This window comes from Schistocerca piceifrons, chromosome 1 (assembly GCF_021461385.2).
Source record: "Schistocerca piceifrons isolate TAMUIC-IGC-003096 chromosome 1, iqSchPice1.1, whole genome shotgun sequence".
Classification (NCBI taxonomy): domain Eukaryota; kingdom Metazoa; phylum Arthropoda; class Insecta; order Orthoptera; family Acrididae; genus Schistocerca; species Schistocerca piceifrons.
In genome coordinates, this window is record NC_060138.1 from 250,272,521 (window position 1) to 250,344,609 (window position 72,089).

The window sequence follows — 72,089 nt, forward strand, 5'->3', positions numbered from 1 at the left end:
GTGGACAATAGTAGTGAAATACCCTCTTTAGCAGATCTGTTACTTTTTCTAAGTGCTCTGCCAATGAGTCGCAGTCTTTGGTTTCCTTTCTCCACAACATTATATATGCGATCGTTCTAATTTAAGTTATTCGTAACTGTAATCCCTAAGTATTTAGTTGAGCTTACAACCTTTTCTTAAATTTAGCGGATTCTTTTTAACACCCATATGGGCGACTTCACATTTTTCATTATTTAAAGTCAGTTGCCACTTTCTTCATGGTACAGATACCTTGTATAAATAATTTTGCAATTCGTTTTGATCATCTGATGGCTTTACAAGACAGCGTCATCTTCAAACAATGTAAGAGGGCTGCTCAGATTGTCTTCTAAATTCTTGGGGAACGCCAGATATTACTTCGGTTTCACACGATGACTTTCCGTCAATTATTAGAAACAGTGACTTTTCTGACAGGAAATCACGAATCCAGTAACATAACTGAAACGATACTCCATAGGCACGCGATTTAGTTAAAAGTCGCTTCTGAGGAACAGCGTCAAATGACTTCCAGAAATCTAAAAACATGGAATCTATTTCGCGTCCCCTGTCGATAGCACTCATTCCTTTGCGAGAATAAAAGAGTTAGTTGGATTCCACAAGGGCAATATTTTCTGAATCTGTGTTGGTCAATTGTCTATAAATCGTTTTCTTCGACCTGATTCATAATGTTCGAGTTCAGCGTACGTTCCAAAATCCTACTACAAATCTGTGTTAGTAATATGGGTCTGTAAGTCAGCGGATTACTCATATTTCCTTTGTTCGGTATTGCTGTGATTTATACAACTTTTCAATCTTTGGGAATTCATCCTTCTACGAGCGAGCGGTCGTATATGATTGCGAAGTATGGAACTACTGCATCGACTTACCCTGAAAATAACATGACTGGTATACAATCTGGACCAGAGGCCTTGCCTTCCTTAAGTATTTTACGCTGCTTCACTGCTTCGAGGATATCTATTTCAAGGTTATTCATGGTGACAGTTGTTCTTTTTTTGAATTCTAGAGCATTTATTGTTAAATCCTGCCTAGTCATCAAATGGAAATGGCTAGGAAACCTGCTTTCTCGGATCCTTAGACAAAAAATTCAAACAAACCGTATTAATGAGTTTTATTGCGAAAAGTAAATGACAATACTTTGAGAATTTCGTAGATCTGTAGCAAGCAAGGGGCGACAGACAAAATAATCGAGCTTGTGCAGTATATCAGTTACAAGTTTGAGCTGCATAGGATGTACGAGCAAAGTAATGAGCAGTGACGCTTCTATTCAGGTCGCTGGTCTTGAAGCTTCTCGTAGAACTGGGCCGTGACCAGTCGGGTGCGGCGCTACTCTCCTCTTCCTACAGAGGCTGCTGCTGTCATGTTGTCGTCCTGGAGAGGGGTCTGTTAGCAACCAATTGGCTGACATCTTGCCACAACCCTCTCTGCTGTCTCGTTCCCGACTGGCGTGTCGGCGCTTAACTTAGCGCCGTAACACTTACTTCGCCTTCACTCGTGAAGGAATTTGGAAATTTGTCGTAAGGTCTTATGGGACCAAACCGCAGAGGCCATCTGTCCCTAAGCTTACACACTACTTAAGCTAACTTAAACTAAATTATGCCAAGGACAACACACACAGGACTCGAACCTCCGACGGGGCGAGCGCGTGGACCGTGACAAGACGCCCTAGACCACGCGGCTCTCGTGAAGGAATTTCGGGAAAGCGTGATTAGTAACCCTGCTTTAGTGGCACAGTCATCAGTAACATCACGATTGTTACCGCGCAGTGTAGGTATTTTGATTGCGTTTTTCCAGATATATAGCAAAAATGAATCTTTGTGTCCGTCTCTTTGCTTATTTGTACAAGCTAGTCTTCAAAATCACTAGAAGGACTGTCGTGGGGTTTTCACAGCGTAAAAAAGTAATTTAAAGTGTCGGTAGTCTCCTCCACTTGCTGAGAGAGAAGAGCGTTTGTCCTTCGCAGATCGGAGTGACTGACATATTTCCGCAGTTGGTCTAAAACCCGGTCTGATACCATTTTTCTGTAAAATCTTACCGACCTGAGCAGTTACTTAGTGTATAATCTTGAATACAATCAAGATTAGATGGTATTCCCAAACAAACCCGCCTACACCAATCTCTTTAAAGGCATAATGACAATTCTTCGCTTCAGAGGCACCACCCTACACTTAACGAACAATTTTCTTCCATTTTATAGCGATCAAATTTATACACATACGTCGTAAATATTTACATTTGTTTCTGCTGCTTTCGCATTTCTATAGTCAGAAGTGTTCATTGTTTTTTTCTGACCTAAGGTAATCTTAGAGATTTCTCGAAACATAAAATTTCATTGCGTGTTCGCGAGAAATATTATTCCAAATAAGAAGTAATGCGCAATAGACGAATTCCTGGTAGTGATAACAATGGTCAGACGACTGAAACTGGTTGTGTAAATAAAGAATTTTACCAGCAGCTCAAGATGGTAATACGACATTCAGCATTTCATGTACGCTTAAGGCACCACCCACACTTTGTAAAGCCCACATTTTGTAAACTTCTCTCGATGTGTAAATCAAACTCAAGTTTGAGTGGAAAAGCGAACTTTCGGAGACGAGGCCCTGGAGAGCACGAATTCCTTGTACAAAAATAGATTACCTGCCGGTGCTTCGCTCGTGTGGATTTTATGGTCTGTAAGGTTTTTTTCGTTTTTTTTTTCTTTAATCGAATTTTTATGTTGTTCGCAAATTTCAGCACTTTCAAAATGTTTCGCTTGAATTAATGTCGTACAGGCACGTATTTTCCATATGTACTTCCGACCAAAAAGCATGCCTTTTGCGTACTACTTCTTCTTGTGATATTTGTACTGTAACTTTCATCCCCTAACACATGTTTCTTTATATCTAACCGGGAAATTATATACAAATTGTCATATATTTAGCTTTAATTTTTTTTAAATGTAACGAAATATTTTATTAAGAATTTTAACCCATTGTTTCATTCATTAAGGGATAAGATTCCCAAAAACAGTGAAGCACATATTTTTTGTTCTAACGGAGAAACCAATTACAAATTTCGGAGATATAGCTTTCAAAATGCTTTCATAATGAAATAATTTCATAAGAATTTTCATCCCTTATTTCACTTCCATAGGGGTTTGAATTTCCAAAAACACTGAAATATGTGTTTTTTCATATCTAGCTGAGAAGTCATACACCAGTTTCCATAGACGTAGCTATAAAAATGTTTTAGTGGTTCTTTAATAATTTATTTTAAGAAACGTGCACCCACTGTTTTACCCCCATTATTTACTAAATTTATATTTCCTGACTGTGAAACCAAACACCAGTTTTCGTAGCTCTAGCTTCAAAATTACCTTAATAGCGACATATTTTCAAAAAGCCTTTCGTCCCCTATTTCACCCCTTAGGAGTGGAATTTCGACCAACCCCGTCTTAAACGATGCCTGCATTATAGGATCCACATCCTCTCCAAATTTCAAGTTTTTGTCTTTAGCGGCTTGGGCTGGGCTGTGATGAGTATGCCCCTATTTCACCGACTTAGAGCTTGAATTTCCGAAAACAGTGAAACACTTATTTTTTTCATTTCTAACCGTGAAGCCAAATACCAATTTTTAATAGATTTAACTTTGAAATTGCTTTCACAATGAAAAATTTTCGTAAAACGTTTCACTCCCTACCTATTTCACTCCCTTAGTGGTTGAATCTCCATAAACATTGAAATGCGCATTTTTTTTTATTTCTGACAGAAAAGCCAAATACAAATTTTAGGTGATTTAGCTTCAAAAATCTTCACATGATGAAATATTTCCGTAATAATTTTCATCCCCTATTTCACTCCCACATGGGCTGAACTTCCAAAAACGGTGAAACACGTATTTTTTATTTTTTAACAGGGAAGCCAAACTTGCATTTTCATAGTTTTAGCTATCAAAATGTTCTCTTATGAATTATTTCATAACACTTTTTGTCCCCTATTTCATCCCCTTAGAGGTTGCATTTCCAAAAAATGCTGAAACACGTCTTTCTTTATTTCTAACCGAGAAATCAAATACCGGTTGTCGTGGGACTAGCTTCAAAATTGCCTTATAGCGACATATTTTCATCCTCTTTTTCAACCCCCTTAGCAAAGATAGTTCGAAAAGTCCCTCATTAAACGACGTTTATACTCTAAGAACCACACCCTCACCTGATTTCAAGTTTCTGTCCTTAGGGGTTTGGGCTGGGCGATGATGAGTCAGTCCGTCAGGACATTTCCTTTCAATATATATTACTCAAAATATTCCTACAAAGACTCCAAAATTTTTTCAGTGGAGTTCAGATTCTTCACGTAGAAATGAAAGTGAAATCTGTAATCTAGCCCTCATTGCCACTGAGCTAATTCATTTTAAAGCCAGCCCGATGTAAGTAGTAGTGATATGCATGGATGCAGGATCTACGGAAGCTACTACCTTAGGGAGACTGCATGCTCCATGGACGTCAGGGCGTACATCGCTTCCAGTGGCCGTTACTACCGTCCACAGTTCGCGGTCGGGCTGGCCACAAAAATGCTGATGTGGGCGTCAGTAATTAAATTGGGAGCGCAGTCGTGTGCTATGTATTGCCTTAACACTACAGGGGGGCCGGCACGCCTTCTGTCCCACGGGGAGGAAGTGAGGAGCGGGAAAGGGGGGGGGGGGGGGGATGGTCTCTCAGCAGCCGACGGAAAAGTCAAAGTTCGCCCATCCCGAGCCGAGGACCAGATAAAACTCGGCCACCGCCTCTGCCGGAAGCAGGAGAAGAAGAAGAGGCCTCTCTGGAACACTGGCGACGTAAGTCGCGCCGATTACGTCGAGAGATATTTTCCTCTGCGGTTCTGACCCTACATGATGCTGTTTTTCTCGATTTCCTGAAAGCCTTCGTTAAAGTATCTCGGACTCGACGCGTATTCGTATTACATACTTGACTGTGGCCTGAGAGGGAAGTTGTTGTTAGCTTAACTGTTACGAATAAACTATGTTTTGCACTGCTGCCTGGCACATTATTTATTAAACTATAGTGATGAATCAAAACATTATGGCCACTTGCTTAATAGTGCGTTGAACGAAATAAACAATTGATTCTGAATGGCACAGATTACAAATGTCCTTGGTATATCGAGAGGTGTGAAGCACCAGACGTTGAAACGTCCCCTTAGAAAAATTTATGAATGATTGTGCTGTTAAACCCCTTACATTGTTTGATTTTCAAACGGATGAGCAAAACTGAACGTACTCAGACATTTCGCTCTTTACCTGTTCTGATCAAAACTAAACTGACAATATTTTTAGCGCAACGCAATCTGACTTTCAATAATCCCTACAAAAGAATGGCCCTGACTAACAATAACCTATAACTTTCATGAATCACTTACCTCACAAAAATCTTCGTTACTCGAACTACTGCAATACAGTGAGCGCCAATACTGCCAGCTAAATAAAGTATTCTAACTACTGAAGGCACTAACTACTGAGTGGCATAGTTAGGAAATGAAAGATTTTGATAGAGAACACACAATGTATTTACCTTAATAGTGTTCAAAAGTCGTAATATATATATCAGCTCAAGACATGCAGTCTTACAAGTTTACTGTCTCTGATGGACACACGTCCAGATCATCCGCTCTCAAAACTCCGCCATCTCTCTCCCCACATCCACCACTGCTGGCGGCTCACCTCCAACAGCGCAACGCTGCGCTCTTCACATCCAGCTGCCCAACACTACAATAGCAAACAACAATGCAAACCAACCACAGACTACACACAGCACAGTCAGTGATTTTCATACAGAGCACTACGTTGCGTTACCAATATAAAAACCTAAACAGCTTACTTACAACGTCTTCGCACAGATCTCGCAGTAGCCATAAATTGCAAGTAGTTGGTTTGTGTGCGCGTAGCTGGCGCCTGATTGCGTGCTAGCTATGCTCCGTTGGGTACAGATCAGGCAAATTTGGTGGCCAAGACATGAATGTGATTCCTTATGATGTTCCTAAAACAACTGTAGAACAGTTCTGGCCTTGTGATGCGGACAGTTATCCTGTTGGAAGATAACATTACCTACGGAAGACATCAAGCATGAAGTGAGATAGGTGGCCCGCAATAAGGTTCACGTAGTCCAGAGTTGTTACAAACCTTCAAATACTGTCGCAGGCGCCATGGAAGCTATGGTGAATGCACCTATAGCATAATAGCTCCCACATCGGCCCACGTCGGAGGCTCTGAGTATGTTCTTAGCATCCGTTCGCCCAGATGACTTTGGCTCCTCGTCATGCCGCACGTTTCCATTGATCCACAGTCCAATGTCGATGGTTTGGTTCCCACTGGAATCTTAACTGACGACGTCGCTCGGTCAATGAAAGAGCCGTCTGTACGGAGACCCATGTTCACGTTCTCGCCCTCTCGTGGTTTCGCCATTCTTTCCGGGTTGCCCCCAACAGCAGCACTCAAACATCCGACAGGCGTAGCTGTTTACCACAGACTCGTACCCAGACGCTGAGACATAACTTTATTCCCTCTGTCAAGTTGCTTATGCCAGTGAATTTTCCAATTTATAGCCGTTATCTCACCTTGAATGATTCCCAGTTCGTCTCTGCTCCGTTCATTTACTTTTCTTACTTCACTTACTGCAGCGCCACCTGTTAGCATTAAGTCTCTTGTGGGACAGTGATCATAATGATTTAGCTCAACAGCGTACTGCTAAGTGAAATTGAACAATAATTATTAATAATAGTTAAATCATCTTAATCCGTGATGACTTCTTACGAACCACCTTAACTAAATATTTGCCTAACACACTAACGCATAAAAATTGAACTCTAAGGAGGAGCTGAGCGACATAAAAGAAATTGGTAGGCGTGTTTTTACATCAGAAACATGATTTCGCTTCAAATTTCATGCCACTCGTGCACTTGTAGCGCCACTATGAGGATACAAATCATGTTTTCTTTTAATACACACTGTGCAGCTGGTCCCGGTCCTTCCTCGGGCATGGGTGTGTCTGTTTGTCATTAGGATAATTTAGGTTAAGTAGTGTGTTAGCTTAGGGACTGATGATCTTGGCAGTTAAGTCCCATAAGATGTCACACACATTAATATAAAAAAAATTAATATACGATGTAACGATAGCGAGCGTAAGTTACCCTTGAGATCGGACGTATTGAGTTGAGGTTAGTCAAGAATATCTTTAAGGAAATAAAGACGGCACCGTCAACACCTCACCGCATTTGAGGGAGATCGTCTATCAGGACTACGAGAAGCTGAATTCCTTGTGCTATATTGCAGAAATACTTGGCAGGAATGTAGGAACTGTACATGACTGCTGGCAGCGTTGCCACGAGAATGTACAGATGAAAGAAGACCGGGTTCTAGACGACCACGTGACACTACCGAGAGGGAAGACCACTGTGTTCGGCGTATGGCGTAGGTGCATCGTATCGCATCTACAGCAGAAGCTGGACCGGCATTTGGCACCACAGTGACTCAACGAACTGTTACATATCGGTTACTTCCGCTCTGTAGTGTGCATTACACTGACACCAAACCACCACCATTTGCGACCCCAGTGGTGTCAATCGAGAACTCATTGGACGGCTGGGTGGAGACCCGTTTTTTTTCTGATGAATGCTGATACTGCGTCGGTGTCAGTGAGGGCCGTGTGTTGACTAGGAGGCCATTTCAGGGCCTACCAACAACCTGTCTGTGCTAAACACACTGGGCCTATATCTGGAGTTATGATCTGGACCACGATTTCGTTTGACATTACTCCCTTAGTTATCCCACACCCTCTGACTGCAAAACTGTACGTCAGTCAGGTGATTCGATTTGTTGTGTTGCCATTCTTAACACATGGGGTGTTTTCCAAGAGCATAACGCTCGAACACATGCCGCTCTTATAACCCAACATACTTTACAGAATGTCGACATGTCGCTTTGGCCTGCTCGATCATCAGATCTGTCTCCATTGGAGGACACATGGGACACCATCGGACACAACTCCAGCGTCATTCACAAACAGCATTAACTATCCTTGTGCTGACAGACCAAGTGCAACAAGTATGGAACTCTATCCCACAGACTGACATGGAGCACCTGTACAACATAATGCATGCTGGCTTTGCAGCAGTTATTAACGTACCAGCATTTCACATTTACAATGGCTTATCTCGTGCCTAAATTAACCTTTGAACTTGCAATGTTAATCACTTAAATACGAGGGTCGTTCAATAAGTTCTGCCCCACATTTTTTTAAAAAGCCATTAATATTCATAGACAAACGTCCTTGTTGGTGCTTCACATTTGTTGTTTGTTCTGTGCGCCGGTGAAGTTTCGAACCGTTCCGGTAGATGGCAGAGCCGTAGTACAGCGTCAAAACGGCGTCTACACACGACTCACGTTACAAGCAGCGTGCTGTTATTGAATTCTTGTGTGCGGAAAAAGAAACCGCGGTGAATATCCAAAAACGTTTGTGTACAGTGTATGGCAATGCTGCAGTTGATTGGAGTACAGTTGGGTAATGGGTAAAGAAAGTTACAGCCTCAGAAAATGCAGAAACAGAGCTCCATGATCAGCCACTACCCGAGACATACTGAATCGTGCGGATGCCATTATTCGTACTGACCGGCGCATCAGTCGTGCGGATCCATTATTCGTGCCGACCGCCGCATGACAACTAGACTGTCGGCTCTACAGTTTTCGGTCAGCATTGGATGTGCGTCTGCAGTGATCGAGACTCGCGGATATTCAAAGAGGTGCTCACGATGGGTTCCACGAATCCTCACAGTAGACCACAAGGTTCACAGAAAGGCCAATTCATCTGAATTGTTGGAGCTTTTCGAGACTGACGGAGAGGCTTTTCTGTCACGGATCGTTACGGGGGACGAAAGCTGGGTGCACCACCTTACGGCAGAAACAAAAAGGCAGTCCATGAAGTGGCATTTCCTTATTCACCACATAAAAAGAAATTCAAGATAGCCCCCTCTTCCGGAATAGACATGGTGACAATCTTCTGCGATTGGGATGGCGTCAGTCTCGTGGATGTGATGCCAAAAGGGTCAACTATCAATCCAGAGGCATACGTGAAGACTCTGAATAAACTCAAGAACCTTTTCCGACGTGTTCGATCATTCAAGAACCAGAAGAAATCTTGCTCCAACACGATACTGCACGCCCACACACAAGTCTGAGAACCCGGGAACACATCGCGAAATGGGTTGGACATCATTGCGTCATACACCCTACAGTCCGGACCTGGCACTCTCGGACTTCCATTTCTTTACGCAGCTTAAAGATTCTCTACGAGGAACGCACTTTGAAGACGACGAGAGGTCCGTCATGCAGTGAAAACATGGCTACACCTACAGGACAAGAGCTTTTACCAGCAGGGAATACATGCTCTTCCACAGCGTTGGAGTACGGCCATAGAACGTGATGGATACTACGTAGACAAATAGAACACGGACAAGACATGTTGATGTATTTTGTCACCAAATTCTGACTCTTAACAATAAATATGTTCTCATAAAAAATGTGGTTCATTATTAATTGAAGAACCCTCTTATGTCACCGAGATAAATGTACTCCCGAAATTTCATTACTATACATTAATTATTTTCTGGTGTTGCGATTTTTTCCAGTATAATTTCCAGTATCTGACTATTATGAAATTGCCTATGATATTATTGCGTTCAGATATGGAGCTATATTATTTTACAGTCAATACACATACATGCACCAATAAAAGTCTAAAATAAGCCGAGTGCTACCTCTCAAGCAGCACACTGACAGAGACTAAGGACAGCTTCAGACAAGTCGAAAAACTGATGGTAAAAAAAAAATAAAAAAAGCGTTTTCCACCAGACACAGTATACTGGTTTGTGGTGTGTAGAGTTGTCGTAAACGCTGAAATACTTAAGAAATTCTCTCTGATACTTCGTCAGCAACATTTTAGAAGTAACTCAATACCGATGAAAGGGGTGAAAGAAGCTGATTAAACCGTGATGCCACCTCTCTGCCTGTCTCTTCTGCAGGCTGTATAATCCTCTTCAGTCTCGTCAAAAACCACAGGCATCTTCCGTTCAAAAAGCAGCCTGCAGGCGTAGGGGAAGAACTTTGGCTGACTCCTCAACAGGGCAGAAGGCGCAGTGAACTCATAAAAGATCCAAAACTCTGCGCCACTGTGTTCGATCAGCGCAGCCGAATCCGGATGTAGCTGTGTGGAAGCTGCAGAGACAGTGAAAGCAGCAGAAAAAGAGGCTTAACTGGCGATCTTGTACAACGGAAAGCAGCACTGAAGATGCAACACTGTTCTAAGGATCAAAGATGAAACGAAACAGCCCTCTCAGATGTGTTACGTTTGAAAAGATATACTAAATGTGAGAGCGCTCGTTCTTTTTGCGTCCCGAAACAAAACAAAACAAATACGAGAGGTAGTCATCTAATTTTAATTATCTCCTCGAAAAAAAAACCAAGCTGCAACCCGAAACGTGGTGATGGAATTAGTCCTTCAGTACATATTCACTCTGAAGTGCGACCCCTTCTCCCAATGGCGGATGTCTTGGCGGAGACCTTGATAGTGAAAATCCACATAAAAAATCATATTTCGATACGCAGATGGTCTGTTGATATCTGAAGAAAGAGAGATAATTTATTCGGTGTGAAGAGAATACCGCACTGAGGTAAATTTTGAAAGCGCAAAAACGCAGCATGAATATCCGTCTACTGCACAGTGTGAACTGTTTCACTATCGTGAAGCAAAAGCATTCCACTGGCCAGCTTCCTACGACGTTTCGCCTTGACAGCCTCGGGTAACCTCCATAGGAGATTTTAGTAGTATGCTCCAGTGGATATTTGCTACTTACGAGCAAAGCCTGTTAGTACCATACTACGGAAGTCATAAAAACTGCTCAGCATCTCATTGCGCTTTAACCCTTCGAGACGCAGTTGTTTCTGCCGCAATTCACAATTTTATTCATTTTATTTTGAAGTTCAGTGCTTTCCGCATGGAACCAGCGATGCTAAAGGCACTGATAACAAAAAGAAAAACTTAATAAAATGCGACAGAAACCATTGGTGCTCAAAGGATAATGGTTGAATTTCCGAATTTCTCGGCCCTATTGAATATACATGTCTGCAATGCTTGATTCTCTCCTTTCCCTCTGGATAAAAGTGATACTCTCACCATTGCCTATAGTGCTATTTTGTAGAAAACTGGCATTTTTATAACCCTCATTGTAATACTATAAGGTTTATTATTGAAAAATCAAGCAGCCATAACTATGGTTTAAAAAGGTACATTTGGATCAGACCATGACCGGTTTCGATTTCTTAAGAAAAACATTTTCAGCTGGCTGTTACAGGCTTCGTTGTTTTCTCCTGGGGCCACGTTTTTTATTCGTTAATGGTTTGCTGCACTAAGAGAAGCAGAAAGTTTTTTGTTCATTATTCGGTAAAATTTACTTGAGATTTAGTTCTTCCGACGTTTATGAAAACGTTTACAAAAGGGATTTTAGAGTTATTAAAATATGAGATGTGGTTAAAAGTGGCGAAATTGCCCTGTGTTATTGTTTCGAATTTTAAAACTTAGGCATTTGTTGACGTCCACTATGTAACTACACTGCAGGTCACTGGGAAAGTCTTATCTCCTGACCATTCTCTGTTTAATGGCAGCACAAATATAAAAATTATCAATCTGCGATCCAGCTTTACAGGAATAACATAAAATGTATATTCAAAGACGTTACAAAGGTAACACCAAATTACTTTACGTGGAGTGTCATCGACAGATGTAGAAGTAACGCCCATGCAGTTTATGTTTTGTATTACTGATCTTATAGACAATATTAAGAGTAACCTCAGACTTTTCGCAGATCATGCTGTTATTTAAAACGGCGTACAGTCTGAACGAAACTGTACAAATACCCAGTAAGATCTTGTTAAGATTTCAAAATGGTGCAATGATTAGAAACTTACTTTAAATTTTCATAACCGTAAAATTCACACTTCATAAAGCGTAAAAAAACATTCTGTCATATGCATATAATATCAGTGAGTCACAGTTGGAATCGGTACACTAATACAAATACACTGTGTGTTCAAAAGTATCCTGACACCTGGCTGAAGATGACTTACAAGTTCGTGGCGCCCTCCATCGGTAATGCTGGAATTCAGAATGGTTTTGGCCCACCCTTAGCCTTGATGACAGCTTCCAATCTCGTAGATTACGTTCAATCAGGTACTGGAAGATTTCTTGGGGAATGACAGCCCATTCTTCACGGCGTGTTGCACTGAGGAGAGGTATCGATGTCGCTCGGTGAGGCCTGGTTAGTCGATGGCGTACCGAAACATTCCAAGGTATTCTATAAGATTCAGGTCAGGACTCTCTGCAGGCCAGTCCATTACAGGGATGTTATTGTCGTGTAACCACTCCGCCACAGATCGTGCATTATGAACAGGTGCTCTGTCGTGTTGAAACATGCAATCACCGTCCCTGAATTGCTCGTCAACAATGGAAAGCAAGAATGTGCTTACAACATCAATGGAGGCCAGTGCTGTGATAGTGCCACGCAAAACAACAAGGAGTACTAGCTCCCTCCTTGATAAACACGACCACACCATAACACCACCACCTCTGAATTTTACCGTTGGCACTAGACACGCCGGCAGATGACGTTCACCGGGCATTCTCCATACCCACACCCTGCCATCGGATCGCCACATTGTGTACCGTGATTTTTTTTTAGTCACTCCACACAACGTTTTTCCACTGTTGAATCGTCCAATCTTCACGCTCCTTACACCAAGCTAGGCGTCGTTTGGCATTCACTGGGGTCATGTGTGGCTTATGAGCAGCCGCTCGATCATGAAATCCAAATTGTCTCACCTCCCGCCTAACTGTCATAGTACTTGCAGTGGATCCCAATGCAGTTTTGATTTCCTGTGTGGTGATCTGGATAGATGTCTGCCTATTAGACATTACGACCCTCTTCAACCGTCGGCATTCTCTGTCAGTGAAGAGACGAGGTCGGCCTGTACGCTTTTGTGCTGTACGTGTGCCTTCACGTTTCCACTTCACTATCACATCGGAAACAGTGGACCTAGGGATGTTAAAGGGTGTGTAAATCTTGCGTACAGATGTACGACACAAGTAAAACCCAATCACCTGTCCACGTTCGAAGTCCGTGAGTTCCGCGGAGCGACCCATTCTGCTCTCTCATGATGTCGCTGATATGTATGTACCTGTCAGTAGGTGGCAGCACAATGCACCTAATATGAAAAACGTATGTTTTGGGCGGTGTCCAGATATTTTTGATCACAAAGTGTAGCTGGGTGTAACTCTTAGTAGGGGTGTGAAATGAGCAGATCACTCAGTGGTAGGTAAAGCATACTTCGGTTTGCTGGTAGAATACTGGGTAAATGCGAAGAGTCTACAAAAGACTTTGCTTACAAACTTACTCAGGTTATCCATTCTAGAATACCGCTCAAGTGTGTGGGACCCATACCTAATAGGACTAGAACGTGATATTGAACCTATACAGAGAAGGGCAGCAGGAACGGTCACAGGTTTGTCTGGGCCGTGGAAGAGCGTCACTGAGATGCTGAAAGAACTTAAGTGGCAAAGTGGCAGACTCTTGAAGATAGACGGAAACAGTCCCTGGAAAATCTATTAACAAAGTTTCAAGAACTGGCATTAGATGATGACTCTGTAAATATAATAGAACCTCTTGACACCGCTAGCACAGGAACCATGAGATTAAGCATAGATTAATTACAGCACTCAGAGGCATTTAAACTACAATTATTTCCGTGCTCCGTACGCGAAGTGAACGGGAAAAGCCCTAATACTGGTACAGTGAGACGTACCCTCTGTCGTGCGCTTCAGAGAAGTTCGTTGAGTACAGATGTAGAGGTATATATAGGTACAAAGATGTTAGATTAACGATATTGTTGCACTGCATGGGAATAACAAAATATGTGACTTGCTAGTGCAATGGAATTAATTTAAAAATAGAAAAGTATTATTTACAATTATTTCTAGTATGCTGCATGGCCGGTATTACACGTACAAAGATTAGACAAGAGTATAAACTGTACAAAACACTGTATACGAATTCAGTATGGGCGATTTACATCTTTATTGTTGAATTCACTTTTAACTGATATTCATCACTCTCTGGTGTATTAAAGCATTACTACACTGAAGAGCCAAAGAAACTGACACACTTGTCTGATATCGTGTAGGGCCCGAGCGAGCACGCAAAAGTGTCGCAACACGACGTAGCCTGGACCCGACTAAAGTCTGAAGTAGTGCTGGAACATATTGACACCATGAATACTTCAGGGCTATCCGTAGGAGTACAACGGGGTGGAGATCTCTTCTGAACAGCAAGTTGCAAAGTACCCCATATATGCTCAATAAGGTTCATGTCCGGTGTGTTTGGTTGTCAGCGGAAGTGTTTTAATTCATAAGTGTGTGCCTGAAGCCACTCTGTAGTAATTCTGGACGTCTCTGATGTCGCATTCTCTTGCAGGAATTGCCAAGTTCGTCAGAATGCACAATGGACACGAATGGATGCAGATGATCAGACAAGATGCTTACGTCCGTGTCATCTGTGAGAGTTCGTACTTAGACACATCTGGGGTCCCATATCGCTACAGCTACACACGCCCCACACCATTACAGGGCCTCTAGCTGTTTGAACAGTCCCCTGCTGACATGCATGGCCCATGGATTCATGAGGTCTGTACACCCGTATACGTCCATCCGCTCGATTCAATCTGAAATGAAACTCGTCCGACCAGGCAACATGTTTCCAGTCATCAGCAGTCGAATATCACGGTGTTGTTGACGGGGCCAGGAGAGGCGTAAAGCTTTGTGTCGTGCAGTCATCAAGGGTACGCGAGAGGTCCTTCGGCTCCGGAGGTCCATACTGATGATCTATCATTAAATGGTTCGCACGCTGACCAGCATTGAACTCTTCGTCAGTTTTCGGAAGGGTTGCATTTTTGTCACGTTGAACGACTGTCTTCAGTTGTCGTTGGTCCTGTTCTTGCAGGATCTTTTTCCGACCACAGCGACATCGGAGATTTGATGTTTTAACGGATTCCTGATATTCACGGTACACTCGTGAAACGGCCGTACGGGAAAATCCCCACTTCCTCGCTACCTCGGAGATGCTGTGTCCCATTTCTCGTGCGCTGTCTATAACACCACGCTGAAACTCACTCGAATCTTTATAACGTGCAATTGTAGTAGCAGTAACCGATATAACAACTGCATCAGATACGTATTGTTTTATGTAGGCGTTGCCGACCGGAGCGCCGTATTCTGCCTTTTTATATATATCTGTATTTTAATACGTATGACTAGACCAGTTTTTTTGGTGCTTCAATGTATTTGCAATGTAAAATACAGCTAATAGATTCAGAGTTCAAACTTAATTTTGTCACTATAATAGAGAACGTATCTTATTACGTAGTCTTTGTATGCGTATTCCAGACCATTCAGCATATTAGAAATAATTGTTAAGTTATGCTTCTCTTTTCGATTTTCAGATTAATTGTATTTCACTAGCAGCGATATATTTTTCTAACCCCGTACACTCTGACCACATCAGTAATGTAACATCTTTACAACTGTAACATAACTAAAGGTATTGTTTATGTCAGTCATTTGAAGCTCGGCTATGCTTTATAAATGTTTATCGTGTGTGCTGACATTAAACAGAGAACTGTGTGGTGCAAAATTTCTTCCAATGAATTGAACTGTACTTACATTATGCTCGTCCACAAAGCAGTTGTGTTTAATAGTCATAGCAAAAACACAGGGCGAATTCATAATTCACAGCCATACATAACATACGTTCTGATCAAATTTCACGTTTTAATAACGTCAAACCACCTTCATAAATGCTTTGGTAGATCTAAAAAGTTTAAGTCTCTAGTAAATTTTAACAAAAAGTGAACAAAATATGTTCAGTGTATCATAGTGCAGCGAACCAATAATGAATACAAAAGGAGGCTGAGCCTGGAAACAGCTCTGCTACAGGTTATTGCACTGCTGGAAGGAAGCTCGGAGGTTAACGCTCAGTCGACATCGTAGTCATTACACATGGAACACGGCCTCATTTGGAGATCAATGGCGTGGAAACAACCCAGCCCATGTGAAGATGGAAACTGGTCATAGCCTGATTCAGATAAATGTTTTTAAAGCATACTTGTGGCTGGCTGTTGTTCCAATTATAAACCATAGTAAGACTCAAAGAAATTGCAGACAATGGCTGCAGATAAATTATGATTGGTATCTGCTCTTTCGGACATTATAAGTATAAACCACAGTGTCTATGCGGCCAAGGATTTCCCTGACAGAACTGCAACATTTCCACACCTGCATCAGCCGCGAGGACTTCTTGAATAGCCGGAGACGTTTGTCAGGTTCAAAGCCTGGAAAGGCCATACCAGTCTACATTTACCTTATTATCCTAAATCACTTCAAACGGATACTAGGTCGTTTTCACGCCATCGATCTCCAAATGAGGCTGTGTTCCATGTGTAATGACCTCGATGTCGACAGAGCGTTAACCTCCGAGCTTCCTTCCAACAGTGCAATACCCCGTACCAGAGCAGTCCGAGGACGGCAGTATCGTGTTTACGCTGCAGTATCGGAGGCCTTCAAACGGGACCCGAAGCGGCTGTCCAACGGCAGAGCTTCCCCCAAGCAGGAGTTTACGATGCGCCATCATACTGTGTGCTGTGGTGCGGCGAGCGAGATGTCCAGTCAGGGCGTTCCGCCCCGTAATAACTGTCGGAGCATGCTAGCAGCCACGTTAAGGCCGAGCTTTACGTCTCGACGAGCTGCGAAACCGTAGTAGTCCAGCCAGAGCGCGATCTGCCATCTAGCGAATCGGCAGCGCGACTCGATTCTGCACACTGAAATTTTTAATGGTACTGAAGAATTCGGAGCTTTTGTGACATCTTGATTCACTGTAACAGATAATCGGCTCAATTAGAGTGGCAACGCACTAGACGAACAATCATCAATGTTTTTGCGACTGCACGTCCTGTGTATCACTACTCTTTGAATGATCTGATGATGGCTATAAAACCAGAACTGATAAACCGCTTAAAGAAATCAAAATTTGGCTGAGATCGTAACTTCTTCAGTTTATTTAGACATCGACGTGACTTGCCTCGTGAAAGCTTTCCCTCCGCCTTCGATCACTGTGTGAAACGTCCTTCATCAGAATGTGTCGTACTACAGTCGAGTGACACCTGAGCTGTAATACACTGTCCTTTCCCTAGCATTCTTTAACAGAGCTGTAATAAAGTTATAATACTGACGAGTCCCATCAATGGGTAGAACAGCTGTTCACGTTTTCTACTGACAGTAATGTACGTTAAAATTTATTGGCTGCCGTTAGTGTAAATACGGGATGTAGTTAATAGTATTTGTTAAGCAATGAAATACGGTCAAATTACACAATATAGCGCTCCTATACTTTAAATTATGTATCACACAATGTTACACAATATTCATCTCTATTTTTACAGCAAACACACGTATTTCAGCTAGGTTAAGCTTTAAGACAGACTGACTAACGTTGATGATACAGTTCTTGTAATCTGTAAATGTGTTCCATGACTTGCGTCTGTTTGATCCTTAATGTTTTGATACAAAATTATGAACTATTTCAAGTACCGGTACCGTAACAGTTAATATTGCCGGCCGGAGTGGCCGATCGGTTCTAGGCGCTACAGTCTGGAACCGCGCGACAGCTATGGTCGCAGGTTCGAATCCTGCCTCGGGCATGGATGTGTGTGATGTCCTTAGGTTAGTTAGGTTTAAGTAGTTCTAAGTTCTAGGGGACTGATGACCTCAGAAGTTAAGTCCCATATTGCTCAGAGCCATTTGAACAGTTAATATTTTAAGGGAATATCCCAGGTCTCCAGGCTGTGGCTAGTTCCCATTTGGTAAAGATTATCTTCATTAATTCATTAAGAGTCGGTCTGGCCAGCAAACTGCACACACACACAGACACACACACATACACACACACACACACATACGTCACGGATTGCCGTTACAAGAGGCAAAGATCTCGCACTATGAGGTCCTTATCCCACCACGTGGTGACAAACGTTAGTACTCTCACCACCCATCACTCTACGGGACTGTCGCCAGTGCTGCTGATCAACGTCCAAAGACTGTCCACCCCGATAGCTGAATGGTCAGCGTGACGGAATGCCGTCCTTAAGGGCCACGGTTCGATTCCCGGCTGGGTCGAGATTTTCTCCGCTCAGGGACTGGGTGTTGTGTTGTCTTCATCATCATTTCATCCCCATCCGGCGCGCAGGTCGCCCAATGTGGCGCCGAATGTAATAAGACCAGCACCAACGCGGCCGGACCTGCCCCGTAAGGGGCCTCCCGGCCAATGACTCCAAACGCTCATTTCAAGTCTAAAGACTGGTTCGATGTCGCGCTGGTCTAACCTATGCTAGCCCCTTCATCTCAGCATAACTACTGCAGCTTTAAATCCACTTCAGACCGCTTACTGTATTCAAGCGTCGATTTCTTCCCACAGTGGTTACCTTCGTCACTTATTTCAGTCACCAGATTAATGATTCCTTGCTGTCTCAGGGTATGTCGTACCAAACAATACTTTCTTTTGGTCAAGCTGCGTTACAATTTTTTTTCCAAGTTCGGTTCATGATCATCACGATAAAATAAGAGAAATCAGGGCTTGCACGGAAAAATTTAAGTGCTCGTTTTTCCCGCGTGCCGTTCGAGAGTGGAACGGTAGAGAGACAGCATGAAGGTGGTTCATTGAACCCTCTGCCAGGCACTTTATTGTGAACAGCAGAGTAATCACGTAGATGTAGAGATGTAGATTTAATGTCTCTTCACTTGTTATTCAATTTGTCAGGCTAATAGCCGGCCGGGGTGGCCGAGCGGTTCTAGCGCTACAGTCTGGAACCGCGCGACCGCTACGGTCGCATGTTCGAATCCTGCCTCGGGCATGGATGTGTGTGATGTCCTTAGGTTAGTTAGGTTTAAGTAGTTCTAAGTTCTAGGGGACTGATGACCTCAGAAGTTAAGTCCCATAGTGCTCAGAGCCATTTTTTTTTTCAGTCTAATCTGCTGCAATCTTCTTTAGCAGGTTATTTCAAAGGATTCAATTCTCTTCTTGAGTTAAGTGCTTACCATACTTGTTTTACTTTCGCACAAGGCTACATTCCATGAAAATACCTTCAGAAAAGGACTTCCCAACAATTAAGTTTATATTTGATGTCCACAACATTTTTATTTTTCAGAAATGATTTCTTGCTAAAAGCCAGCAAGAATTTCGTATCCTCTCTAGTTCGGCCATAACAAGTTATTTTACTACCTAAATATATAAACCCGTCAAGTACTTTTACTGTCGCATTTCCCAGTCCAGTTCCCTGAGCATCACTTGATCTAATTCGTCTACATTCCTTTATCCTTGTGTTACCTCTGTCGATATTAATCTGATAACCTCTTTCAATATACTACCCGTTCCATTCAGCTGTACTTTCAAGTTCCTTGCCATTTCTGAAGCATTACAATGCCATTGGCAAACATAAAATCAAAATACTGAGTTTAAAGTGAACTGAATAATAACAATTTTATGGTGATGAATACTAAATTATTTATTCACTTCAGTATGGTATCCATTTCACGCTACTGTATTTAATGTTGCTTATTAATCTCTATCTGTTTGGAAGCCGTCAAAGCTTCAACATCTGACACACATGCTCACCGTCGACACACTCCGCAACTGCAGAGTATGTTATTGCATAATCTTTAGAGGAGGTCACGCTTTTATTGTTCTCCATTTTGAAATGGATTTTTATGTGTATGGACAGTGCGTAGATTGAAGTTTTTATTTCATATAACATTCTAATACACTTTGGAGGAACGTGTCTCCCACGTAATGAGTTCAAGGCAAATAAACAGCTTTATGTCTTATGAATCTCTTTTGTTAGTCTTCCTATTGTTGCAAAGATCCTTAATCCCACATGAGAACAAGGAGAACGGTCAAAAGTTCTGTCTTTTAGTTTCAGCGCGTGCATCACGTGTTTAGCATACAGTTACCGTGAGAGCAGTAATCAGACACAGATTCAAGTTTCCAATAGATAAAAGTGAATTACGCGTAGCAAAACTGGCAAAGTCCGATAATTAGTACTACACGAGGTACGGCAAGAAAAGGATCGAGTCTGCTGTCATTGCTAACTGACGGTCTGTCGTTTCGTATTAGTACTCGAGCTGGGTTTGACCTTTAACTGAGTCCTGACATAGCGTGGGAGAGAGTTTCTGCCTTCCTTCCCATATCGTGACATGACTGCTTAATCATAACGAAATCGGCAAGACTAGGAGTTCGTTAAACTTATTTACAAAATTATTACTGGTCGGATTTCGTAAGGTCGCGTGCAGATGGCCAGCGAGATTCCAACACTGACAGAAAGAGTGAAGTTTCAGGGTATTAACACTTGCTGGTGGGTGATGGAAGAGTAAAGACTTGCTGCCAGAAGACTGATAAGGTGAGACTTGCTGTCCTCCAGAGGGATTTGTCCATTGTAATACTGATCACAAAGGCAAACTTCGACTCAGAATTGCAATCTGTTACTGAACCCATTTCCCACCTTCATACTGTATAAGAGTGGTAAGAATGAGCCGGCGATTCAAACACTGAGTCATGGGCGATGCATTGCTAGTTAACTTTCATCAGGAACTAACTCCCGAGTTATAATGTAGGCGGCCAGCCAGTTGGTTCCACTATGCACTTTATCTCTACTGAAGTTCGAACTTACAATGTCTAGTTCTTTCTCTAAAGCACTAACCATTCTTGCAGCCACTGATCGTATCCACACTTTATTCTCATGATTACGCTTTTATTGCGTTGACCTATCTGTGTCAAGGCTATATTTCACAATTACAATCCCTTGTTCACTCATTAAATAGTCACATGCTTACCTCAATTATTGAATTCATATGCTGCTACTTTATGATAATAAACGTAGTTGTTACAATAACCGCTCATTTCTGTTGTAGATAGACTAGCCCCTTCATTAATGTATCAATGTGTGGTGCAGTACTCTTACTTTCATGCTTGGTTGTTGCATCACTATAGTTTTCTTCAGTAAAATGTTTCCATTGAGCGACATTTTTTTCCCCTTAAATTTTCATGATATTACGAGGAGTTTCTTTTCTCTGTTGGTTACCAGGGATCAAACTTGTGGCATCTCAAGGGTACAATAAACAGTTCAACCAGCACGTCACATAGGAATTTGTCGATCCTTAGCCCCGATTTTCGAAGCCCGAACCTCTTATGCACTTACTCAAATTTATTTCTTATTCTTCTTCCCTTTTTTTTTAACTGATCGAGTTTTAACCGGAAAACGTACAAACGAACACCACAGTAATAAAATTACACCAACCATTTAATATAATAATTTGCGGGCATCGTAAGGCATCTAAAGAAGATGACTGGTTTGGCTATCGAAATATTGTACATAAAATGGAACCAACAAATCTGCTGAACTTCCAGAAGGGCGTAGTAATCAATGTTGCTGAAAAAATCCTGAGAGATAGTTTTACCGTATTATTGTGTCAGATGGCGAAAGAAAGTTTAAACACACACCACTAAAAGAGGTATTTCCTCTTAACGATCACCATTTTATGGCGAACAATTACTTCTGCACCCGAAACTGATTCAAGCTAACTTACAGCCTGCGGCGCTTAAATCCGAACAAATGAAACTTTTTGTAAAAGCAACTTTCTTAAAACAAAATACAAATGAAAATGAAAATTCTTTTACATATAAATAGTGGTATCTTTCATGAAAACTTAACTCAATGTAACCCCCTTCAACCGCAATGACCACCTCCAACCTTCTCCTGAAGTGATCGAACGCACTCTTTAAAATGGCGCTTTCCATATTCGCGAATGCTGCTTCGTATCAGTGCGTAGAGATGCGACATTATGGTGCCTCGTCTTATTGGTAACCCTTTCGACTATGTTCCAAACATAGTAGTCGACGGGTTCAAATCCGGGATATTCGGGGGCCAGAAATCCTTCTACCAGAACATGTTAACGTTATCCGAGAGGCAGTTTGGGACTAAACGGCTCGCATAAGGTCCTCCTCTGCCATCCGACGCATCATTCGCTCCCTGACATCCAGTACTGACACCAATTGCCTCAGCGATTGTCCCGGTCCACTGAAATCAGCGCCTGACCCTTTTCGATGACTTCCGCAGTTCATGGCACCCGATTCCTCAGATGAGCTTTCCACGCCGGGTTAGTGGAACTTTCCCCAGACTTCTTCGAAACATTATACTTGGCCACAATATCGCAAACAGTTCATCTCGCCCGCATCTCGTGGTCGTGCGGTAGCGTTCTTGCTTCCCACGCCCGGGTTCCCGGGTTCGATTACCGGCGGGGTCAGGGATTTTCTCTGCCTCGTGATGGCTGGGTGTTGTGTGATGTCCTTAGGTTAGTCAGGTTTAAGTAGTTCTAAGTTCTAGGGGACTGATGACCATAGATGTTAAGTCCCATGGTGCTCAGAGCCAGTTCATCTCGGGTACACGAAAAATCGAACTATTTCAATGGGCGAACGCCCAGCGCGAAGACTTTCGACAGTCGCGGCTCTTCGGTTGTACTCCGCACTTGTCCGTATCATCTCGGCTTATGTCTGTTTATTAAATGTCTATGGCTTTCAAGAACGCCAATCGCGATCTCCTGCGGAACTACGACATGGCGGGAAATTCAAACTCAAATTTTTCCGGATTTAAGCGCCGCACCCTGTACATTCCTTAATCAGAAGCTCTAAGACTTCACTCGATTAAATTAAAATATCTTCAGACACCTCCAATTACCCATCGCTGGTGGTTATACCATTTTTTCAGATTTTCGCCAAGTAAATATGACGTGGTTTGCAACCTGTTGTGACAATTTCCATTTGGCGTCAATTTCTGTTGCTCGCGATTCACTTAGTAGTTTGTGGTATGACCTCACGAGGCAGAGAGGATCCCATTGAAGACTTTTTCACAAGGATTAAAACCTTAGATGATGAGCGAGAAAACAACCCTAAATTAGACGTCAGAAGCCATGACCGCAAACCTTTAGATCACGAAAGAAGTCATAATTATTGTTTCACAGTTCATTTTCTTTATTTGTTTGCGCGACACTGTAGCTCCAGTCAGAAAATCGTGACTCTCCGTTTACATCCCAGCATTTTCAGGATTCGTATAGAAAGCTGAGGCTCAGTTTCCTTGCTTTCTTGACAGACTAAAAGTGCGTGCCTTATCGGGACTCTAGCACGGAACGTTACCTATTGCAGCCAATGCTCGTACCAACTGAGCTATCTGGGCACACAACCCACGACCCACCCCAAAATATTTACTTCCGCCAATATATTTCTCCTATCTGCTAAACTCGTTGGCGGAAGGTAAGGTATCGGGTTGGAATACCAATACGGCACATGGTTTTATTCGGCCAAGACGTTTAAAACTAGCATAAAATCCTCAGGTTGAAAGGGTCATTCTGAATAAAATATTCCAAGTCCCACTGTCGAACAATTGCCTATAACGCTGTAACAGTGATTCATTCATTCTAGCATAGCAGTAGCTACTAGAACACCTAATAGTACGATGGTGATTCTGTGCAGACTGCACACCGACGAGCGCAGAGCCGAGAAATGGCATCAGAAAGGCGCTGACCCCCGCGCCAATGGAAAGAGCGGGCAGCGCCACACCTCTAGGAACACAGAGTTCACCCCGCCCTGTCAAGGATTATCTAACCAGCTGTCCATCGTTGGTCGGCCCCATTTCGGTTGCAGACACCAAGAGCATCAGTACTGAGTAGCCGGCCGGCCGGTTCTAGGCGCTTCAGTCTGAAACCGCGCGACCGCTACAGTCGTAGGTTCGAATCCTGCCTCGGACATGGATGTGTGTGATGTCCTTAGGTTAGTTAGGTTCAAATAGTTCTAAGTTCTAAGGGACTGATGACCTCAGATGTTAAGTCTCATAGTGGTCAGAGCCATTTAAGTACTGAGTAACAGGGAGACATGACATAGCCCGCCTACTGCGAGTAGTAATAGCGAATAATATGACTGCATGTAGGAGGCACAGGAATCATGAGAAATTCAGCTTTTTGAAAAAAATGAAAATTTGTATTAGAAAGTGTTTCGTAAGATGATTTTGGATCTCTCTCACTGGCCATTGCAACCTCTCTCCTCCCTTGCTTGTGTCCGTGCTGACTCGCGCAGTAGCCGACACAACAGATTCAAATGTAAACAGGAATATCGTAACACAGCCTTATTCGTGATACATACCGATAGAAATGGAGTCTAATTTTTCTACCTAGTTTCTGTCAACGGACTACATTTTCTCTATCAGAATAGCGCTTTCTGATGCCTTCATGAAAGAAAGAATTTTTTTACCCCAGTAACGGATTGCGCAGGTGCTGTTCGACTGCTGCGTCTTCTGCAGATCTCTCCCTCCTACTGCCTTCTTGAGCGGGCCAAACAAGAGCTGTTGCACAGTGCCAAGACTACTTACTGCGACCAACACAGGTCAGCAATCCATTCGTGATACGGAGCTCCTGCACGACAGTGCACTATCGCATACAGCAATTCTGGCTTATAAACAGTTCACTGAGCTACACTGGCACACCCATGTTTCCGAGTACAATTGTCCGCATATGACTACCGAATGTTAAGTCCACTGCAGAAAGAATCAGGTGGGGAACAATTTGAAGCTGACGCTCCTGTCAGACTGTACGTGTGAAACTGGCTACTGGGGCAGCCAAATACACTACTGGCCATTAACATTGCTACACCAAGAAGAAATGCAGATGATAAACGGGTATTCATTGGACAAATATATTATACTAGAACTGACATGTGATTACATTTTCACGCTGTTTGGGTGCATAGATCCTGAGAAATCAGTGCCCAGAACAACCACCTCTGGCCGTAATAACGGCCTTGATACGCCTGGGCATTGAGTCAAACAGAGCTTGGATGGCGTGTACAGGTACAGCTGCCCATGCAGCTCCAACGCGATACCACAGTTCATCAAGAGTAGTGACTGGTGTATTGTAACGAGCCAGTTGCTCAGCCACCGTTGAACAGACGTTTTCAAATCGTGAGAGATCTGGAGAATGTCCTGGCCAGGGCAGCAGTCGAACATTTTCTGTATCCAGAAACGCCCGTACAGGACCTGCAACATGCGGTCGTGCATTATCTTACTGAAATGTTGGGTTTCGCAGGGATCGAATGAAGGGTAGAGCCACGGGTCGTAACACATCTGATACGTAACGTCCACTGTTCAAAGTTCCGTCAATGCGAACAAGAGGTGACCGAGACGTGTAACCAATGGCACCCCATACCATCACGCCGGTTGATACGCCAGTATGGCGATGACGCATACACGCTTCCAATGAGCGTTCACCGCGATGTCGCCAAACACGGATGCGACCATCATGATGCTGTAAACAGAGCCTGGATTCAAATGGTTCAAATGGCTCTGAGCACTATGGGACTTAACTTCTAAGGTCATCAGTCCCCTAGAACTTAGAACTACGTAAACCTAACTAACCTAAGGACATCACACACATCCATGCCCGAGGCAGAATTCGAACCTGCGACCGTAGCGGCCGTGCGGTTCCAGATTGTAGCGCCTTTAACCGCTTGGCCACCATGGCCGGCGGGCCTGGATTCATCCGAAAAAATGACGTTTTGGCATTCGTGCCCCCAGGTTTGTCGTTGAGTACACCATCCTAGGCGCTCCTGTCTGTGACGCAGCGTCAAGGGTAACCGCAGCCATGGCTTCCGAGCTGATGGTTCATGCTGCTGCAAACGTCGTCGAACTGTTCGTGCAGATCGTTGTTGTCTTGCAAACGTCCCCATCTGTTGACTCAGGGATCGAGACGTGGCTGCACAATCCGTTACAGCCATGCGGATAAGATGCCTGTCATCTCGACTGCTAGTGATGCGAGGCCGTTGGGATCCAGCACGGCGTTCCGTATTACCCTCCGTAATCCACCGATTCCGTATTCTGCTATCAGCCATTGGATCTCGACCAAAGCGAGCGGCAATGTCGCGATACGATAAACCGCAATGGCGATAGGCTACAATCCGACCTTGATCAAAGTCGGAAACGTGATGCTACGCATTTCTCCTCCTTACACGAGGCATCACAACAACGTTTCACCAGATAACGCCGGTCAATTGCTGTTTGTGTATGAGAAATCGAATGGAAAGTTTCCTCGTGTCAGCACGTTGTAGGTGTCGCCACCGGCGCCAGCCTTGTGTGAATGCTCTGAAAAGCTAATCATTTCACAGCATCTTCTTCCTATCGGTTAAATTTCGCATCTGTTGCACGTCATGTGCGCGGAGCAGCAACTTCAATGGTCACTAGTGTATTTTACTCCATGAAAGGATAAGTAATCTTCCTATACGATGGAGAAGATGTATTTCGTTCGGCGGAGTCCACGCAGAAAAAAATATGGCACTCCATTCGTATCTGTATGTATCACCAAGAAGCTTGTTCTACGATATTGTGGTTTCTACTTGAATGACCCACGCATTACGGTCATAAGGTATCAAACTACATTAACGATAGAAAAGAACTTACCTATGAGCAGTAACATACCAGAAACTTATGCGCTATGCATTCATAATCTCAGATTTAGAAGTATCAGGAACAATTCTCTTGGGCTTTGTGCGAAACCTCAGCTGCCAATTTGATTAGGAGCCGTTCTTGGAGTTCTGAGATGCACTTATGGCAGTATTACGTGCCGCGACGCCTGGAGCGAGACGACGGCTGTTGAGCAGGGAGTGGTTCAGATTCCGGCGTGTAATTGAGGCTGTTAGCCTCACCCTCTCCAATCACGGCACGCTGAGCTGTAGGCATCCTGCCGTAATGTGATGGCAGCCACTGGCGCCTCGGCGACGCGTTTCACGACGCCAGTTGCTGGTAGGCCGTTGTTCGAACACCATCTGACCCACGAAGTGCTCTTAATGGAGGTTGGCAGACTGTTTCTCTGATAATTGACTCTGCTCGTCTTGCCCGACTTGCTGGGTAACCCAAAAGTCTCGACCAGGACTCGTGAACGGTTCACTTTAAATCTTTTTACACACACCACTTCCCCAGAACCCCCTCAAGAAATCTACACGCTTTATTGGTAATCCATTACAAATTTCATGCATTAGCTATTTATATTACGTTAGAGACTTACTTGAAAATGTGCGAATTATTCTCAATGCGTAACAATAAAACTACAGTCAACGCTACAGGATTGGTTGACTTGTTATTCCACATTATCTTGCATTTTTTTTTCATATTTAAAGAATAACTCCGGTTCTATTCCAAAGAGTAACGACTATCCCTACATTTTTTTTTTAGCAGTAGTACCTTTCTGCATACAATATCACTGGCTCTGCACGGGAATATTATTGAGCCCACTGGTAATTTTACTACTTTTTACTAATATGCACTTTAGTAACTATTTGCGTAAATCACCGATAAGCGAGAAAGGACACTGGATCTACCAAAATGCAGTTGTTTCCCAGTGACACACTTCACTTTTATTTAGCGATCTTCGGACTGGCCTGCAGAAGAGATAAAAAACTTCATAATAGTGGTGTGACCCCATTTTAGTGAGACTGCATCAGCAAGAAAATATTAAGTAATGTTCTGATATTTGATAAGGATGGGTACACAGGATACCGCGCATAAAATATTCTGGCAGATAATGTCCTTTCACAAAGCTTTAAAGACACTGTGCGGCGTCCTATAAAACAGAGTAAATAGAAGATGACCGAAAGATGGTGGTGGTGGTAAGTACCTATGGGATCAAACTGTTCAGGTCATCGGTCCCTGGGCTTGTATATTGTGTATTGAACCGGGGATCTAAAAACGGCGGAGACGCTTCGTCCTGCCATACCCACAGTGGTCCACAACCTTACAACAGGCCACAACAGTCCACCCAACCCAACCCAGGGTTATTGTGCGGTTCGGCCCCCAGTGCACCCCCCGGGAACGTCTCATACCAGACGAGTACAACCGCAAATGTTTTTGTGGTCGAGTAATTATGGTGTACGCGTACGTCCAGACAGTGTTTGCGCAAAAATCTGCGACATAGTGTAACTGAGGCGGAATAAGGGGAACCAGACAACATTCAGCGAGGCAGATGAAAAACCGCCTTAAAAATCATCTACAGGCTGGCCAGCACACCAGACCTCGACACAAATTCGCCAAGCGATTCGTACCAGGGGCAGGCACGCCTTCTCGCTCCGGAAGCAACGCGTTACGCCGCGCGGCTGGCCGGGCGGTCTTCCCTTGGCTTACACACTAATTAGTCTAACTTTAACTTATGCAGAGGACAACACACACACCCATGCCGGAGGGAGGACTCGAACCACCGAGGGAGGAAGGCATCACCGAAAGATATTTCTAAAAAACATTTAACCTACTTTGCCGCAAAAGTGACAACCCACACGGTAAATAAGAAAAAAAGCGGCAGTTTGCCTTATTACGGCACGTGGTGCAGTCCGATGCAAACCAAACGGATGAGACTTACAGTAAAGTTTTACATCATAAACATGCCGGGAGTGTGGTGCATTTTCTGGTCGCACGAATCACACTGGATGTGAAAACGTAGAAGGCCCCTTAAGACCAGTGCACGCAGCTCTTGGCAGATGGTCCCTGCAGTCTGTGAGCTACGGTAATGTTCAGTTGCTAAATCTTCTCATAACAGCAAACGATGACAGTAATTATAGATGATTGGTTTTCTAAAAATTGCTCACTAACTGCTTACACTAATAGCCGGAATAACCAGGATGAATAAAACTAAGAACTGAAGTATATTAAAAATATATTGCTATGCTGGGAAAGCATAAAAGTACATATGGGAGCTCCGAATACCAATTTTGAGTGTCCCATGTAGTATTATAGCCAGTAATATGGTGCATACTCGAATCTCCCCAAAACTACGATATTCAGCCCTCCCCTCTTCCCGATGAACGAGAATGTCATGTTAACTACATGTCACTACGCACTAATAATGTCAATGCTATGACCGGATACCAAGCAAGTGGTGCGGCATCTAAGTAGTAAAGTACACTTCAGTGAGACGCTGATGAATGGAAACACAAACATAAATATAATTTAGCCGTCCGCTGTGGCGGACCGGTTCTCCTGTGGCTCGCACATTGTAACTGAACTGAATTTGTTTTATTACTTCCATAACACTGATGAGCCCAAAAAAAAAAGGCCGGCAGCGGTGGTCGAGCGCTCCTAGGCGCTTCAGTCCGGAACCGCGCCTCTGCTACGGTATCAGGTTCGAATCCTGCTTCTGGCATGGATGTATATGATATCCTTAGGTTAGTTAGGTTTAAGTAGTTCTAAGTCTAAGGGACTGATGACCTCAGATGTTAAGTCCCATAGAGCCATTTGAACCATAAATATAATTTATAATCACATGAACGTTAAAAACCGCCAGTCGATAGCAACGATAGCAAGAATCAGTCTTAGAAATCACACTTCCAGAGCGTTGTATGTCGACTGAGGAAAAAAAAAAAAAAAAGTCTAAGACACCACAACTCAGAAGTTCATGGCACCAGATTTCACCGCAATTCGTCCAACGTTGCCGTGGAAGTATCACACGATGGAAAGGTCTTCACAGTCCCTCTTACACACGTTTCACCTCTTCTTTGGACGTCTCTGACACGAAGGTCAGGAAGACGACACCTAGCGTTGAATTAACTCTGTTTTCTTATGGGTCGTGGGTGGCGGAGGAAAACATCTGAGACACACCGCCCCTCAGAACTGATACGGCCTCAGGCGTTGGAATAAAGGCAATCGACGAAACTACCTCTCTCGTGGGGACGTTGATTCCCACAGTTTTCTCGATGGAAAACGACAGTTTGCAGCGCGGTGAGCAACAAGACAATGTTGTCGATAACATGAGACACTGCTAGGGAGTTTGAAAGCTACCCTAAGGACATCGTAGGGCTGCTATCCCAGTGTACTTGTTCTGATCCCTTTGGAGCGCAGTGCGACTGCAAATTTTGCTCTGGTACACAGGATGGAATCACTAGGAACTGATCAAAAAAGTTCGACGAAATTTCAACGTGAGCCACACTAGAAAAAAGCAGAAATCTTTTGCTGTTGCCATTCACGTTCAAATTTCATCACGTTGTTTTGAACGGACCCTAGTGATTCCATCCTGCACACCAGAGCAAAATTTGCAATCGTTCTACAGCCCAAAGGGGTCAGATTAGGGTAAGTGGGTTGCAGCTAGACAGTACCCTTAAAGAGGGTGTCAGCAATAGCAAAGGTTGTTAGGAACGTCGTCCTTTCGACCTCGAAATGTTGGGGAATCAACGGCCCAAGGAGAGGAGTGGTTTGAGTGACGCCCTTTATTCGAGCGCCTGAAGCCTTTTTTTGTCGACTGTGAGAGCCGGTACGTCTCAAATGATTTCCTCAGCCGGCCGGAGTGGCCGAGCGGTTCTAGGCGCTACAAACTGGAACCGCACGACCGCTACGGTTCGAATCCTGCCTCGGGCATGGGTGTGTGTGATGTCCTTAGGTTAGTTAGGTTTAAGCAGTTATAAGTTCTACGGGACTGATAACCTCAGATGGTAAGTCCCACAGTGCTCAGAGCCATTTGAACCATTTTTTGTATTCCTCAGTCGGATGAGCCCATGAGAAAACGTCGTCATTTCAGCGCTGCGTGCCGCGGCTCTGACCCTCATCGCCGAGGTCTCAAAAGTACGAGTGAAATGTGGGTAAGAATGGATGTGATGACCACTTCTTTCATGCCGATAAGTCGACTCAAACCACTAAGTTCTTCGTAAAGTTGACTTGATTGAATAATCTCTCAAATAATATAACATAAGCTCACAACTCGTTAAGTTTCAGTTGGTTTACGTCTTCATTCTTCTCCTCAGTCAGCATAATTACTGATTTTGTCGAATTACATTACACATACAGAGCGTGCCAAGCTATGTTATGAGATACTTGGGAAATAACGTAACGAGACATAACACTTTGGAAGTTACTGTAATAAAAATTAAAGTGTGAAGTAAGTCTAGTTGAATATAAGGGAGAGTCTTCTTGCTCTGATTTTAGGGGGATTAAAAGTCCATAAATGAAGAACAACTTCATACGGAAAGTGCTTCAGAGTCGTAGCATGTCTGTGGTCGTCTCGAGCGCGCCTCTTAAGACGGCGGCGGTAAATTCGGCAGCTGCGGCCTACTCGCTTTACAAGCTGCGCGACCCGTCTCTGCAATTAGCCTGGCTAATGGACGCGGCGGTTACCGGAGAAGCCCGCAGCAACGCCGCTCGCCGTGTTGACACGCTCCGACACGGTGCAATGGCCAGGGGCGGCGCGATCCCCGCATCTGAGGGCAGTGCTCCGCACTTTCATTAGGTATATACAGAAGCGTCGAGTAAGGATTGGGAAAACCCACGATATCCGACAGTACTGAGGAGAAGCAGAAAACAGATTAGCGATTAACACTCGGTGAGAATTAGGGGCACGTAGGGAATGAAGTCGTGGAATTATCCTGCCAGCAAAACAACGCTTGACAGATGAAGCACGCATGAAATTAGAAGTGGACTAGCACAGGGTAAGAGAATATTCTTTGCCATAGACCGAAAAATATATATTAATGTAAGAACGTAGATCTGGTGTACAACACCGTATGCAAGCGAATGATGATTTGTAGAAAAGGTGGAGATGAAAAGAGTCGAAGAGTTTGAAATGTCGTGCTGTAGAAGGGCATTGAAAATTAAGTGAACCGATAAAAAATCAGGAGGTCCTTCACAGAATCGGTGAGGAAAGCAATATTTGGAGAAGACTAACTAGAAGACAGGGTAAATGACCGTGCATCTGTTAAGGCGTATGAGGGTAGGTTCGATGACTCTGCAGGAAGTCGTAAAGGGCACTGATTGTATGGGCAGAGACATATTAGGATATGTATATATACACCAAATAATATTGCCGGCCGTTGCGGCCGAGCGGTTCTAGGCGCTTCAGTCCGGAACCGCGCTATGCTACGGTCGCAGGTTCGAATCCTGTCTCGTGCATGGATGTGTGTGATGTCCTTAGGTTAGTTGGCTTTAAGTAGTTCTAAGTTCTAGGGGACTGATGACTTCAGATGTTATGTTCCGTAGTGCTTAGAGCCATTTTAACCAAATAGTAATGGAAGTCGGGCGTAAGGACAATTCTAAGGTAAAGGAAAGGAAATTATCGTGGTCCGTTTTAATCACGCCAGAAGACTGATGAAAAACGAAAGTAAAAGAAAAAGGTTCTACCCCTGGCCTAGTGGGTTTCAATGTATTATCACGAATTATTGAATTTCTTCCCTGTTAGTCGACAGCTATTGCTGACATAACCTTCTACATGTCATTCAGTGGTGATGTAGACACGTAAGAGGTAGAGGGGGTAGAGTCGAAATGCAAACGACTCTAAGCGATTAAAACTTTATTGTTATAGCACTCGCATTATTTCCTTCGATAAATTTCCCTCTATAGTCCCATGCGTGCTCCAACATTATAATCTTGTTTTCCTTTTTCACTTTAATTTTTTTTTTTGTTCCGTCACTTCATTGTGATGTTGCGCGTCACGACTTTCTCTTCGGTGCCAACCTCTTCGTATCAGTACATCCATATAAGTATATAGTTCTGGCAATACCGGCCATGACCTCCTTCTTCTGTGCAAATGCACACATATTCCCCGAACTCTTACGGGACTTGGTAAGAATGTCTTCCACGAGAAATGAGTGTATTTGGGTGGACATACAGGGTGAGAATGAGGGTCTCACGGGAGGCGTGCGCGAGATAGTCCCTGCACTCACACTATCCACTGTGTCCTCGATGGCTCAGATGCGTATCGTCAACATTTACGCTCCGTCCGGCTCCACCCGCAGACGCGACAGGGCACTCTTCTATTCAGAAGAAATCACTCCTTTGTTTCTTGGACGCTGCGACCATTACTTGCTTGGGGGTGATTTTAATTGTGTATTGCACCCTAAAGATCAAGTGCCCCACTACAACACCTGTCAAGAACTGCGTCTTGTCGTCCGCGATCTGTTGCTCCGCGACACTTGGGAAGTTCAGCACGGCGACGCGCCTGGACACACTTACCAGACGAGTCACTCCGCGAGCCGCCTTGATAGAATTTACGTCTCTCGGGATCTCACACGTTCAGTCCAAGGTGCAGAACTTTGGCCCCTGGCCTTTTCGGACCGCTGTGCCTACATCTGCAACATTCTCTTCCCCAAGCAAGTGGTCTGGCGTAGTCGTGCACCGTGGAAGCTAAACACCTCCCATCTTCATGATCCCGAATGTCTTCAACGTGTTACCGAGACATGGGCCACCTGCACGACCTTGACCTGGTGGCTGGAATGTGCCAAACCTGCCATTCGACGTACTTTGATTCAGGATGGAAAGGAAGTTGCTATGTGGCGCCGGCACACTACCGACTATTTCTACGCCGTTCTCCGCGACCTGGACGCCCAACCGCCCACCCCCGACACCCAGAGGGAACGCAGCAGGATTAAGGCGCAAATTGTAACTCCGCGCCGCAGTGGTTGCCATTGATTTTGACAGCGCATTCGACAAAGTGCGGCATCTTTTTCTGTTCTCAGTGATTAACCGCATGGGTTTTCCACCAGCCTTTATCGACGTGATCCGGCGCCTGTACGGCACCGCCGAATCGCTGATTCAGGTTAATGGCCGTGTAGCGGGACCAGTGGCGATGCGGCGTTCCGTACGGCAAGGCTGCCCACTTTCGACCCTACTCTATGCCATAAGCCTGGAGCCACTCATCGGGAGTCTGACGAGCCACCTTTCTGGTCTCACTCTGCGACAGCACAGTTTTCGTTGTCGTGCGTATGCGGACGACCTCCTCCTCTTGATCCGCTCATGGAGTGAAACACACACGGTACTTGATTTGATATCAACGTACGGCACTGCAGCGGGCAGTAACATGAACGTGGCTAAATCCACGGCGATGCCCATTGGATGCGGCCTCTCACACGACGACTTAGCACCTCTCCCGTATGTACAAAAACTACGATACCTTGGTATCATTTTCACCTCCACAGTGCGCCGCTCCGCTGCCATCAATTTTCGGCGTGCACTCCAAACTATCCGCACGACGGTGCCACAAAATCTTCTCCGACGACTCGATTCTTTACAACGTGTCCAATACCTGAATCAACATGTGGCGTCCAGAATGGTCCACACTGCACGGGTCCTCCCGCTGCCATCAACTATTGGACGCAGCCTCCAGGCTGCCTTCGGATACTTCCTTACGGCCGGTACGCTCTTTAAGGTCCGCTACGACACGCTCACCCTTCCCCCGCATGCGGGGGGCCTCGGCCTTGTCAATGTGCAACTCCGCGCGGCGTCCTTGTACATGTCCACTATGCACAAGCAGTGGCACGGGGGCACCTCCCTTACGCGCAGCTTGCTGGAAATTCTTGTGCCCGCGACCATAACACCATCAGTACCAGTCGGACACATCAAGCACCATCTGACGCACATTTCTGATTTCATCGTCGACTTCAGTTATGCTCACACACACTTACCGACCACGCGTTCTCCTCGACCTGAAGATTTTTACACCCCACTCCTTCGTTCCATATCCAGCAACAATATCGAACTGAGACATCCGTCCACGCGGTGGCCCACGGTTTGGCGTCATATCCACCAGCCTTTTCTTCCCTCCAACGTCCGGGCCACATGGTACCAAGTCGCAAATGAAAAATTCGCCACAAATCATCGTCTTCACGCCATCGGACTAAAGTACTCTCCACTTTGTTCCATTTGCCACCTCGTGGACGACGATGTCCATCAACTGACTTGTGCTGCCACCAGTGACGTCTGGAAACTTGCCCGACAGTTCGTTGCCTGTTACCTCCGCGTTCCGCCGGACTCGATTGACCCATGGACTTTTATCCATCCTGAGAATGCTTATTTCCCCGCCACCAAAAATCATGCGATTGTATGGGTCAAGGGATGGACGATCACCTACATGTATAATGATGGCGACAAATCACGCCTTGATTTCTGGCAGTACTTACAAACCGCCCACAGTGAAGTCGAACACCGACCGCGCTACCGCGCCTTCTTCGCCAATTATCTACATGCGATCTTTACGTCACCCCCGCTCAGCTGGATGGTGCCACACGCCGACAACACTCCCGCCTGCCCCCCCCCCCCCCTGCTGACATCTGAGACCCCCCGCGCTACTTTCTACATTGTAACCCACAGTGGAGTAGGCGCATGGACACGCGCCTCCTTTCTTTTATGCGCTATACCAAAACACTGGTTTTTCCCTCACTCCACTGTATATTGCTTCACACCTCTTAGCTTACATCAGTATTATTATTTTTTTTCCTACACCTTGTTCATAAAAAAAATTGCTCGCCTCGTACGAGTATAATGTCTTGTGTTATTTTCGCCGGAAGGATAGCATTTCTGTTGTATTTAAGTTTGTACCAATAAAGATCTTTTGTTCATTTACCCTGTTCCTGGTGAGAAAAAAAAAAAAAGATGGATAGGGCGTCTGCCATGTAAGCAGGAGATCCCGGGTTCGAGTCCCGGTAGGGGCAAACATTTTCACCTGTCCCCGTTGATATATATCAACGCCCGTCAGCAGCTAAAGATATTAATATAATTCTAATTTCTTCATATCAGAGTAGTACTTGCACCCACCGTCCTCGATTATTTGTTGGATATATTCCAGTTTGTCTCGCTTCCTACAGTGTATCGCCTTACGAATCCCCGTGCGGCCGTGGTGGTCTTGCGGGTAGAGCACTGGTCTCCAATCCTGGAGGTAGCGGGTTCAGTTCCAGAGAGGGGCGGGGATTTTCCGTCGTTCTCATCCCTCGAGGACATGTCCATGTCCTCTCAGTCTGCTGTCAAAATGAGTATCGGGAATCTTTATTACGGGCAAGAGGCAAGAGACTCGTCACTCTCCTGATTCTGGTACCGAGGCGACTGGAAGTGCTGCATTCTACCTCCGTATGGGCTTATAGACCGAGCGAGGTGGGCCACTGATTAGCACACTGGACTTGCATTCGTAGATTTTCCGTGATTTCCCTAAATCTCTTCAGGCAAACGCCAAGAGGGTTCCTTTAAAAGTGCACGGAGCACTTCCTTCCCCATCCTTCCTTAATCCGATGGGATCGATGAACTCTTGTTTGGTCCCCTCCCCACAAAACAACAAACGGGCTTGTAGCCTGTCATGGGCTTTAACTTCACCTTCAAATCTCCCTAGTACCATGGAAGTTGACTCATATGCTATCATCCTGGCCCTTCTACCACAGAGTTTTTTACATATTCCTTTGCTCCCCGGTTCTGGGGAGATCCTAATTTCTAATCGTTCGAGTCCACCTAATGTTCAACATGCTTCGTAAGACCACATTTCAGTACTTCACTCCTATGCTTTTGCGGTTTCCCCAAAGCCAATTACTCACTTCCCTACATTGATGTGCTCAAACAGTACATTCTTAGAAATTTCTTTCTCTAACTAAGCCCTGGTTGCTACTAGTTTACTTCTTTCAGCGAGACATGCCCTCTTTATCTGAACTAGTCGACTTCTATCCCCATTTCTTCGTCCGTCATGCGTTATTTTTCATCCAGGATAGTAGAATTCATTCACTTCGTCTACTACAAGTCCCCCAGTTTTTATTTTTTAGTCTTAATCGCTACTCTCATCAGCTACTCCTCAATACTTTCGTCATTTTTAGGGTTTGTATCCTCTGTAGACTATTCACCACCAACACAGTCTGTAATACCTACTCACATTCATAGAGGAACGAAGCAAAAGCAATCAATATTCAAGGTAGGAGCTACGGTCTCAGATGCAGGAATCCTGCATCGCCGTTCTAGGCAAGGTCGCAGTGGAGGCGATTCGCCATTGCCTTCTTCCGACATGTTATGAAGTGTCAGATATCTAACAGCCAAAAAATGCTGCAGTCATAGTACAAAAAAGTCGAATATGTTTCTCTTTAAAAGACTGTGACAGAAAAGTAGGAAACTAGCTGCCTCAATCATCATTCCGCCTTTCTCGCCAAAAATTTTGGCATGCGAACGCATTCATGTTATTTCAACACAGAACAATCTGAATCCTTGTACCCAGTTTCACTTTGCAGGTAAGTTTTCACATTTAGCATCTGTCTCTCACTGACACTGTCTATATTTGTCCCTCCCCCCCCCCCTCACCCCTTTGTCTCCTTTTTCTCCCATTGATTTACAGTTTGTCCCACTGCCGCTGACTCCTCTCTCATTTACAATGTCTCCTTTTGTTTCTCTTTCCCACTGCCACTGCCCCACTCCCACTAAACCTCGTCAGTTCAAACGTTCTGTGGGGGCCAGCTTATGCTTTCCCCGGTACCTATGCGTTCAAAATTTCGGTCCAAAATGCGCCCTCCTATACACTTAAGTATTAAAGTTCACGGATCTGGGAGGATCCAGGCTCCCTAAGCGTTGGTATGGTCTCCACTCATCCGTGTTTTTCATTTCAACTCTCTCCTCTCTCTGCTGCTCTCACTGCTTCTATCTGCATCCATCCCTCTTCCTCTTTTACTGCCACAGCCTCTCACTTACCATCAGTATTCCTCCTCTCTTTGGCTCACACTGCTGTTGTCTTCATTTATTCTTTCGCTTTCACTAGAACTTTCTCTCTCCCACCATCACTGTGTCCTCTCTCTTTCTCTCCCACATGTATTGTATCCTCTCTATTCCACCGTCACTGCCTCTCTGGTACTCTCCTTCAGCACAAAAAAGCGCGAATATGTTATCGTAGCAAAATTTTTGGTGAGGGGGCTTTGTTCCCCACTTTCCTGTCAGGGTCTGTTTAAGACGAACATATTAGCCTTTTTTGTACTCTTATAGGAGTACTTTTTCCACTGGTTCCCCTCTTTTCCTTGCTATGTGCTGCCTATATAAAAGAATTCTGTAGGTCAGTGAAGTTTTGACAGTTTATTTATATACTTCGAAACACTCATATACTTTGACATAAATAAACAACAAATGAGTACTCGTAATATAAAGTTAACACAAAATCGTTTGCTTTACAAGTTTTCTGGATACTTCGCTCATTGATCGCAATTCTTAGATTTATTATTTGTATCTTAAAAGAGTAAAAAGTTATCAGAAATACTCGTATTTTACTGAATTTGCAGTCTTTTCAGTTTTATATAATTTTTGGAAGTGGTTTTAAGTTATTTTCATGCATGTAAACAGACAATAGATGCTTCCTCTAGTTTCAACTGACCGGAGGACTCTCATCGAACGCATGCTCACTTTCCACTACTTTAAATAAAAATGGACAACTTCTTGGACTACACCTACAGTATACAAAAAATGTGGCTTTTTATTTGCAGGTACAATGAATTTTGTATGACAAATAACTTTTGTAAGATGTTTACGTCGCCAAGGCGGCAGCGTCGAATAATTTCTAGGTGAAAACTGCCTGTTTGAAGTGCTCATTATCCAGAGACTGCGCATAATTAAAGTTTTAGTGGTGAAAAAATGCTTACTAAAAACATAGTTTCGTGGCCTTTAAAACCCTCAAGATGACCACAGAGCCTATGCACTGTGTTCTCTGTCAGTTGAAAGGACACTTTCGTCTCACACCAGGTATTATGTATATGTTTTACGTATACTTGTATCGAAACAAGTTCCGATGTTCCCAGAAAAATTCATCTTAAGAACATATGGTACAAAATTTCGACTACCTGCCATGAATAGAAATGATAGAAGTGGGCATTGCCACAATTGGTATTTATCGTATCCAAAAGTCATGGTTTTTCGGGGTTTTCTCTGGAACCGACAAACAACAACTGTGCTTTTATAAGCCGCGTAATGCCCACACTACACCACATCTAATGCGAAAGAACCAACCGATTTGTTGCACTTTTACAAGCTGAAGGAAGTGTATGATGTTTAAATTTTAACTCTGTACTGCATGATAGCTACAGTATCCCCTCTTTTCAAAAAATGGTTCAAATGGCTCTGAGCACTACAGGACTCCACTTCTGAGGTCATCAGTCCCCTAGAACTTAGAACTAGTTAAACCTAACTAACCTAAGGACATCATACACATCCATGCCCGAGGCAGGATTCGAACCTGCGATCAAAGCGGTCGCACGGTTCCAGACTGCAGCGCCTAGAACCGCTCGGCCATTCCGGCCGGCCCCGCTTTTCAGGTAGGTATACAAATGGTCGCTAAGACAAGGACTATCCGAAACACTTGACCATTTATCTCTCCCTGAATAATCACGTTTTCGTGCGCAGATTTTTGAAGATATTGGTACTGCTAGCTAACATGGACGGACAGATTTGGAATACGCTGGTAATGCACTATGTCGTGCACTGACGGATATCGTGTGGATGGCTACGTTAAGTGCATGTACAGAGTAATGTTGTGTTTGTGTTGATTGAAGGGAAACGAAAGGGTGAAACCTGGTGATGGAACATAGTTTCCTTCCCTAGTGTCACGCCGCGTGGAGAAGCCGCGGGGTTTGAGGCGCCACGTCACTGATTGCGCGGCCGCTCCCGCCGGAGGTTCGAGTCATCCCTCGGGCATGGGTGTGTGTGTTGGTCTTAGCATAAGTTAGTTTAAGTAGTGTGTAAGTCTAGGGACTGGTGATCTCTGCAGTTTGGTCCGTTAGGCATTCACACATCATCCAGTGTCAGAAAGATGGTCGTCGAGCTTAACGTTCCCATCTGACGGACGGATCACCATCGACAGTCACACGCCCTTACTTCTAGACATCGCAGAGAACGAACCGGCCCGTCTTGGGCTCGATGAGCAAAAACTCATTCCCAGGTAAACAAGAAACGAAACATTTATAATAACCACACAAAGTCACTTTTTTCAGTTCTGTGATCAACTGCTATTTGATTCAAACACAAGAAAAGTTACAACAAATTCCGTTGGCGAAAATATGATTCTCTGTCCGAGTACTTTAGTTGTCTGGTAAAGAGTTGTAACTGTTTGTCGGAGCAGACAAGTTCACTAACTGTAAACATGCGATGAAAGTTTATGTGCGGAAGGACCACTGTGGAGGATGGCTGTCCAAGAACACAAACACAGTAACAGTCCGTTCAATACGAACGTCCTGGCGCCAGAGCTTCGTGAGGCCAAGTTGCAAAGTAGCTTTACAGCGGATGGCAAGCAGCTCTAGGTAGGTTCCGTAGACAGCGGTTTCTAGACTGATGAGGAGGCAATGCGGTGTCTTAAATATAGTGCCGGCGGAAGAATATGTCGTGGTTTGTTTTGACTATGTGATAAGACGGAAGCAGAAGAGGGCCGCGCTAGCTGGGAGTCTTGGGGCGATGCGTCTGCTCTTGTCGGCTAGGCGGGCGCCACCGGACCCGGCGGTGGCGGCCTGACTTGCCGTTGGCAACACGCTGCGACGGTTTTTGCTGTCGTTCAGAACTAGTATTGTTTTAGCTCTCGTGGGTGGGTCCATAAGAACTCTTGGTTCGACTATCCGCAATCCTGCTGTTTTTGTGCTGTACGCAGTTTTCGAATGTAATCCAGGACATTCACGCACAGACTGGTCATCATCAACTTTAAGCCATCACCCTTTGTACTCTTGCCGGCCAAATACTTGCAGCGAAAGTGTTCCACTACCAGGATTCGAAATGGCTTACCTTAGAGTCGGGCGCCACCCGCACATGCGTATCGATAGCAGTTTCATCAACGAGTCGTGACACTGACAGTATTCCACTCAGAATTGTAATCCTTTTCCTGAACTTGTCTTCGATACATAGACTGACTATTAGGGGGAAAAGACGGCATGCTTACCTTACGCCATTTATAGCCCTATAACGTCTCCACCATTATCTTTGTTCCCTCTTGCTTCTGGTTCACATGATATATTACCCGTCTTTCTCTATAGCTTACACCTGTTTCTTATAACTACTCAGATCACTCTTGGACCCATAATGTCCCATTAACATTGCAGTATAATATGCGCTGTTTTGAAATCTCTTGACAGATGAAAATTGTGTGGCAGAACTTGATACGAATCTAAAGAGGTCCTGCCAAAGACGAAGGCGTGAGGATCGGTCACCTGTTAGGGAATTGCCCCCGTTAGGCATGCACCTGATTTCAATGTTGGGCCAGCGCGAGGTGTTTACTAGCCGGGAAGTTTCACTCAGGCTCTCCTGTCACGGAAAGCACAATCAGTAACCTAACGCCAATTTTCATTTGCACGTAACTTCTTTAGTTTCATAATCAGAAGAAGGATGTAGAAAAATAAATGTGGAAGCTAGGGATTACAGGATGAACAGACCAGTGTGTTTCTGTTTTTCTTCGTCTTTCCTGAAATATAGATTTTCCTCCTTTGCATACACCTTCCATCAGTCAACGTTTCTCCCGACAAACACAAGAGAAGTATCGAGTTTACCAACAATTTCGATGCTTTTCGGAAAAGTGTCATCTTTCTCTGCCATTGCAGTAAGGTAGCTTGTCATTGGCAACAGAAAATGGTTCAAATGGCTCTGAGCACTATGGGACTTAACATCTGTGGTCATCAGTCCCCTAGAACTTAGAACTACTTAAACCTAACTAACCTAAGGACATCACACACATCCATGCCCGAGGCAGGATTCGAACCTGCGACCGTAGCAGCCGCGCGGTTCTGGACTGCGCGCCTAGAACCGCGAGACCACCGCGGCCGGCATTGGCAACAGGTTTCCTTCATTACCGTGGTTTGAAATCTGGGAAATGCTACAACGCTATTGGCTGTCACGTTACCTGATACACTGCAAGATGCTATTACGAATCTCCTCACCTCCCACCTCCTCACAAAAACAGTACTGTGAATTTTGTGGAGCAGTGTAATAAGCCGGTGACCCCGGACACTTTGTACCAGCATGTCTCAACAGCCTTGAACGTTTGATTGCGTACTTTATATTCCGCACAGTAATTTGGTTCTGGCTGCTGGCCGAATTTTGCTTTTAAGATTAAATCTTTCCGAAACAGCTGCTTGAAATGAACAAACTTGTAAGCAGCTGTTGCTACCTTCTTACGAGTGGCCACAAAATCTTAATTTTGTTTACCGATATTGAACCAAGAGGAAAAGGAAACATCTGAGCTGAAGTTTAAACACCCGCCCGTCCAGAAAGAACTTTTAATCGTGACACAGCGGATGTTGCCGGATACGTCCCAGGGTAATACTATACATATTGAACCACCAAGTCAGGGCTGTTTTGTAAGTCTGTTTGAAGAGGCATGATTAGCAGTGCTTCGCTCGATCGTTAGCTGCCCTTTGTTTGGCTGTGCTGCTGGCGGAATCAGACTCCCAGCGAATCGCAAATCGCACCTGAGTTAAGGCGCTCAGGGCCTCGTTAAGCTGAGCTGAGGAATTCCAGCTAACAAGAAGCTTACTGTTAGCAGTCCCAAAGTAAGCAGTAATCTGTTGCGTGTGTATACGGGAGCAAAAATCTCTCTGTCTTGGACGCTATCAGGCTCATGTTGACAAAAAAGAAACAAGAAGCAACAACAAAAATATATGCACTGATACACTATTCCGTAGAGTAGTCAATTAAAGAGAGAGAGCGAGGGAGAGAGAGATACGATTATCTTGTCACGATCTGAACCTTCTTTTTCTCGCGTATAAACTTCAATTTTCATTATCTGACTATTATTATAATTCCGATTTTTCTATGTACTGGGGTAGTGTTGGGAGCGTGCTTCCGGCTAGACACCTTGAAGAAGATCGTTAGATGGCCGGTGTGGGTATTCGCTGCTCGCTGCTGCGTCTCGCGCAAATATGGGAGAGAGTGTCACTGAAATGACAAAGAATTTGGGCTAGACATCATTAAAACAAAGGCGTTTTTCGTTGCGACGGAATCTTCTAATGAAATTCCAATCACTAACGTTCTCCTCCGAATGTTAAAATATTTTGTTGACACCGATCTACATAGGGAGAAACAATCACCACGATAAAATAAGGGAAATCAGAGCTCGTACCGAAAGATACGAGATTGAAATAATAGAGAATTGTGAAGGTGATTCGATGAACCCTCTGCTAGGCACTTAAATGTGATTTGCAGAGTATCCACGTATGTGTAGATGCAGAAATAGCTGCACGGGAGTACTGTCCTACTGCACACTACACTTTCCACACACATCAGAAATTCTTCGTATGTACAGGTCCACAGCCGCTGTGAATTGGCTGAGGGAAATCATTTTACAGCGTAAGTTGTATTGTTTTGAATTAATCACTTTGTCTCAGAATTTAGCTACTTTCACCACCTTGGGCATTCTCTAGCTCCATCACACTAAAAAAATTTCAATGCATGTAGCACGATATATCGCACACAGGATTGTGTAGAAAGCAACATGTGAAAGAGTCACAAGTCAGGGTACGGCTCTACGATAGTAGTTACGGACACAAATACATCAGATGTGAAATCCATATACAAAATGGAAAAAACACGACCCTTACACGGAATTTTACACTACGTATTTCAATGTATTGAGTGTTAGCGGTGAAAACCACATAAACGTCGCAGAGGACTTTTCACTTTAGATGCATCTTTAACGTCTAAGTTAGTTGTTTCCGTAACTACTGTGGTTGCACGAAACACTTTTCAACGTGGTGTTATAGTCGCCCAAGAGCGATGGAACATAGCATCTCCGAGGTAGCGAGGAAGTGGGGATTTTCCCGTACGACCATTTCACGAATGTACCGTGAATATCAGGAATACCTGGTCGGATGAGTATCGTTTCAAATTGAATCGAGCGGATGGACGTGTATGGGTGTGTTGTCTTCATGAATCCACGGATCCTGCATGTCAGAAGGAAATTGTTCAAACTGTTGGAGGCCCTGTAATGGTGTGGGGCAGGGTGCGGTTGGAGTGATACGTGACTCCTGATGTGTCTAGATACAAACTCTGACAGGTGACACGTACGTAAGCATACTGTCTGATCACCTGCATCCATTCGTGTCCATTGTGCCTTCCGATGTACTTGGCAGTTCCAGCAGGTCAATGCGACACCAGAAACGTCCAGAATTGTTACAGAGTGGCTTGAGGCACACACGTCTGAGTTTAAACATCTCCGCTGGCCACCAAACTCCCCAACATGAACATTATTAATTATATCTGGGATGCCTTGCAACTTGCTGTTCAGAAGAGATTTCCACCCCCTCGTACTCTTATGGACAGCCCTGCAGGATTGATGATGCCAGAGCTGCTTCAGACGTTAGTCGTGTCCATGCCACGTCATGTTGCGGCACTTCTGCATGCTCGCGGGGGCCCTTCGATGTGCGTGATATGTGGGTATGGCATTTACCATGGTGTATGCTTTACAGCTATTTATTGTGATGTGGCGTGAAAATGTCCATGGGAGCAAAATCAGCAAATTTCTAAATTATGAAGTAAAGTGGTTATTTCAAAAGAATGCAACAGCCTACACAGGAAAACGGCTTTTCACAATATAGTTTCTATTGCGACTTACAATTCTAGAACACATTCTTTTGTAATTCCCTTCAGTAACGTGATGAATTCTGCACAATACCACTAATGTTGTGAAAGAGCTTCTTTTCAGCACTAAGTTTAATATCGTAAAAATTCGTGAATCAAAAAATGTGTATGGTGTTAGTCTTCCGCTGCTGTTCTCGAATACCAGATATATTCAGTAATCAATTTTGATAGCTGTACCCTACTCAAAATACCGGTTTGTTGCAATGTTTTAAAAAAATTATTTGAGGTCAGGATGCGCAACAACTGCCGAAGTTCTCTAATCAAAGCTCTCCAAAGGTATAACTGAGTAAAATACAATTCAGATATGGTACAGCTTTGTATACCTTAACCATTTTCTAAGTTGGAACGCCTGTTTTATAGCTGCAGTCTATGTTTGTTCATGTTACAGACGCGTTTCGCCTTTTATAGCAAGGCTCCTTCACTGGATTTAATTTGGAACAGAATAGTTTTCTTTATACGTGCGACACTTATAGGTTAGACAACAGTTCATATAATAATTTTTACATTTATAAACTCTTGATTACAGCTATTTGTTTTTCGGAACGAAATCGGCGTTACCTCTCACCTCGTAATAGATTTAAGATCGCATTGCCACTTCAGTTGTAAACACAAACAAAATTTCACGTCACGATGTTTTTCTTTTGTAGTTTTCACTTTCCTTCCCCATGGTGACATCTCTTGCCTACTTCAATTGTTTTAGATGTACCTGGAGTCCATTTTGTTGAACATTGGTCTCTTCACGTTCATCACGATGCTGAATAGATTCATTAATTTTGTCATTTTCGTCTGAAGACTGCTATCTTTATACATTCGCTTCTGAAGTAATAGTTGTTTAATAAAACGTTTATGTGTGTATTCTTCACGTCCTAACCAGCTGTTAATATAGAATTTTATTTAGTATTCGGAAAAAATAGCAAAAGCATTACACATGTCCACAGCAACAAACTTGTTTAAATAAGTTAATACAGTTTGGAACTTTATGTATTATTAATCTGTGTTCAAATGTGGATGAAAAGAAAAACAAACGAAATAATTATTTCTAATACTTCACTTTACTGTTATAATCAGAATATAAAATTAATGTAAACAACTGGCTCGAATGTGACAGAAACACACGCATAAGTGTTATATATACAGTTGGTACTTCATGGGCAAGTATATAGTGTTCGGATTCTTCATAGGATAATAACAAAATGCATCAGTCTGTCTTACTTCGCGATGAAAATGAAGAGGCTGGTACTGAATAAAACGAGCTCCGGGACCTCTAAAACCACTACAATATGCGGAAGGCGTCATCATGGGGAAATAACCACGTTTCCTTTTGCGTTGCCACAAATATGCTCTTTTTTCGTAAACTTTCTCTCGCAACCATTTCAGATCGCTAAGTGTTTTCCAGGCGAAGAAACACGTCCAACATACCGACGATCACTAATGAAACGAGAGAACAGAAACTGCGTTTTACTTAAAGCCTCGTCAGCTTACCGTCTTCCCTTCTAAGGTTTAAACATTTCTCAAAATTTTTCGCCACTTCCACAAAAAATATTCGTTGCTGTGGTAAATCAGACATCACAGTAATAGGGATCTTCCACTCAAATAAAAATAGCTCACAAAATACACAAAATATTGCGGAAATTAATGGCTCGCTGTAAAAGAAACTTCCGTTTATATTTTTACCAGGTCTTGTGTTATTATTATCATTTAAGTTCCGGTCGGGAACCGACCATGGTGCTTCTAGTCAGCCGCACTTTTTTATACTTTACAAGGTGAAGTAACAAATATCTTACGTTTACACATGTTGCTTTTCCTAATTCTCTTACGAATAACGTTAACTTAAGATTTCCTTCCACTGCTGTAAGTCCACTACGATATGAGCGTATGAGATTTATAGACCTGAACACGATAACACAGAGCACAAAAACGCTCGCCTATTTGCCAAAATTGGAATTCCTTTGTAGGGGACGACATACGGAAAGGGCGAGTTACGACGGCACTTGCGTCATGTAGACCCGGCGCTGCGGGGCTTGGATGAGCGATTCGGTGTACTTCGAGTGCAGATATCTGTCGCATAATTTCTTTTTAAATGGTCGTCATTTCAGCACGATTGCTTGCGAAATTCACTGCGGCAATAAAAATACTCGAATGGCGCCCATGTTACAGAGAGCTCGGAAGCTTTCCTTGCTCTTTCCGATACTGAGCTCTGAAACGGGAGGGGGGGGGGGGGCGGGGATGGGGGGGGGACGCAAATCCTCGATCTTATTTCTACACGTTCCAGTGGTTCCAGATGGTTTCATTTTGTGATTATTTTATTTTATTCTATTTTATTTCTTTTTTTTCTTTTTCAATAATTTTAGCCGGCACACCTCTCAAATCTCTACAGTTTGGATTTTGTAATAACCCGATTTAAAGTGAAAACATTTACAGTGGTGTTCTTGATATCATACGTCATACGGGTCTCTAACAAGAAAATTTAACCTCAGATTCTTGATTTTTGGTTCATGCGCTTAGGTTCTACATCAAGATAGAATCACTTAGTGCGACTTTCTGTCGTATTACTTGTCAGCTGATTTTGCAGTTTCGAAAAGATGTGGTAGATGGTAGGGGGGAATGTTGAACGTGGTGTCCCACATGAAACCGGTACGTCTCAGGCTCGAGATCCAAGTAACGGTGAACCAGCTAAAAAGAATAGATAATAGTAACTTTAAAAACACGCACTTACCTGTTTATAAGAGATGCTGGAAATTGTGGCCATGAGCATCCAGGCTTCGCTGACTTGATGGGATGACGTTTCCAGCAACACGCTGTAATTCTACAACTGTGATGTTCTTAGTTTATCTAGTAATGTTCCGTTTAAGATTAGTCTATTTTGCTAGGATTGTCAGCATACACTTGGTTTTTAGTGTACCCCATTAACAAACATTACGCTGTATTAATTCCGGGGTCATTTGGAGTTTCCTACCAGCATACCTTTATATTCCTTGATGAAGGCTGTCTTCATGTAACACTCCACTGTTCAAATGCAAACACCCCCAATTGTGTAACAACTCAACAATATGAGCTTCTCACAACAACCGGTACACGAACACATAGCTGCCCCCAACTTTCCGACAAAATGCTCTTTAGCCAACTATCGTGTCAGAGTTCTCGGTTTGCAATCAATTCGGTTAGATATGATTAACAGGTACGTGGGGCGTATCGGTTTTATGTTGCACACATTATACCTTGGAACTCTTCATACTTTGGCCTCTAGCCAGCGATGTAATAAGAGTTTAAAGATTTTCATAATCCGTCTCAGATGATGGCATTCACATTTTATGTGCTTCAGTCTTTCCAAAGGAAAAAAAAAAATAACACCAAGATTCGAGGTGGTTATAATTAAACTGACACTATTCAGAGTGTTTCAGTGCGAGTTGTGTAGGTCGTAGAACGCTCAAATATCCTCGGTATGTTCATAAATCGGCGCGCTCGCAAAGCGTGCTAAAAAATAACAGTTCCACTCTGTGCCACCACATGAATATATGGTTCTGTAAGTAACCACAGTGTGACTGCATTGAGTCAGTGTATTGTTCATCGCTTGGTGGCGCTTGTTGATTTCTTTTATCGTGTGATAGTGTAAAGGATAAAAGAAGGTCGAAGTTTTCTGTGTAAAACACAATGGCTACTGAGAAGAAAGACCATGCACTGCTGGTAAAGTTGTTTTATCAGAAAGTCAGCTATAACAGCGCTGCATTGCGGTAATATCGCCAACAGAAACAGTTGCGAAGAGGCTCCTTGACAATAAAAGGACTAAAGAATATGACGTCCCAGCAGGGAGACGGAGGCTGCCTATTTCCGTTGCAGTTGTAGGTAAAGTTGTTGTAGCTTAGTTGAACGTGCAGCCCATGCTTCAACGTCTGCAGCCAATCGTCGTGTCACAGGAACTCTCCTCCAAGATCAAATGCTTCAAATGGCTCTGAGCACTATGGGACTTAACATCTGAGGTAATCAGTCCCCTAGAACTTAGAACTACTTAAACCTAACTAACCTAAGGACACCACACATATCCATGCCCGAGGCAGGATTCGAACCTGCGACGTAGCGGTCACGCGGTTCCAGACTGAAGCGCCTGGAACCGCTCAGCCACACCGGCCGGCTTCCCATGATCAACAGTTCAATGAACTTTGCGGAGCATTGTACACTGGTATCGACATAAGATTACGAATGTGCACGAAATGAAGGCCCAAGGTATGATACAATGCCATGACTTTGGCCTTCGTTTCTTGGCACTCGTGGAAATGAACACGTGGCCGGGAAATGTTCTTTGAACGGACGAGGCACGTTTTACTCTGAACCGTGCCGCGAATGCACATAACTGTCGCATGCGGGGCTCTACTCCACTACGTGTTGTGCAGGAACATCCACTGCCCTCAGCTTATGTAATTGTAGGGTGTGGTTTCACAGGTTCCTTCATTCTCAGTCCTTTCGTCTGCGGGGAGACGACATCTTAGGAGTCTGTTAGATGTACAGTGACATCTGAAAGTTAGACCTATATCGTCTCCTTGTTCGACATATGATCCCAGCTTTGTGTGAACACATCTATGTCCAGACCACTATTTTCATGCAAGATAGGGAGACACCACAGTTCGCTTGCCAAGTGAAAGATTTGCATTGATAAATCTTGGGTAAAAATCGCATCATCTCTATCCAGTTTCAAGGTGTGTGACCTTCCAGATCTCCTGTCCTAAATTCATGTTACTTCTGGTTGTGAGGATATTTAAAAGATCCTGGCTGTCAGGGATGTATTCGGACTTTTCCTAGTCTGAAGTATAGCATATGACGAAATATCCTCCTGATTACACTGTATATTCTGCTAGCAACAGTCAGCCACGCCGTGTTATGGATGCAGCATTTTGCTGAATCTGAAGACCATGTTGAACGCACATTGTAACTTGTCACCATATCCTAACAAACCTACCAGGACCACCATTATTGCGTGCTTGGTCGTTCCTCCCCTTTACCTCACGATCACCACTTTCTGGCTTCTTACAGCCCACAGTTTTCATCTTATGGCAGAATGTGGGACTATTACATTTTCAGCAAGCTCCGCGAGTGTACCGATTATTAAACACCCCAAGGATGTATCATCATCATCCTACTACGCATGCAACCCGCACTGCAACACTCGGAATAAGCACCTAATAGTTGAGAGCAAATATCTTGTGCAAATATAAAAGCATTGCAGTCGAAAAAATCCTGTCAGTACTTTATTTAAAATATTTGCTACATTATTACTCTACTACAGACCAATAATCATCAAGTGACAGAAAATTATGTAGAACCATTATCAAAAAACTGTTACAGTTTAAATATATTTTAAAATAAAAGCTGCTGCACGGGGTAAACGCGCGGTCTATGGTGGCTTGACACGGTTCGCGCGGTTCTCCCCATCGAAGGTTCGAGTCCTTCCTCGGACATGGTTGTGTGTGTTTTGTCCTTAGCGTAAGTTAGTTTAAGCTATGTTAAATAGTGTGTAAGCCTAGGGACCGATGTCCTCAGCAGTTTGGTCCCATAGGAATTTACCACTTACCACCAAAATAAAAGCTATTGGTATTAACAAAAATTTTCGTTTACAAGAAATTTAAAACTGTTGAGAGATTAAGGAAATCGAGTTCATTTGAAAATACCATATAATCCATGGTAAAAGACCTTTTTAGCAAGTATTCTTTATATGTGGTAGTGAAAGCACGTCCAGTTTGTCCTATATAGTAAGAGGAGCAAGTATCGCAGACAATTTTGTAGACGCCAGAATTTTGTAAAGGGGAACGAATAGAATTGTAAATAATGAATGAAGTTTTTTTTCAAATTGTTATTAGTAGAAAAAGCAACGTTGCAATCGTATTTCTTTCGAAGAATGCGTTGGATTTGATAAGAGATAGGCCCCACGAAAAGAATAGAGTAATATTTTTTCGAGTTAGACTCGATAACAGAAGGGCCTAGCGTAGTAATTCTTTCGCAGTTTTCTTTTTAAGGACTTCATCTACTATGTTAGGTTTATACTCGGTGTTAACTGCTATGGTTTTAAGTAAACTGATTTCGTCGTTGAACTTTTCTTCAGAAAGTGGGATGGAAATGGCTCGGTGAACAGCAGAATGAAAGAAGGCTTTGTGACTAATGCCCTTTTGGCATATTTATTTACTTGACATATAGGTACTGCCAGTCCTTCACGATGATTCCGTACTTATACTCAGTGTCATACGTTTTTAGTCATAATTCTGTGAACACGTTATACAGCATTCTTTGGTTTAAATTCTGAGGAAGACACTCCTAGCAGTGTTGCAACCCGGTTAATTCGTTAAAAATAGTGACCGAGGGCTGTTTTCTTTTAATTGTAACTATTCACGGTCTATGAACGTGCAGCCATGTACAAAATTTTGTTATACAATCATAGTTTCATAAAACAATAGAATTTTACGTGCCTTGGAATTGTGTAAGTGAAGAAGTTATGAGGTCTTCCATATACCTTTAATATTTTATACAGAAATTTAATGAGCAGAAAAATTCTCTGATAGGTTACAACAAAAGACTTTCATTGTGTTTCGATCAGGACACATAACTTTTAAAATATCATTAATATTATCACTATTTCGTAAGGCTGTAATACTCTTTACGTATGTTTCCAATAATTATGTTTTTCCAAATAGTAGCATTAAACCGTTCCACAACTTGGTGGAGGTTAACGATTATCTGAGGAAGGTAATATCCATGCATTAGCTTCCTCAGAAATTCGACCCTTTGAAAATACTTCATTCTTCGTTCCATGTATCTATGACAGTAAAAAGCTGCACGTCATATATGCTCAAATATTTCATGAAAGTGTCTTCTCTGAACTGAAGATAATTCCTGCAGTAAGGACCAGAAATTGCTTCGTGATTCGCTTCCCGAGAGTTAAACAGCCTGATTGGCAGCAATCTACAACAGTAACTACACTAGAATTGTAGATCCTACACATTATTATTATTATTATTATTATTATTATTATTATTATTATTAATCGTGGTATTGGTCGTATACAGTGCATTGCCAACCTGAAGTCTTTCAGTTTTTGCCATTTCAGAAGGCGAGAGTCCAACAGTCAAGTGGTTTACAAATACACTACTGGCCATTAAAATTGCTACACCACGAACATGACGTGCTACAGACGCGAAATTTAACCGACAGGAAGAAGATGCTGTGATATGCAAATGATTAGCTTTTCAGAGCATTCACACAAGGTTGGCGCCAATGGCGACACCTACAACGTGCTGACATGAGGAAAGCTTCCAACCGACTTATCATACACAAACAGCAGTTGACCGGGTTGCCTGGTGAAACGTTGTTGTGACGCCTCGTGTAAGGAGGAGAACTGCATACCATCACGTTCCGACTTTGATAAAGGTCGGATTGTAGCCTATCGCCATTGCGGTTTATCGTAAGACGACAATTCTGCTCGCGTTGGTCGAGATCCAATGACTGTTAGCAAAATATGGAATCGGTGGTTCAGGAGGGTAATACGGAACGCCGTGCTGGATCCCAACGGCCTCGTACCACTAGCAGTCGAGATGACAGGCATCTTATCCGCATGGCTGTAATGGATCGTGCAGCCACGTCTCGATCCCTTAGTCAACAGATGGGGACGTTTGCAACACAAAAACCATATGCACGAACAGTTCGACGGCGTTTGCAGCTGCATGGACTATCAGCTCGGAGACCGTGGCTGCGGTTACCCATGACGCTGCATCACAGACAGGAGCGCCTGTGATGGTGTACTCAACGACGAACCTGGGTGCACGAATGGCGAAACGTCATTTTCTCGGATGAATCCGGGTTCTGTTTACAGCATCATGATGGTCGCATCAGTGTTTAGCGACATCGCAGTGAACGCACATAGGAAGCGTGTATTCGTCATCGCCATACTGGCGTATCACCCGGCGTGATGGTATGGGGTGCCATTGGTTACACGTCTCGGTCACCTCTTGTTCGCATTGACGGCACTTTGAACAGTGGACGTTACATTAGAGATGTGTTTCGACCCGTGGCTCTACCCGTCATTCGATCCCTGCGAAACCGTACATTTCAGCGGGATAATGCACGACCGCATGTTGCAGGTCCTGTACGGGCCTTTCTGGATATAGAAAATGTTCGACTGCTGCCCTGGCCACCACAATCTCCAGATCTCTCACCAACTGAAAACATCTGGTCGATGGTGGCCGAGCGACTGGCTCGTCACACTACGCCAGTCACTACTCTTGATGAACTGTGGTATCGTGTTGAAGCTGCATGGGCAGCTGTGCCTGTACACGCCACCCAAGCTCTGTTTGACTCAATGCCCGGGCGTATGAAGGCCGTTATTACGGCCAGAGGTGGTTGTTCTGGATACTGATTTCTCAGGATCTATGCATCCGAATTTCGTGAAAATGTAATCACATGTCAGTTCTAATATAATATATTTGTCCAATGAATACCCGTTTGTCATCTGCATTTCTTCTTGGTGTAACAATTTTAATGGCCAGTACAGTACACACATATTAAGTTGGTTGGTTTTCAGTGTGTGTGCGGGTGAAGCCACCGTCGCTAGGGAGAGGGTTGGTGCAGAGGAAGAATATTCTGTCACAAGTGTCTGTCGTGAGAACGATAAGGAGTTAAGGGAAGTTGTAGATAGCATTCGCGATGAACGGGGAATTGCTTCATACTTCTATATATACAGGGTGCTTCAAAAATGACCGGTGTATTTGAAGCGGGAATAAAAACTAAACGAGCAGCGATAGAAATACACCGTTTGTTGCAATATGCTTGGGACAACAGTACATTTTCAGGCAGACAAACTTTCGAAATTACAGTATTTACAATTTTCAACAACAGATGGCGCTGCAAGTGATGTGAAAGATATAGAAGACAACGCAGTCTGTGGGTGCGCCATTCTGTACGTCGTCTTTCTGCTGTAAGCGTGTGCTGTTCACAACGTGCAAGTGTGCTGTAGACAACATGGTTTATTCCTTAGAACAGAGGATTTTTCTGGTGTTGGAATTCCACCGCCTAGAACACAGTGTTGTTGCAACAAGACGAAGTTTTCAACGGAGGTTTAATGTAACCAAAGGACCGAAAAGCGATACAATAAAGGATCTGTTTGAAAAATTTCAACGGACTGGGAACGTGACGGATGAACGTGCTGGAATGGTAGGGCGACCACGTACGGCAACCACAGAGGGCAACGCGCAGCTAGTGCAGCAGGTGATCCAACAGCGGCCTTGGGTTTCCGTTCGCCGTGTTGCAGCTGCGGTCCAAATGACGCCAACGTCCACGTATCGTCTCATGCGCCAGAGTTTACACCTCTATCCGTACAAAATTCAAACGCGGCAACCCCTCAGCGCCACTACCATTGCTGCACGAGAGACATTCGCTAACGATATAGTGCACAGGATTGATGACGGCGATATGCATGTGGGCAGCATTTGGTTTACTGATGAAGCTTATTTTTACCTGGACGGCTTCGTCAATAAACAGAACTGGCGCATATGGGGAACCGAAAAGCCCCATGTTGCAGTCCCATCGTCCCTGCATCCTCAAAAAGTACTGGTCTGGGCCGCCATTTCTTCCAAAGGAATCATTGGCCCATTTTTCAGATCCGAAACGATTACTGCATCACGCTATCTGGACATTTTTCGTGAATTTGTGGCGGTACAAACTGCCTTAGACGACACTGCGAACACCTCGTGGTTTATGCAAGATGGTGCCCGGCCACATCGCACGGGCGACGTCTTTAATTTCCTGAGTGAATATTTCGATGATCGTGTGATTGCTTTGGGCTATCCGAAACATACAGCAGGCGGCGTGGATTGGCCTCCCTATCCGCCAGACATGAACCCCTGTGACTTCTTTCTGTGTGGACACTTGAAAGACTAGGTGTACCGCCAGAATCCAGAAACAATTGAAAAGCTGAAGCAGTACATCTCATCTGCATGTGAAGCCATTCCGCCAGACACGTTGTCAAAGGTATCGGGTAATTTCATTCAGAGACTACGCCATATTATTGCTACGCATGGTGGATATGTGGAAAATATCGTACTATAGAGTTTCCCAGACAGCAGCGCCATATGCTGTTGAAAATTGTAACTACTGTAATTTCGAAAGTTTGTCTGCCTGAAAATGTACTGTTGTCCCAAGCATATTGCAACAAACGGTGTATTTCTATCGCTGCTCGTTTAGTTTTTATTGCCGTTTCAAATATACCGGTCATTTTTGAAACACCCTGTATAAAGAAAAAGGTTGCTAAGGATGAACAGTGCTGATCTTCTCATTGAGTCATTAGTTCGCATTTTAGTGAAAAACCAGTATCAATTATCTTTCATCATTTTAAAAATAAAGTGTTCAAAGAGAAAATTCTTTTTAATTCTGATACTGATGATGGCGAGGGCTAAGTGTTGGGGTTGTGGTGACTAGCTAACATCTGACAGTGCTCAGGGGTAATGGTCTCGGAAAGGTTGGGAAGGACTGCTTTACTTGTCTGATGGTGCCGCATGTTACTGAAGCAGATCTTAAATTTTGAAACATCAAAAGGTCAGATTATATCACTTTACAACCTAAGTTTATTCCTACTATAAACCACATCAATAAATAAATAAATTCCTTTACAGTTACAATATTTACCAGCCATCAAATATTAATAAAGCTGAAATAGACACTCCACTTTATCTGTGGTCTGCGACATTTTTTCACTGTAGCGTCATGCTGCGTAAGTGTGGCGCAGAGATGCAGTGATGCAGATGCGTAACTGCAAATAAACGAAAGATGTTTATGTACTTTCATTTTTTCGAGATTACAATTATAATTTTACGCCCACCCCTCACAGGTGCAACACTTGCGTGACGTAGCAAAAAGTATAATATTTGTAGCCTGTTAGTATCTCATTTTAATGGTGTATTGATTCACCCACACAGTACGGTGAAAACATTATAATCGTTATATGAGGCCAGGTAGCAAGGATCTCTACATCAAGCTTAATCCATTTACAAATGGTACTTCGCGTAGAGATCGATTCTGATGGTATCATCGTCTTGTTTGTGAAGCCTGTTTATCAAGAAGGTGAGACTGTTAAAAGCTTCTTGATGGATGTACGAAACAATCACGTCTTTATTGGTACTATGAGGGCGGTTCAGACTGTAAGCTCCGTCTGGATGTAAATAAAAAAAACTCGCATAGAAAAAAAATGATTTTATCGATCTTAAAGCAACAGCATTTTATTACTTTTGTTCATAGTCACCACTTCAGTTTCATCATTTGTTATAGCGTTTCCTTAATTTATCTTTCCGCACGTCTCGCAGGGATGGGCACTGCAAATGATGGTTTTTCAGGCTTTTTATAGTTGTTCGCATTTGTGCGAGTGGACAGTGTATGTAAAAAGCCGCCGGAGACCACTATTCCCTTACACCAAAATACCCAGAAAATATCCTGAAGAACCTCCGAAACTTTGTCGAACGAGTTCAGATTCATCCTGCATACTATAGCTCTGCCACAGCCTATGAGATTGTTTCCAGAACGAATCTTTTACTATAGGGAGTAGAAAAATATCCGCTACCAGTCACAATAAAAGGTTATTAATTTGTCACACGACCGGTTTCGGGCTTGAGTCCATCCTCAGATGTTTATACATTCATTTACATGTTTATACTGTTGGAGATCACTGTATCAATACAAAATAATTATTTGCTGGTGACTACACAAATACAAGTGAAACAATTGTAAGTGGTAAGGCAGCATTTGACGAAAATATATCTGTACTTACATAAAGATGAAGCACCATTATTATAATTATGCCGTGGTGACAGTTTTGCCACTTAGTTACACACTTATTGTCATTTTCACATCCATATTGCAGTTTTACTAAGTATAGCCCCCAGTTCTACATAGGCCAAACTGAAGGGAGTTTCACAATAAGATACCGTGAGCATATGGATGCCTTCCAGCTAAATAATTTTGATAAATCCACCTTTGCAGTGCACCTAAAAGACCATGGTCACTCAGCCACAGCCATTACAGAAAACCTACAAATACTATACACTGTGAACAAAGGAATTACTTGCACTTCCTGTGGCGAAGTTTTCTGACCATAACCTACAACTTTCTGTACGAGAAACGTCTTCTGCTACATCTAAGTACTTTGACCACAGCCCACATGTTTGTGTGAAAACATAGTGTATTTCACGAGTGCACATCATAATAGTGAAATATGAAGCTATACTTAGTAAAACTGCAATATGGATGTGAAAATGACAATAAGTGTGTAACTAAGTGGCAAAACTGTCACCACAGCATAATTGTAATAATGGTGCTTCATCTTTGTGTAAGTACAGATATATTTTCGCAAATGCTGCCTTACCACTTACAATTGCCCCACTTGTATCTGTGTAGTCACTAGCAAATATTTTTTTTTTTTTGTATTTATACAGTGATCTCCAAAAGTATAAACATGTAAATGAATGTGTAAACATCTGAGGATGGACGCAAGCCCGAAACCGGTCGTGTGACAAATAAATAACCTTTTATTGTGACTAGCAGCGTATACTTTTCTACACCCTATAAAGGAACAGGCACGGAGTTTGACAGCATCCACTATGGATATAATTCATTGAATCTTTCACTGGTTAGCGAAGTGTTCAGTGGTTTGAAACACGCGGAAATTTAAAACTATGCACCGGCACAGCAAATTCAGTTTGTTAACAGCACTGTCCACGAAAAGACGATGTTACGCGTTTTGGTCCTCATCCAGAAAGCTAATTGTAGTGCGGAAAATAACGGAATAGTCAGTTTAATTTCTCCTCATAGTAAGAAAGCCGATGATGCTGCTGTCTTCACGGACTTACCGATGTAATTAACCTGGCGGTAGTCAACCGCCTCCTGGACGGCGTGGTTCCGTCCGCAACGCGAGAGCAGCAAGTTCCATTAGCGGTCCGGGGAACATTTACGGCAATGGACGTGCTCGCTGCCGTGAAATTGTCTCGTTGCAACCAATATGCGGGCACCAGGCAGGCATTAACTCCGCTATTGAATTCTCCGAGGCTTTATTGGCATAGTTTGCGGAACAGTTTCCCACGCCAGGCAACAAATGGTGTCGTACCTTTTAAGCCCGGTTCCTGCCATAGGACACGTGACTTCGTATCAGGATCTTCCTTCCAAGGATTTTTAAGGTTCTATATCAATTAAAAGAGTGAGAATTCGAAGTACACACAGTTCACTAGCAGTTCGTTAGGGGGCGAGCAAGTCAGGTCATTGTTAAAAAGAAGTGAATTGTAGACATTTCTCGATACTGTCTCCTAAAACAACGTAATAAATAACAGTTAATACTCCACGACAGTGGAAAATACTTTAGTGATCAAAAGTATGCGGACACAAATTACTACATCTACATCTACAGGATGATCAAAAAGTCGGTATAAATTTGAAAACTGAATAAATCACGGATTAATATAGATAGAGAGGTACAAATTGACACACATGCTTGGAATGACATGGTTTTATTAGAACAAAAAAAATACAAAAGTTTAAAAAATGTCCTACAGACGGCGCTTCATCTGATTTGAATATCAATAATTAGCATAACAAAGTAAGACAAAGCAAAGATAATGTTCTTTACAGGAAATTCTTAATACGTCCATCATTATTCCTCAACAATAGCTGTAGTCGAGGAAAAAAGTTGTGAACAGCACTGTAAGCATATCCGGAGTCATGGTGAGGCATTGGCGTCGGATTCTGTCTTTCAGCATCCCTAGAGATGTCGGTCGATCACGATACACTTGCGACTTCAGGTAACCCCAAAGCCAATAATCGCACGGACTGAGGTCTGGGGACCTGGGAGGCCATGCATGACGAAAGTCGCGACTGAGCACACGATCATCACCAAAGACACGGCCAAGAGATCTTTCACGCGTGTAGCAATATGGGGTGGTTCTAATAAAACCCCATGTCACTCCAAGCATGTGTGTCAATTTTTACCTCTGTATCTACATTATTCGGTGGTTTATTAAGTTTTCAAATTTATACTGACTTTATGATCACCCGGTACATAGCTACTCTGCAATTTGCACATAACTGCCTGGCAGAGGGTTCATCGAACAACTTTCATACTACATCTCCACCGTTCCACTCTAGAATGACGTGTGGGAAAAAGGAACACCTAAAAATTTACGTTCGAGCTCCGATTTCTCTTATTGTATTACGATGATCATTTCTCCCTACGTAGGTGGATGTCAACAAAATATTTTCGCATTCGGAAGAGAAAGTTGGTGATTAAAATTTCGTAAATAGATCTCGCCACAAAGAAACCGCCTTTTTTTCAGTGACTGCCATTCCAACTCGCGGTTCATATCAGTGACGCTCACACCCCTATTGCGCGATAACACGAAACAAGCTGCCCTTTTTTTGCACTTTTCCGATGTTCTCCGTCAATCTTACCTGGTAAGGATCCCATACCGCACAGCAATATTCCAGCAGAGGACGGACAAGTGACTGTCTCTTTAGTGGGTTTGTCGCATCTTCCAAGTGTTCTGCCAACAAAGCACAGTCTTTGTTTCGCTTTCCCCACAAATTTATCTATGCTGTCTTTCCCATTTAAGTTGCTCGTAATTGTAATTCCTGGGTATTTAGTCGAATTGACAGCCCTTTGATTTGTGCGATTTATCATATACACAAAATTTATCGGATTTCTTTTAGTACCCATGTGGATGATCTCTCACTTTTCTTTGTTTAGTGCCAATTGCCACTTTTCGCACCATACAGAAATTCTCTCTATATCATTTTTAATTGGAATTGATCGCCTGATGATTTTACCAGACGGTAAATTACGGCGTCACCTGCAAACAATCTAAGGGGGCTGCTCAGATTATCACCTAGATCGTTTATGTAAATCAGGAAAAGCAGAGGGCCTATGACACTACCTTGCGGAACGCTAGATATCACTTTTGTACTACTCAATGATTTACCGTCTATCACTACGAACTGCGACCTCTCTGAGAAGAAATCCCGAATCCAGTCACACAGCTGAGACGATACTCCATATGCACGCAATTTGATTAACAGCCGCTTGTGAGGAACGGTATCAAAAGCCTTCTGGAAATCGAGGAATATGGAATCGATCTGAGAGCCCTTGTCGATAGCACTCCTTACTTCATGGGAATAAAGAGATGGACACTATGATGGGGTATGTCCACACTTCGCCTTTTTTATGACTGTATCTCTGTTGGGGAATATTTCAATGAGCTGTCTGAATGTCAGGAGACGAATAATATCCCATTGCTTTTTAACCCAAACCAGAGAAGGAAGTGATGTTGGACGTGGAGTGAAATCGACGTTCTGATTCGTCTCTGTGCGTCACTGCATTGGACAGCGCAGGTGGAGGAGATATTCGAATGAGATGATATTCGGCGAACGGACTAGCGCGTCCGGTCCCTCGACTTAAATCCTATCAAAGGCATGTGGCTGGGAGGCGTACTGCAATAAGTCCACATGCACCAACTGCTATCCAGCAGTAGACAGCTGGGCTGGTGGAGGAGTGGAACGCCCCATGACAAGAACTCGTTATCAACCTTGTAGCCAGCATGGGAGCACCGTACTGAGCATGCAGCGCCGTCGTTTCGAAACTGCAGCCCATACCTATTCCATCATTATTGCTTCAACTAACATAGTGATAAGTGACGTTGTCATACGTCCTAGTAAGCAGCAGCACAATATAAAGTGAACAGCGAATGTGTCATCTTACTGTACGAGGTACGCCACATGCCCGGTCATGCAAGCAACATCTTCTTTAGTTTTATTTCGTCATTTTTATGTGCAGCAAAATATAGCAGATAGCACAGATCAAAGCCGACCGATAATGAAGTTGAGTGGCTTCCCAACGAGGATCCACGGTATAGCACGTACCAGACAAAGGAAATGATGGCTACTCTGAGGAAGAAGAGGATTTTATCAGAGAAAGTTAAAAAAAAATGGTTCAAATGACTCTGAGCACTATGCGACCTAACTTCTGAGGTCATCAGTCGCCTAAAACTTAGAACTAATTAAACCTAACTAACCTAAGGACATCACACACATCCACGCCCGAGGCAGGATTCGAACCTGTAGCGGTCGCTCGACTCCAGACTGTAGCGCCTAGAACCGCACGGCCACTTCGGCCGGCCACAGAAAGTGACCACGACTATGATTCTGAACAAGAACACTATTCAGATGATGAACATGCACAGTCACTCTCCACTGGTGATAATTTTATTGAGAGGCATAAAAAATGGAAATGGAATAAAATATTTGCTAATGTACGCACCCCCACTCCCCGCCCCCATGAACTATGGACCTTGCCGTTGGTGGGGAGGCTTGCGTGCCTCAGCGATACAGATGGCCGTACCGTAGGTGCAGCCACAAGGGAGGGGTATCTGTTGAGAGGCCAGACAAACGTGTGGTTCCTGAACAGGGGCAGCAGTCTTTTCAGTAGTTGCAGGGACAACAGTCTGGATGATTGACTTATCTGCCCTTGTAACACTAACCAAAACGGCCTTGCTGTGCTGGTACTGCGAACGGCTGAAAGCAAAGGGAAACTACAGCCGTAGTTTTTCTCGAGGGCATGCAGCTTGACTGTATGATTAAATTATGATGGCGTCCTCTTGGGTAAAATATTCCGGAGGTAAAATAATCCACCATTCTGATCTCCGGGCGGAGACTACTCGAGAGGACGTCGTTATCAGGAGAAAGAAAACTGGCGTTCTACGGATCGGAGCGTGGAATGTCAGATCCCTTAATCGGGCAGGTAGCTTAGAAAATTTAAAAAGGGAAATGGATAGGTTAAAGTTAGATATAGTGGGAATTAGTGAGGTTCGGTGGCAGGAGGAACAAGACTTCTGGTCAGGTGAATACAGGGTTATAAATACAAAATCAAATAGGGCTAATGCAGATGTAGGTTTAATAATGAATAAAAAAATAGGAGTGCGGGTAAGCTACTACAAACAGCGTAGTGAACGCATTATTGTGGCCAAGATAAACACGAAGCCCACACCTACTACAGTAGTACAAGTTTATATGCCAACTAGCTATGCAGATGATAAAGAAATTGATGAAATGTATGATGAGATAAAAGAAATTATACAGGTAGTGAAGGGAGACGAAAATTTAATAGTCATGGGTGACTGGAATTCGAGAGTAGGAAAAGGGAGAGAAGAAACATAGTAGGTGAATATGGATTGGGGGAAAGAAATGGAAGAGGAAGCCGTCTGGTTGAATTTTGCACAGAGCATAACTTAATCATAGCTAACACTTGGATCAAGAATCATGAAAGAAGGTTGTATACATGGAAAAACCCTGGAGATACTAGAAGGTTTCAGATAGATTATATAATGGTAAGACAGAGATTTAGGAACCAGGTTTTAAATTGTAAGACATTTCCAGGGGCAGATGTGGACTCTCACCACAATCAATTGGGTATGAAATGTAGATTAAAACTGAAGAAACTGGGAAAAGGTGGGAATTTAAGGAGATGGGACCTGGATAAACTGACTAAACCAGAGGTTGTATAGAGTTTTAGGGAGAGCATAAGGGAACAATTGACAGGAATGGGAGAAAGAAATACAGTAGAAGAAGAAAGGGTAGCTCTGAGGGATGAAAGGCAGCAGAGGATCAAGTAGGTGAAAAGACGATAAAGATGAAGCACCATTATTACAATTATGCTGTGGTGACAGTTTTGCCACTTAGTTACACACTTATTGTCATTTTCCAGTCCCTAATCCTTGGGTAACAGAAGAAATATTGAATTTAATTGATGAAAGGAGAAAATATAAAAATGCAGTAAATGAAGCGTTTCTGAAGAAGAGAAAATTGTTAACATCGAGTATAGAGTTAAGTGTCAGGAAGTCGTTTCTGAAAGTATTAGTATGGAGTGTAGCCATGTATAGATGTGAAACGTGGACGATAAATAGTTTGGATAAGAAGAGAATAGAAGCTTTCGAAATGTGGTGCTACAGAAGAATGCTGAGGATTAGATGGGTAAATCACATAACTAATGGATAGGTACTGAATAGGATTGGGGAGAAGAGAAGTTTGTGGCACAACGTGATAAGAAGACGGGACCGGTTGGTAGGGCATGTTCTGAGGCATCAACGGATCAAAAATTTGGCATTGGAGGACAGCGTTGAGGGTAAAAATCGTAGAGGGAGACCAAGAGATGAATACACAAAGCAGATTCAGAAGGATGTAGGTTGCAGTTAGTACTGGGAGATGAAGAAGCTTCACAGAATAGAGTAACATGGAGAGCTGCATCAAACCAGTCTCAGGACTCAAGACCACAACAACAATGTACGCAAAAAACAACAAAAACGAATGTTGTAAAAATATTTCCTGAGCCTAAACATGTTACAGAGGCGTCACGAGTGATTCATCTACATCTAAATGGTTACTCTGCAATTCATACTTAAGTGCCTGGCAGAGGGTTCATCGAACCATTTTCATACTACTTCTCCACTATTCCACTCTGGAATGGCGCGTGGGGAAAAGGAACACCTAAACCTTTCCGTTCGAGCTCCGATTTCTCTTATTTTATTATGATGATCATCTCTCCCTACGTAGGTGGGTGTCAACACAATATTTTCGCATTCGGAAGAGAAAGTTGGTGATTGAAATTTCGTAAACATATCTCGCCGCAAAGAAAACCGCCTTTGTTGCAGTGACTACCACCCCAACTCGTGTGTCATATCAGTGACACTCTCACCCATATTGCGCGATAACATGAAACGAGTTGCTCTTCTTTGCACTTTTTCGATGTCTTCCGTCAATCCTACCTGGTAAGGATCCCATACCGCGCAGCAATACTCCAGCAGAGGACGGACAAGTGAAATGTAGGCTGCCTCTTTAGTGGGTTTGTCGCATCTTCTAAGTGTTCTACCAACAAAGTGTAGTCTTTGTTTAGCCTTCCCCACAGTATTATCTATGTGGTCTTTCCAATTTAAGTTGCTCGTAATTGTAATTCGTAGGTATTTAGTCAAATTGACAGCCCTTAGATTTGTGCGATTTATTGTATACTCAAAATTTCACACCTAGCCCTAGAAGTGACTGACGAAATAGTAAGGCACACGAATTTATATCCCGGTTGGCTATTACTAAACTTCCCCTATTTAACACGCAGTGACACGGAAACTAATTACCCTACGAGTACCGAACTTGGTAGCTTTAATGTTCAGAGTATGGGGTACATGATTTCCATGCATCACAGCGCCACCGTCCAGTTGCAACTATGGCCACCAGGTGCCGTGATCAGTCATCTTGATTCATAGTCTCACCCACAAGACTAGTCACAGTGTTCGTGTTGATGTGTCAACATAAGCTTGGACAAAAGGAGCGGGGCGTTATTGATGCAGCGAGCTGTGTTGTTTGGCAACGACACCCCACGCGGAAGTTCCTTTTTCGTCTTTTAAGTTTTGCCCAACAGCTTATGTTACCCTTCGGGAGAGGCTGCATGGGGACAGCCGATACCAATACTGAAGTTAGTAGGTCACTCAGCCCTTAACGCACTGACGCAGCTCTTGATAAGCGGAATGGCGTCTGCCCTGGGGATGAGACAGAGCAACCGGCGTGGCCACGCAGGCGCAGGTGCGGGCCCGCGAGAGCAGGTTTGTGTGGCAGGCGGCGGGGAACAATGCGCGCGTGGGTGATGTTGGGTAACGGTTGCCCCGCGCAGCTCAAGGGGCCTAATTCTGGCCGCGAACCGCAGCGTCGCAGCGGGCCGGTCGCGACACGGATGCTCCGGTGAGTAGGTCGCCGCCGGCTGCGAGGTAACATAACTAGCCACGGGCCACGCTAACACCCCGCCGTGCCTCACACCCACCACCCCTATCCCTTCTGAGAAATTGTTTACCGTGCACGCAACAACAGTAATAAAGGAGCTTGTGACAACTAACAGTATAACTATGTGTGATGAGTGCGAAGCATGTTACCTACGTCTATATCTAAATCTACACTACATGGTTACTCCGCAATTCACACTTAAGTGCCTGGCAGAGGGTTCATCGGACCACTTTCGTACTACATCTCTACGATTCCACTCTCGAATGGCGCGTGGGAAAAAGGAACACCTAAATCTTTCCATTCGAGCTCCGATTTCTCTTATTTTATTATGATGATCATTTCTACCTTCGTAGGTGGGTGTCAAAATATTTTCGCTTCCGGAAGAAAAAGTTGGTGATTGAAATTTCGTAAATAGATCTCGCCTCAAAGAAAACCACCTTTGTTTCAGTGACTGCCACCCCTACTCGCGGCTCATATCAGTGACACTCTCACCCCTATTGTGCGATAACGCAAAACGAGCTGCTCTTCTTTGCACTTTTTCGATGTCCTCCGTCAGTCCTACCTGGTAAGGATCCCACACCACACAGCAATATTCCAGCAGAGGACGGACAAGTGTAACGTAGACTGTCTCTTTAGTGGGTTTGTCGCATCTTCTAAGTGTTCTGCCACCAAAGCGCAGTCTTTGTTTTGCCGTCCCCACAATATTATCTATGTTGTCTTCCCAGTTTAAGTTGCTCGTAATTGTAATCCCTAGGTATTTAGTCGAATTGACAGCCCTTAGATTTGTGCGATTTATCGGATATTCAAAATTTATTGGATTTCTTTTAGTACCCATGTGGATGACCTCACACTTTTCTTTGTTTAGTGCCAATTGCCACTTCTTGCACCATACAGAAATTCTCTCTAGATCAATGATTACTAACTGAAACTCTCAGCTGCCGACAGCTGTTGTTGATACACCTAGATGTGGACAGGTGAAAATGTGTGCCCCGACCGGGACTCGAACCCTGGATCTCCTGCTTACATGGCAGACGCTCTATCCATCAGAGCCACCGAGGACACAGACGAATAGCGCGACTGCAGGGACTTATCCCTTGCACGCTTCCCGTGAGACTCACATTCCCAACTGTCCACATATGTAATGTGCCTTATAGACATTTGCCCATCCACTCATTACTCGCGCACGCTTTGGCGATTCCCGTAAGAGTTTGGGCAACCTGTGCGCATTCGCACAGACGAAGGTCAATGGGGGGTAGCCTTTAACTATATATGTGAAGACAGTAACTGTTCTCGAAAGAACAGATACTGTTGATGACCGTGCAGCTGTTCCCTGGAATAAATGATGACTAACTGAAACCCTCAGCTGCCGTCAGGTGTTGTTGATCTCTAGATCATTTTGTAATTGGAATTGATTGTCTGATGATTTTACTAGACAGTAAACTACAGCGTCATCTGCATACAGTCTAAGGGGGTTGCTCAGATTATCACCGAGATCATTTACGTAAATCTGAAACAGCAGAGAGCCTATGACACTATCTCGCGGAACTCCAGATATCAATTCTGTTCTACTCGATGATTTACCGTCTATCACTACGAACTGTGACCTCTCTGAGAGGAAATCACGAATTTAGTCACACAACTGAGACGATACTCCATATGCAAGCCATTTGATTAATAGTCGCTTGTGAGGTACGGTATCAAAAGCCTTCTGGAAATCTAGGGCGTTTACCAATGTATCACGTGTAGCTACTGGTAGAAGGCAATTAATGCGACTACACGAAGTCGATTTTCTTTTGCGTCGCTTTTCACACGACGTCTATCATTCTGTGTCCAGATAGATGCTGTTCACTCTTGGATGCGCAAATGGGCAGGCAATTACCACGAAGAAATCAAATTGCGTCCATGAAACGTTGTGACTATGTTAGTTCTTCTCTTCATATTCGCCCTAGAACTCGATACTTTTTCTCAACGATGTGGACATCTCGCGTAAAATGAAAAAGAAACTTTCTCATCAGTGTTAACCTGAAAAAGGTTCGTTTCAGAGTTATAGACGGCTATGCGTGCTATGTCAGTTGATTCTTCTTCTTCCGTGTCCGGATGCACCAATATGTCAGTTGATGACACTCTTCAATACACATGTCGTTTTCTTCTCTTGGGTCACCTCATACAAATGGTTCAACAAAAGGCCATCTTGACGTGAATGCACGTTTCACATCTGCATTGCAGTTACCTACAGTTCGAATTAGTTCTAATAGACATGATCCATATTGATGTACATACTTTCACAACTAGCACATGTAGAAATGATCCATTCGTGGCAGATGTTGGCTAAACCGTCGAATAGACACAAAGCCACAGACTAACAAAGGACTAGAACAGGTGACGAGGCTACGAAATTAGTTTACTTCTATGTTTCTGCTGTGTAGAGTAGTTTAAAAAAAAGTGGTGTCACTGGAACACCGTATGGGTAGGCGTAGGCATGGAATCAGCACACCGCTCTTACAACTGTCGTCAGCTTTCGAGACCTGGAAACTGCTAGCTATCATTCAAGTCCTTAGTTAACCTCACGCAGCTGCCTGCAACCCTTTCCAACCTCTAACGAAGGGCAAATCCCTGGTAGTACCGGAAACTGAACCCAGGATCTCTGCATAGTAGTCGGCCACACTGCACGCTCAGCTATGGACCCCGACTGTGTAGTATAATGCGCATAGAGAACGATGACGACGTGTCATGCTATGGACTTGAGAAGACGTTGGAAACACTGAGGACCTATATTGATCCACGGTGGTTCAACCACGACCCGCAATTCACAGATGTATCTCAGAGTGCATATCTTGCTTGATGACGTCAATAGAATACCCGACCTATTGCTTTTGGGGCCACACAAACATCCTGAAATTTCTCAAGCCATCTTGATATAAATACAGAGGCGGCACATTGTCTTGCTGAAAATAAGGTCTCCTGTGCGATGATACAGCCAAACATGATGGGACAATACATTCGAATGTCTTTCACTACTGAAATCTGATGACAGACATGTAAAGAACCGTACTTCATACCTTTCGAAGATCCCAGTATGTGAATACTTGCACAATATGTCGTATTGGATCATTTGTTGGCAATTGAGATTCAGCATGTAGTTGTGTTTGTCTTGTCGACTGTCGTAGCCATGCACTCCATATACAGCTCGAGTCACCAGTCCAGCGATTCAATGTGGGCAAGGCACTGCTTTATGAACTTCATAGCTGTCGGTTCTGGAAGGTCTAGTTGCACACCAGTTATTGTTGTCCAGCTGTGAACTGACGTATCATTTTCTGCACTGTGATCAGCCCATCCACTCTTATGATCTGTGGCAGTCTGCATCAACCACCGTCGTCAAGACAGCATGGCAGATGTCCTGACACAGGTAGTTTACCCAAAATAAGGTACTTAAAGCATATCGGTGTCATCGTGGCACATGAATACTGGCGAACAACAGCCGAAGTCGACCCAGCAGGCGCGTAGCCCTAACACACTGGTAACCTACGTCACAATGCAGCTCAAGACGCAGTGGTGACCTGTTAACTCTTTGACGTGCCTATGTACCAGCGGGCTCAATCACGCGACGTCCTCATGGCCATGCACGATGAGCAACCGGCTGTGTCATTAGGGGAGGTTGAAGCGGCTGTCTTCGGCAACTTAGGCCAAGCTATGGGTACTTTATTCTACACCTCTCACATGCATTGCAGCCGGGTGAACAAGGTGCGGATTGCAGTACTGTGTCGTGCACACACGATCTAGTCGCGATCACCAGTGTTGGTATCACTGGTCTTAACTATCCTGTAATCGACTGTCACACAAACGCTCAATGCAGGAGCTGCTGACATTTAAATCACGTGATACCCCCAAGCTATTCAATACACTGTGGCTAGGAGCACTCTCTTTCAACAGAACAGCATTACTGAATTAAAATGCTCATACTATTGGACGCATACATTAAAATTTATTGTAGCGCCGTCGCATATACTAGTGATGTGTCATCTCAGTTTTTATCGGGGACTGGGTATTTGTGTTGTTCTCACCACTTCATCATCATTCGTGAAAGTAGCGATATTGGACTGTGTAAAGAATGGGAATTTGTGCGGTCGCTGGTAACCGCGCAATTGAGGGCCCCACAAACTAAACATCATCAGTCATTAGGCATTGCAAAATGTTTCATAATAAATGTACATAGTTTTCCTGTGCGTGATGTGCATCACAGTAGGTGAATTTCTAGAAACTCTTGTTGCGCGACGATTCGAATGAGATTCTCTATTAGTGTGCAATGTGTACCGTTACCTAGGGACTGAGCTGTGTGTCATTCGTATGTGATGATCTCGAAAAACAATAAATATTTTGGACCCATATTATACATATTTTACTCTTGTGTTCACGTACAAGCCCATCCTTTACATTTGCTTAGCACTCTCAATATAGTCTGTATGTCCAGGGTTGGTACACATTAATATAGTAGAATAGCTGTTTTAACATCATTTATTTCAGAAGAGGTGTTACAAAATATAAAGACCGACTTATAATACTTGAAAGAACGTGCTGAAAAGGAGTGCTTCCGAATTTTTTTATATGAAAGGTTTTCACGTTTTTTACATAAAGGAATTCTTACTAACATTATTCTTCATGTGTACATATTTTCTGCCCTCTGCCCCCAGAGGGCACAGAATTGTAGCCTGTAACATGGCGGTGTGTTATGTAACTACGTCGCTGCATGGGAAACAGCATGCTTTAAGCGAGTTTGGAATTTGGAGATTTCGTCCACACATCGTACACCCTCCTCTTCAACATGACAATGCCACACCACACACGGATGTTGCAACATTTGCACCAATTGGAAACATTGTTTTCAGTGTCATCGTCATCCAGCATCAGATATTCATCTATTCCCAAAAACTGAAGAACGCCTTCGAGGACTTCATTCTGAAATTGATGAAGGTGTGCAAGCAGAACTAGGGTCGTAGCTCCTTCAACAAAGTCAAACTTTCTACACTGACAGTACCGACAAACCGGTCTCTCGCTGGATGAAATGTGTTCGTCGCCAGGATGACAATGTTGAGAAATAAACACGTTCATATGAAGGACAAAGACGTAGTATGGTTGTTTATAACGCCTGTTTCATTTAAAAAGCTTTAAGAGCTTTCTCATACAGAACTGGGAGGAATTACCTTTCAGCATGTCCTCCTACACGTCTTCTTAGACCGCAGCGAAGATGAACTACTAAGTTGACACAATAGCATAAATGTCGGGCATATGTTGTCACATGCAGTGTACTGTCGTGTCGAAACAGTACATTCTTTAACGAACTTAATGTCTCTGACAGCAAACCGCAACGTCAAGGAAAAATAAATCATAGTCGTATGGTTCGTGGTGACGGTGATGTATGGATACTGTGTCTTGCTGCTCATTCCTTAGTCTTCCTCAAACACGTCTGTTCATGTCAGCATCAACAGTTTGTCCTAACACTTATAGGTGTTAAGCGTTGATGTTTGTTCTTGTCAAGTTCAAACTAGCACCGCTCTCTGGAAGGTTCACTGCCTAGTCACCGTCAGGCGAAAGAAAGTCATAGCATATATCATCCTTTAGAATTAGTAACTTTTTAACTAGTGCCAAGAAACCATACACTGTTCTACAAGAGGTAGACAAATTTTTGTACTACTTCTTAACACAGCGATTTCTTGCACAGAAAAAGATAAATAAGTCTAGTTCCGAAGAAAATATGCGTCAAATAACAATATACTGCAAAATCGTAATCACATGTATGGCGAGTCATCTCGGTGAAAACGTTTCGGAAACTGGAATTCAGTATTAAAGATGAACTGACGAGATACAAGGCGAGGGGAAAACGTAGGGTTCTGATTATGATCTGGAAAACATCAAGCAACTAGCATGACATTAGGTTAAGATCTGCATCCTTCTCTACGTATTCACTCCTAGTTGCGAAAGATTTCGCTCAACGGTGGATGACTTGACGGAGACCTTTGTTGCAGAAGTCATCTTCTGGACTTCTCAGATAACTTTCTACATGTACACCAGTACTCCGCAGGCAACGTGACGATGTGTGGCGGAGGGTACTTCTGGCACCACTAACTGACCGATCCCCTCCTTCCCTGTTCCTCTCCCGAATCAAGGTATTAACCGCACATATAAGTACATAAAACGTATCGTATTTTGTTGTATTATAATTTTTTTACTTAAATAATATCATAATTTTATATTTCAAATATATCTACTGTGTTCTGTCATATTTCCGTGTGCCATGTGCATACTGCGAACGGCTCAAATGAAGGGGGGAACGAAGCCATTACTTTCCCCATGGGCATACAGCTCTGCTGTATGATTAAATGATGATTGAATCCTCTGCTGTATGATTAAATGATGATTGAATCCTCTTGGGTAAAATATTCCGGAGCTAAAACTGTCTCCCATTCTGACGGCCAATAGGGGCTACTCAGCATGATGTTCTCATCAGACTAAGATAAAAAAAGACTGACGTTCTACATGTCTGGCATGAAATTTTGCATTCCTTAACCGGGTAGGTTAAGTTAGAAAATTTTAAAAGGGAAATGGATACGTTGATGTTAGATATAATTGGGATTAATGAAGAGTAGTGTCATGAGGAACAGGACTTCTGAGCAGGTGAGTACCTGGTTAAAAATACAAAATCAAATAGAGATAATGCAGGGGTGGGTCTAATAATGGATAAGAAAATGGTAAGGGGAGTAAGATACTATAAACAGCATAGTGAATGCATTATCGTTTGCAAGATAGACACAAAGACAACATCCACCATTGAAATACAAGATAATGAAGAGATGAAAAAATATGAAACGAGATGAGAGAAACTGTTCAGATATATAGGTTAACACACTTAGGAAAAGTCGGACTAAGTAAGTCTTCGTTTATTCGCTATAATGATTGACTACAGTAGTTCCAAGGATCGAAGTTCTTTTTTCTCGTTATTATACGTCTGCTGCCGCAGGAATATAAAACAATTCTCATTTGACGGAGAAACTTCTAAATAAAAGCTCATAGCTATACATTCAATAGCGAATAATTGGCACATTCTGGATCACGTATTCATAACACATTGGCAGAGAAATTCAGTATACAGTTGATGGCGCGTTCTTCTATTTGTAAGGTCTCTGTCGTTCCATTACGTAATACCTGTATATTCAGCGCTGTGAAAGAGGTGATTAGTGATGCTACGCTTCTGAATTCCGCATGGTGCCGTACGGGTTCTGGCACTGGCAGCTCGTAAATAAAGCCTTTGATGTCAAATAGTGCTGAAGGCCCCGTAACTCGATTACTAAATTTCGCTTCTCGTCAGAAGTTATTGAAGCAATAAGATGTCCTCGCTGCTAAATGATTGAGATTTTCGTAGCACTAAGTCGTATGCAAACGTGAGTTCGTGACGCTCATTAACTTAGGCTTTTGATGTTAATTAACGACAGAAATTCACCTTATAGTTCTAAATTTATTTATGTGGTGCGGTTGGACAGTCACGCTAGGATTTCGTAGTCATCAGAAGCGACATAGTAACATTGATATCTCCGTTATAAAATAAATATCTTATCTATTCAGCAATATATTCGTGGTCTTTAATCAGAATTCGCAAGAGAAAGACTTTAAGTGTACGA